Source organism: Sorex fumeus, unplaced genomic scaffold (genome assembly GCF_029834395.1).
Source record: "Sorex fumeus unplaced genomic scaffold, SorFum_2.1 ptg000037l, whole genome shotgun sequence".
NCBI lineage: Eukaryota > Metazoa > Chordata > Mammalia > Eulipotyphla > Soricidae > Sorex > Sorex fumeus.
Genome location: NW_026606094.1, coordinates 25,345,022 through 25,417,110, shown reverse-complemented (window position 1 = coordinate 25,417,110; position 72,089 = coordinate 25,345,022).

The window sequence follows — 72,089 nt, the reverse complement described above, 5'->3', positions numbered from 1 at the left end:
TGCCTAGTCATTAAGGGAAAGGTATTACTGTCATGTATATTACTTTTTTACTGCCATATTCCATGTCCAATTTTCAGTATTATTAACAAAATGTATTTCTTTGTAAAACTTAGGCATGAAATGCATACATATAAAAACATATATGTGAGAGTATGGATACTCGTATATACAAAATAATTTTATCATAGATGTTTAGAAATGCATGGAGTACAGAAATATATTCTTTATCTTGTTTTGCAAAAAAAAAACATATAAGCTATTATGTTTAGTATAATTATATGATATGTTTAAGTATGTACATATAAAATATATTTATAAAATTTTACAGCTATATGTACTAAAAATCTTCTAAGGTTACCTTTAAAATATTAATTGAACTTTATTATATTTTTGCATGTATTTTTATTTCTCCACTATATTTTGCTTGTGCAATGAAATCATTTTTGAAGTATTTACAATATTTTGAGGGATGGAGAAGAGGCCGGGAAAGACTCACCAAAGATAGTTCTAAGAGCAGCAGAAGTTGGCAAGAACAGATGTTTTGCTATAGATGGGGAAAAATAGTCAAAGACTGATAAGGAGAGGTTTTGTAATAAGGAGCAGTGCTGCAAAGGCCAAGCCAGGACAGAGAGACAATGTGTGCTTGTTGGTTTATTTTAGTGGAGTCACAAGAAAGAAGAAATAAGAACATCAACCTATGAATCAGGAAAAAAGCTGCTTGTATTGTATCAGCAAATAAAATAAAACATTTAGTCTCAGTGACATCCTGGAATGTTTTCTAAATAATCGCTATGCTTTTAAGAAATCTCATTCCAGCCTTCCATGTTCCACTCCCATTATTTCTCATAGCACTTATCTGACATGCTTCATTTTTAATTTAATCTTTCTTCTTCCACTGGAATTTCAGTACCACAAAAGGAGGAAGTTTGCCTCTTTTGCTCACTGCTTTAGTCTCACCTAGAACAGTGTCTGGTACACAATAGGTCTAGTAAATATTTATTCAGTGAATAAGTCAACCACAGCCTGGGTAGGTAAACATTATCTGAAAAGGGTTAGATATTAAGGTTTTGAGATTTAAGATGCAAAACTGAGTATTTTAGGAGAATGTTTATATAACAACTGTGAAAAATGTAAAAAAACATTTTCAGCCCACCAGTTTTACAAAAACAGGCAGTAACCAGATTTGGCCCTCTGGCTTCTGAACTAAAGGATTAACAACTCAAAAAACAAAAAGAAAAAAAAGAAAGAAAAATATCATTTAACTAACCTTAATATCATGCGCCATTTCTGGAACATTCAGGAACTCAGCCAATCACATAAATGAGGTAGGAATCTAATAGTTAAAAATCTGCATCTATCTATATAGAATAAGATCACTCACTTATTCATAATTTAGGGTAGCTTTATTAAATATTTATTATTAAGTATTATTGACACTCATTTATTATTAGGCATTGTTTTGTGCTATGCACATCCAAGTGGCACTTTAAAGTACATTGTCTGATTTATTGATCATAAGATAATTTGCTTATATAATTAATTTGTTCAATTTTACTTTTTACTTAATATATGATACATTTGTGTTTCTGAAGTTAAATATTTTATAAACTAAATAACTGTTAACAATGCATTTGGTTCTAAAGTTAGTGAATTGTAATTGTATTATGGGAATAATCTAAATTTAGTATGAAAATTAGGTAAAAGAGAAAATCACGAAAAATAAAATTATAAAAATAAAATCAAACACTGCCCATATATATATATATATATATATATATATTCTGTCAACCAAATGTATTCTTTTTTGTTGGGGGGGGAGTTTTCATTTTGATCATAGATAGTGATACTAAGGTGCTATTCCTATCTCTGTTTGAGGGTCATTTCTATTGGTTTTGGGGGTGCCTTCTGGTACTAGGAATCAAATTGGACCCTCTTGCATGGAAATCAGACTGTTAGCCCTTTGAACTATCTCTCATTCCCCCCACCCCCCCAATATATTCTTCATTCTTTGGGTAAAGTAGGCAATCAGAGGCATTTTCTCAGAAATTGGAGTGAATTTTTGTATTTAAAACTTCCATAAGGGTGCATATTTTTAAAAAATGTGTCAGACTGATTCTAGAATGGTGTTGTCCTAAATCTTTTTTATTTTTTATGTTTCATTCCCCAGGATGCTTTTAAGTTTTATCTATGTTTATCCAAATCTGCCTGTCAGTACACAGATCTCACCACTGCAAAAAGCACCCTTAATACCCTACAGGATGCATCTGCTACATTTTCCTTATTTCCTACTTGGTTGTGGACATTTGGGTTGGTTCCAATTCCCCTCAACTATAAACACTCTCTAACAAATCCTCTCCCACTGGGTCTCTCTCAGAATGTTTCCCTAAGCTAGTGCCCTTGCCATACTCTCCCTGACACCAACAAAGTGCAAGGACTCCCATAGCCCCCAACTTAGGACACTTTGCTGCAGCTCTGGCACTAACCATTATCATCTTCTGGGTATAATATGGGGGAACTGCCTTCAATTGCTTTTATCTGGTTGCTGGTGAAACAGCATCTCTCAGCATTCTCACTGGCCAAAGGAATTTTGAAAAGCAAGACTAATTTATTTTCCCTGATGCCCTTTTCTTGCTGTCATAGGAATTTATAGGCTAGTAAGCGTTTTTTTTTTTTTTGTCTCTTTGGGATACCAAAAGCAAAACAAAACACCATTCCCAGTCTACACTGTACTCTGTAGGATGACTTTCACCAAATTAAAATCTTGAAATGTAAGGCATGATATCAGTGTCACTGTCCTCCTGTTGTTCATTGATTTTACGCGAGTGGGCCCAGTAATGTCTCCCTTTTGAGACTTCTTGTTACTGTGTTTGGCATATTGAATACATCACGGGTAGCTTGCCAGGCTTTGCCATGAGGGCGAGATACTCTAGGTAGCTTGCCGGGCTCTCCGAGAGGGGCAGAGGAATCGAACTGGGCTCAGCTGGGCTGGCTGTGCACAAGGCAAACACCCTACCTCTGTGCTATCGCTCCAGTCCAAGGTATGATATCAATGTTTTGATTTCATCTTAGTTATATAACAAAACCACATTTATTAGTTGTAAAAAAATTAGCCTTAAGAATTTGTTTACTTTCTCATTTTACTCCGTGCTAGGTCGTCATCCCATTGAAGATTAAAGATTATTTCTAGAGTCAAAGTAGATTGCGTGAGAGGCAGGGGTGTATGTTTTACATGTGTGAGGCTCAGGTTTGAACATGGTTCCCAGTTGCACATATTCTCCTAAGAAACCCCAGAGTGACCCCTGAGCACAAAGCTAGGATAGTTCTGAGCACCATCGGGTGTGATCCCAAACAAAAATATTTTTAAAAAGAGGAAAACCTTAAGATTTTTGATTTTTGTGGGGACCACATCCAGCTGTGCTCAGGGAATATTCCTTGCTCCGTGTTCAGAGATCTCCTGGCAGAACTCGTGGACTATATGTAATGCTAGGGAGTCAAGCCTGGGTACCTGGGTTGGCCACATGTAAATCAAGCTTATGTCTATACTATATCTCCAGCCCCCAAATGCAATTATCTTAAAAATACATAATATGAGATGCAAAATAGTCATCTATCAATTTTTGAAAATCCCCACTGTATCTTGAGAGGATATAAAGAAGGGCGGAGATTTAAACTTTCCAAAATATAAAGAAAGAATAAAGTTTTTAAATAAGCAAGTCATTTTTACAAAAGCAAAAGAGAAAGAGAAATTCATGCTACCAGGTAGTAAATCATTTTACAAAGCTATAGTAGAATAGATGGTATATGCAAGTAGACTAAGGGCAACAAAATAATAACTGGAGAGATTATACATATGTGTGTGTGTTTACGTGTATATGTGTAATTTCAATGAAATTATAGATTAATTTTTGAAGGCAGTTGACATCTTAAAAACATTCAGTGGTTTCATTCACAAAGCATGAAAATTCTCTACACTTCTTCAGATCTCAGACCCCTAGTGTGTGTGTATATTTCCAGCACCAAGTCAAATGTCTATTTTTCAGGGGTTAGTTGATAAAACGGAAACTAGTAGAGACACTTCAAGTAAGAAGGAAAGATTTAATCTAGAGAATTAGGACACATAGTACTTGGAAAGGCAGGAAGACTAAAGATCAACTAAGAAGGTCAACTGAATTTCAGCACATTTAGAAGACAGAAAAAAATGTTGGGAATTGCAGAAATTTTTGAAATAGCAGGGAAGTAGTTTCTGTCATTTTTGGCTACCTACAGCCCACAAAGGTTTTTATTTAGAAGCTGCCTCAACCTTATGCCTGCCAATGCTTCCACTTCTGTCCACAGCTGTTACCAGGAAATGATAGCTTTATAGCTTTTCTTACTAGTTCCTCTTCCAAATGTCATGCAAATCCTTCTCATTGGCACAATCTAAGCCAACCCAGACTTTCCTGACTCCCCTCCACCCCCTCTACCCTCTCCACCCCATCCACCACACACACAAACACATACACACACACGGGATAAGAACATAGCATGTTGACAACCATCTACCTCTAACACATGCACAAAACAGAGAATTCTTAATAGGTTATCTGTGATAACTTAAACTTTTAGGACATTATACCAAAAGCCAGGAAGATGGCTCAAAAAACTAGTGCACTTACGTTGCATGTAAGAAGACAATTTGTTCCCCATCACAATAGGATTTTACTGGAGGCAACCCCCAAGTACCCACAAGTAACACTGGGAGCAACCTCCAAGGACTGAACTGGGAAGTAGTGCTTGGGCCCTGTCAGGTGTGGCCCACAAACCAAAAACCATAATTTCAACATTAATTATGATTCAAAGCAAATATACATAACTGGTGAACTGACAAGGCATATAATTTCTCTTGGAGGTATTGCAAAGATTTCAACATTTTTGAGGCTCACTTTGAAAATAAGGTGGATTTCTCACACAAAGGAATATCTCTTGAAGATCATAGAGCCAATGGTCTGTAATAATATTCTTTTTTCTTAGCCCAGTTACCAAATTGCCTCCAGTTAGAACAACAAAATTTGCAGGGCACAGAAAACTAGATAACTGCACAGGCAGCAGCAGTAAACTGATTCAAAGGAATATCAATGAAATTTGTGTAGTACAGTGTGTGTGTGTGAGAGAGAGAGAGAAAGAGAGAGAGAGATACAGAGAGAGAGATAGAGAGAGAGATAGAGAGAGAGAGAGAGAGCTCTAAAGTTCAGGTAGAGGGCAGGCAGACTTGCCTTGCATGCGACAGACTTGGGTTCAATCCCTGGCACCCCAAATTCTCCCCCAAGCACCAACAGGAGTGATCCCTGAGTGCAGAGCCAGGAGTAAGCCCTGAGCACAGCTGGATGTGCTTCTCCCCCAACAACCAAAACAAAAAAATAAATAAAGTGCAGGTATAATTGTCATCTAGGGTAGTGATCTCCCCATTCTCAATAGAGATGATTTGGTCATGGACATATAGAAATGAGAGAGGTTTTAACATTTCTTTCCAGCACCTGAATAGGTCACTTACATACCCCACTAGAAAAAGCACTGATTTTTCTGTTCTTCTATTCTACCATGTTGTCTCCTTTTTCTCCATCAATCTGTGTCAAATAAGATACCACTAAATACCCATTACAGGCAGCATAGCATCTTAATCAAGACCTAGAATTTATATCTAAAGCGAGGGTAAAAATTTATAGTGACATTAGCCAGAAGAAAGGGACGAGATACCGAATGATCTCTCACATTAGCAGAATACAAAGAAACATAGCATGGGAATAACAACTGATTTACACAACTGAATTCACCATGGGTGGGATAGGGGTAAGAGTAGCGAGGGTACTCTGAGAAAGTGGAGAGAAGCAAATGCTCTGGTGGAGGGTGTGGTGTTGGAATAGTTTTAGTGAAATCCTTTCACCGAAAATATTAGATATCATAGTGCTTCAAATAAGTAAAGCTCTATAGTCAAAACTAATAATTAAGTTCACTCACATGCCAGGAGAGGGCAGAAATGAGCAGGGTTGGTCAGAGGCCTATCATGTGACCTATATAATGTGGAGGAAGAAAACAAATGGAGACAGATATAGAAAGATTACACTCATCTGTGGAATATAAAGTAACAGAATGGGAAACTAACACCCAAGAGTAGTAAAGATAAGGACCAGGAGGTTTGCCCTATGGCTTGGAAGCCGGCCTCACATGCTGAGGAAAAAGGCAGCTTAGACAGAGAAGGGAACACCAAGTAAAGGGTCCTGGGAGGACCAGCTCGAGTTGGGAGCTGCCGAAAATAGACCTCTGTTGCATACCACAACACCCAAAAGGAGAGGGAATAAAAGGGAATGCCCTGCCTCTGAAGCAGGGTGGTGTGGTGGGGGATGGGTGGGGGAGGTGGGAGGGATGCTGGGAACATTGGTGGGGGAGAATGCGCACTGGTGGAGGGATGGGTAAATGATCATTATATGACTGTAATGCAAACATGAAAGTTCGTAAGTTTGTAACTGTACCTCACAGTGATTCACTAATAAAAAATAAAAAAAAAAGAAAACAAATGGAGAACTGTGGTGCCTTGAACACTGATGCCAGCTAGAAATGAGCTCCATATAAAATGAGAAATAAACACCCCCAGAACCAGGGAGAGGGGACACAAATACACTAATCAAAAAGCCAAACAAACAAGCAAACAAATGCCAAACTACCAAAACTCCCCAAACTAGAATCTATGACAACTCAGCCGAAGTTGGATCCAGTTTCAGGAGTCTAGCAGGAATAGTGAGAACTTCCAAGGCTCAGAAGTTTATGAGGCAATTATAATGAAAATAGGTGTGGACTAAGAAGATACTAGAGACAACAATTATTCTCAGTCTTGTGATTTCTGATCTTGAAGATTTCTCATTCTTTCCAAGCTGTGGAGGCATGGAAGGTGTTCGCAAATGATTTAAAAGGTTAGAGCACAAAATATACATCAAGTCTTGATAGCTTATTGCCTTGGAGGACACATTCATTCAAGTTTCTTTGGTTCATCCTAGAAGCACTCCACTGTCTCTAGAGAACAGTAGGAATAGGACTCCTGCTGCAGGGTCTTGGTCTCTTTGGGAATCAGGAGTTCTACTTGACCTCAGGGGCACAGCATCTGACCAGACAGACATAGGGTTCTGCTCTCACGAGACTTGTATTATAGCGAGATCATAGTAAGGAAGGAAAGGAATAGGTAAGCTTCTGACAGTGACAATCCAATGGGAAAAAAAAAGAGATGAAACAGAAGGTACTAAAAGAGGAGCTGCTTGTAGTAAGAGAGAGACCTGTCTGAAGGAAGTGAGCAAGCTGTGAACCTCAGCAGGGAAAAAATTTCAGCAGAGGAAAGATCAAATGCAAAGCTCCTAGGGGAAACACAGTACCCGGGAGAAGATGTTCTAAAGACCCAGCTGTTGTTGAGAGGATTGAGCAAGAGGAAGGCTATTTAGGAGTGAAGGTTAGTGATAGGAAGAGCTCGACCTTGAAGGACCTTAAAGGTCACGGTGAAGATCATGACCTTTAAAATAAGTTTGTTTTTTGGGGGGGGGAAAGGGGAAACTGCCAGATTAATCCTTAGCAAAGATCATTCTGACTGCAGTATGGAGGATCACTGACCTGATTCTGGAATCTGATCTCAGCGCCTAAGAGAAGTAGTTAGGACATGTTAGTCACAAGACTCAACTGTCAAATTTTTAGAAACTTAGAAATTAGTTGTAAGCATGCTAATTATTTAAAAATGGAACAGCATAAGGGCTGGAGCAATAGCACAGCGGGTAGGACGTTTGCCTTGCACGCGGCCGACCCGGGTTTGATTCCCAGCATCCCATATGGTCCCCTAAGCACTGCCAGGAGTAATTCCTGAATGCAGAGCCAGGAGTAACCCCTGAGTATCCCCAGGTGTGACCCAAAAATAAAAAAAAAATGGAACAGCATAAACTTGAAATAAACTAGATGAAAAGCAAAACTCATAAGAAATGAGAATTCATGGCCTTTCAAATATTTTACTCTTTTATCATTATCTATGATCTTAAGAATATTTAGATATTTATCTTTCGTAGCTCAGTTCACCATTGTCCTAGCCGCTCCCTAAACCACCGAGCCATCCTTCTGTCTCTTATATCTTTTTATAGGAAAAATACTATGTGAAAGCTTTCGGCAACTTCCCCCCTATTATTCCCCACCAACCCAAACTTAGATGAACTCTTTGGGGTTAAGACAAGCTAAAATAGGCTGGTCCAAGGTCTGTTGTGGTTTGGGAAATGTGGCAACCTCTTTCAAAAAGATCAAAACACTTTTGTATGGATAAGACCACCAAGTGTCTGGTGCTGCCAGTACCAGCCAGTGGAGACTGTACCTTGGAGCTCTCTGTGACCTCTAGTTGATCTTCTCTTCATTCCCTTATTATAAAACACACCCAAAGATATTTCTCTGCCATTTTCTATATGTATGATGTATGTTCATTGCATGTTCCTCAATTGTGCATGCTCACTTTCCTCACATGAATATGCATGAGCTTTCTGAAAAGCCACATAAATTACTATATTACTCTAGTTCTGCCATGCATGCCTCAATCTGAATCTCCACTTCTTTTGAAGCTTGTTTTCCAGCTTTTGCTGATGGAAATTCTTCCCAATTAACTTGCTTCAGGCCCAGTGAAGTATCTCTCTTCTACTCAGTTATTCCTGTACTTTTTTGGCATTAACTCAACTACATGTTAATTATAATGCATAGCGGTGGCACTATGCATCACTTTCCAGGGCCATATTCAGTGAGGTTATATTCAGTTTAAAATTCAGCATGGCAGAAGTATTTATACCACAGAAAATGCAAAGTATAGACTAAGGACTCCTCTCCTTCCCCCAACAGAGAACCAACTGTTGAACACCTTTATGGCAGGAAAACAGACAAAACTTGATCCATGAAAAATAGCGGCAAGTGAGGGTTCCATATGTGATTCTAAAGATTGAGTCGATAGAACTTGCTGGTTTACTGGATGTGCATAGTCAACATTGACCTCTTAGATTTTGAATGTGAGTTTAAATAAATGTTTTTTATTTGAAAACATGCTAAAAATAAAGCTCATTCTAAGGTAATATTCAGAATTTTTAATAAACGTTCTTCTCTGCCTAAGCTGCAATCACTGAAACTTTGAAAGGTACCCATCATGTTGACAGGCAGGAATGGATTGGGGTTGGGGTGAGGAGGGAATATGGGAATACTGGCAGAGGGAAATTAATTTGTTTTATGTTTTTTGCTTTGTGGGTCACACCTGGTGATGCTCAGTGGTTACTTCTGGTTCTGCACTGTTGCTCAGCGGACAATATGGGATGTCAGAAATCAAACCCAGGTCGGCAGAATGCAAGGCAAATGCCCTACCCACTGTACTATTGCTATGGTCACTGATGGAAGAAAGTTCACATTGTTGGTGGGATTGATATTGAAATATTATATGCCTAAAACAACTATAAATAACTTTGTAAATAACAGGTTTTTAATAGAAAAGAATTTTAAAAAAGGCATCTCAACCGCATTGCAAAGCCTGGCAAGTTACCCGTGACGTATTCAATATGCCAAATACAGTACAACAAATCTCAAAATGGAGACGTTACTGGACCTGCTCGAGCAAATCGATGAATCGATGAAAACGGGAGGACAGTGCTACAGTGCTACATGTTCTTCTCTAGGGATTTGTATGTGTGTGTGTGTGTGTGTGTGTGTGTGTGTGTGTGTGTGAATTCAGCCCTTGGTGGGGGGGGGGACTCAAGGATAGGCGAGGCCCCTAGGTAAAATAGTTTAAGCATTAAAATTCAAAGGGTTTGAAAAAATGCACACAGGAAATAATAATATAGCAGAAAAAAATAGTATAGGTAACAGATATCTAGCAGCTGTAAAAATGTGCCAGGCAAGTGTATCGAATGTTGATGCATTCCTAACTATCCTTAATGTCTTTGTCAACAATGGCTCACCTGTTAGAGTGGGGAGGTGTGTAGTGGGGGAGCAATAAAGCATTGAATAAATGTCCAACCTGCGAGACCACTGATGACTGCCCAGCTGACCCTAAAGCCAATTCAATTGGCTTTTGACACAATTTGTCAAAGGTTTTAAGATAAGTATTACTTCACGGTAACAACTGCCACATACCTAATAGTAACTCTGAACCCGTCAAGCATACAAAAGTAACTGTTTTTGTTTGTCTAGCACCTGCCACAGTGTCCAATGCAAGGCAGATGGTCAGTGTCCAAGGCAGTCTTACCCTTGGTTTAGAATGTTTTTTGGGATCTGCAAGTCTTTGGAAGTTGTACATATGTGGAAATTGCCAAGGAAAGTCAGTCATCTCACCTGGATTTGGGTGTTCTATCCATTTCAGTGAAAGCTGTAGCTGAAAAGAACTGAGTCATTTACTGAAACTCATGAAATTTCCTAGCTACGTATAGCCTTCAAACCTGTTAAGCTAGTTCTGTTGTTGCTTATGACTTTTTTGAGGGATTATAGAAGAGCAGAGACACAGCCTTTTGGAAGTCCAGTGCACTAGCCATGGTTAAACAGAGCCAGGCAAGACAATTCCTTTCATTTCATTATTTTTTAGGAACCATAAATTTTAGGAACCATAAGTTATAATACTGTTAATGGTAGGATCTTGTGAATACAGTATTCTTACACCACAACCTGGGATACTTCCTTTTAAAGAAATTCATTATGATGTACAGCTACCACAGCTAACCACCACCAAATTGCTTAAGACCCTCTACCAATGATATGATGGTAACTTTTGCACACCTATTCATCTGCCCCACTCTCTACCATGCTTAGCATTCTCTGTTTTGTAATTCAAGGTCAAAGGTTTGTTCTTATCCAGTACTATCTATTTTTTGCTTTGCTTCTCATACACTACAGATGAGTAAGATCATCTGGTGTTTGTCCTTCTAGCTCTGACTTATTTTGGGTCTAGTCGTGGTGAGGTATGGTAGCTTTGTACATCAAAGCCATAAACATGAACATTATTATAAAAATGTGCTACAATAACAATATTTAAATTTAAAATGTTTAAAGGTAGCAATTGTAATGATTATTCTGCATGTTAAATACAACAGAAACTATTGTTGCCTGAAAATGCACAGTGTTAATAAAGTATTTTACATGTTGTTTTAATAAGAGTAATAATAGTCATATGCAAACATGTAAACATGTGTGTTATGGAATGCTTACTATGTGTGCTTCTTTGAGTTGCTTCTCTAAATGCAATTTTAAAAAAATAAAAGGAAGAAAATTATGTCATCATTTGTCTGTGATTTATGATTATCATTATATTGCTTCATTTGGTGCTTATGGGTATAAAAGCTGTTTAATAATATAAAAATCAGGGTAGGATGGAAAGTACAAGGATATTTGCCTTGCCTGTGGCTGACTCCATTTTGATCCCCAGCACCACATATGGTTCCTTGAGCTCTACCAGGAATGATCCTTGAACACAGAGCCAGGAGTAACCCACAAGTCTGGTGTGCCCTGCCCCCCTTCCCCAAGACCTCACAAAGTAAAGTTTAACTTTAAATATTTACTAGATACAAATCTTCTTTCAATTGTTTATGACTTCTCCAACTGCAGTTTTTTTAACTTTATTACAGTCTACTTTCTTTCAATCAGTGTTCATGTTTAAAATCTGCTTCTACACCTATTGGTGTACTTGTTAACTGATTGCCTTCTCCACTTGACTGTAACCAATATGAGGAGAGAAACATTACCAAAAGTATTGTATGAGGATGTTAAGTGCAAAGTGGAATCTCAATAAAAATTTGCTGAAGGAAACTTTAATTAATGGACATAGAAAGGAATCGGAGATCTGTAAGGCAAAAAAGGCTTTAACAATTTATCAATAGACAGCTACCCTATTGAGGTCTTCTGGAAAAAGATTTACAAAGGAAATATATAAATAACTCCTACGTGATATGCTTATGTGTGATTCATTTAGTCTTCAAATAATGCTTATGACAAGATATAATTTAATTCTGGGCGCTACATAATATCTTCTTTGTCCTTATGCATATTCTTTTTCCTTAGTAAACCAGAGCAATAAACCTAGCCAATTCCATTTATTTATGTATGCAGATAGGTGTGCAGGAGGTATGTACTAAGGCTGTTTATCCAAAATCTCTGAGTGGCTGACTCAGCTATAACTCTGCATAACATCTGACAAATACTTCAGTGGAATCATTTCTTCCCTGGTCATTAAGTTTCTAAACCAGCCAGTGACACAGAGCTAGGTATCAAGTATTTTGTGAGCCAATCACTAGCAATTATTATGAAAAGTGCCATTTCCATTCCTGCTCTTAGTTCCCTGACACATGCTTAGGCCAAGGGAGAAACTGCTGAGTTCCATATAGACAATGACAAATTTTTTTCGCCAAATTTTAGGAGCTTAATGTTCTATCAAGAATCTAAATTTTAATAAAGTTCTGTAAATGCTCAAGCACCGTTATCAAAGTTACTTTCCCATATGAATGAATGTTGTCTTTGAAATTTAAAAATAGCTATCTAGATTTCCAAGCATTGTATTTTCAATGAGATCCCAATTGTAGAATCAACAGAGAATAAATCTATAGAAATAATAAAAGTTTTATGCTTTCTGTATAAATAAAGCATCAAAGTGAAGACATGAAAATGTGATATTAAATTTTTTATTTCTACAAGTTTAGAATAAAATCCATATAAATTAACTTAGCCTGGTTTTAAAACAGTCCTAAATCTTAAAGGTTTACAAAAATAGTTGTCATTATTCATTCTGGTTTGGGCACCACAACCCGTGGTGCTCAGGAGTTATTTCTGGCTTTGGATTAAGAGATCATTCCCAGGAGTGCTCAGGGGGACCAGGTGGTGATGGGGATAGAACCTAGACTTCCTGCATGCAAAGCATTTACACCAACTCACTGAGTTATGATTTCAATTCATTGAGCTTTCTGCTATAACAAAATTATTTCTTTATTCCCTAATATTTCAGTTTCAGTTTGTCCGTGACTCCACTCCACATATTCAGTCAAGAACCAAGTTAACAACCAGCTTTCACATCTTGGAAGTTAAACTTCAAGTGGCAGAAAAGAAAAACCAGTGACAAAAATGAAAAAAATTATGCCAGAACATCATGGACGTCCATATGCTTTGCTCAAAAATTCCATCTGACAGTTTCTTTTACATAGACCACAGCAAAAGAGAGGGTCTGATGTGGGTCAGAGAACATCTTTCGGTCCATATGTGGGGAAATGTGTGCCTTGAAAATAATTGGAAACAAGAGTGTAGTCTACCACATTATTATATATCCTTAATATATATATATATTATATGTGTAGAATTACTTCAATCAAGGTAGAGCAGTGCAATCTAAAGAAAAACTACTTATTTGTATGTAATTTTGTTAGATTAAATATATTTCATAATATAAATAAATTTAAATAACATCTTTTATTATAAATATTGATTCAATAATCAAATAATTTGGGTTTATATTCAATTTCCTATTTTTCTTCCATATGAGCAGCAATCAGTTGAGTTTTTCATCACATTTTTTGACTGATTTTAGGATTCGTTGTGCTCCTAAGAGCATCAAGAAGATGCTGACTTTTCAGGTAGTATCAGTAGATCATAAAGCATCCTCCTAGCTAAGTAAAAGAATTAAAATAATCTAAGAGGTTAAGTAAATTTCCTGAGGTCATGGTCATGTTAAATGCTGTACCACTTTGTTCAAACCAAAGATTCAGACATTTAACACCAAATTTCCATTTTATAGTGATCAAGATATCCTAGATACTGTGTGGGTAAAGAACTAACCATGATTTCTCTGTGCCTTTAAGGATAAGTCTATGTCCCTAACTATGCCACTATGGATGCTGTCTTGGGAATGTCTGCATCATGATTATGACTCCATGGTAGACAATAAGCTTGAAAGAGAAAGACCTGATACAACATCATGAATCAGTTGCTATAGATATGAGAATCTGTTGTAATATTTCCACCAGATATTTTGGTACTTCTTCACTGATATAGTATCCCAATTTAAGCAAAGAATAATATTCCATAACAGAGCTTTATTTATTGAGCTTATAGAAAAGGAACAATCAACAAGGAAAATGCTCCAAGAAATCAAGTTGTTTTCAATTCATCAACATGAATTCTCTCCCTATAAAGGATACATGTTATAAGGAAATTTTTTTCTTTTAAGTGTCGACAGGCAGGTAATACAGAAAAAACGCTGGGGAAGAATTGTTGCAAGAAGGTATTGACAAAAGCTGCATGTGGAATTAATCAATATTTTAAAATGCTCCAAAGGAATATCCTGTGTAGACGTTACTATTCAACATAATGTATGAAATGATTTTTCCCCTTGAGCAATAACCAGGAATCCAATTTTAAGAAATACACATATTGAATATTTAGTATCATTTTAATGGAAATACTCCTGCAGTCGATGCATTGTCAGTATGATTTAACATAGTATATGCATTTTTAAATTTTTGTTTTATTTTTAAAATAAGTTGAGGGAAATGGCAACTTAACAAAATTCACCTGGAAATTTGTATCTTTGGGAATGGAAAGGTTGAGGTAGAAAAGGAGAACATACTGTATCATTATAGAAATTTATAGCTAGTACTAGGATCTGGGAAGATAGCTAAGGTTAGTTAAGCAAATGTCTAGAATGTGTAAAACCCTGAATTCTAGCCCCACATAAATATCCAAGTATTCCTGGGCCCCCAAGCAATTCCAAGTATGACTACTGTAAAAATTGAAAAAGAAAAACCTGTATTTGGCCAAAATTAAAAGTTGGAAGACAGATAAATGAGTCAAGATGGAGAAATATAAAATTCCCAAGGATATATGAGAACTTTGTATGTAATAAAGATTTCAAATGCATTTCTAATATGTAGAGAACATATAGTCCACATAGTAAAAAATATTGTGATAATTGAAATAGAAAATCTAATCTATAATGTGTATCCTTTTTCTTTTTGGTTTTGGGGCTACACCCAGCAATGCTCAAGGCTTATTCCTGGCTATACACTCATGGATCACTCCTGGAGAGACTGGGGGATCATAAGAAGTGCTAGAAATGAATGTAGATGCACTGTGTGTAAGCAAGCATCCTCTTTACCATATTATCTGTCCGGCCCTCAACATCTGAATTTTTATATCACACAAAATTAAATAATTCCATGTGGATCAACAGTGTTAAGATTAAAAACATAATTAAACAGAAAAGTACTAACCATAAATCTTGTTCTGTAACCTTTGTTTTTTCTGTATTTTCCATTAAGATATACATTTCAGGGAGGAGATGTGGTAGGACATGCACTTCACAAGTGTAAGTCCTAGGTTTGATCCCTGGCACCTCAAAAAATGTATATATTTTTATATACATTTCTTACACACATTGCCATCCTTACTGTAGATTCCACTGAATCACTAATGCTCAGCACAATATCATGCACACTCAGTAAATATTTGTCTAATTACTAAATAAATAAAATAAAAATTAAATATGATTATTGACACTACTATTCTTATGGTGGCATGGGTATTCATCTGACCAGCATAAGACATTTCTGGTGAAGAAGGAATCTAAAGTTAAATGTTCATTACTCATTGGATCAATTAAAACCATATATATATGAGAATATATGATAAAACTATATATAAGATATATTTGGGGGGCAAACAAGATTTGGGAAGATTTTTTTACCACACAACTTATTATTTTACAAACTTCAACAAGAGTTCAACTCTGTTGAATTCCTGAACTATTCACATCTGACATTGTTTTCTTTTCTAAACCTATCAAATTTATAAGGCAAGCCAGAAATAATTATAGATCTTTTAAACTTATATATTTATTATTGAAGCATCATGATTTGCAATACCATTAATGATAGTTTTATTTTCACATTTCCACACGATCCCCATCCCCAGAGCATCTGCTTTCCTCCACCCAAGTCCCAACATTCCTTCTCCCCCATCCCTGTCTCCCCTGCTTTGGTTAGCTCAGCTATGTACACCAGCTCTCAGATTCTATGGCTTTTGACCATTTAATTGTCAATTCTTGTCTATCTATACATGAGCCCTTTATTTTATGCCTCAAACGTTTTTTTCTGAACACATTCTCATACCCTGATGCCTACTGAGTTCCTACTACCCCTCAGACTACGCCTATGCCTTAGAAGACTGACACCTCAGACCTTGCAATATAGAGTTCTCTTAGTGATATCAATCACATAGAGTTCATGCAATATGGAAAAGTATAAAACAGTGATTATTATTATTATCTACATTTTCTAATAATGTTTCAGAATTACTGATGGAGAAAACTGCCATTCTTCTCTCACGAGGATTACTAAAGCAGTCACTTGGTATTTTTCTCCATTACTTGAGGTAGGTCAAGTGTGAGCTTTGGACCAAAACATAGTCGTGTCAAACCATGATTTAGACGCGTGGTAGGGATCACCTTAAAAACTTATTTGAAAGGTTATTTAAAAAAAAAAGAAAGAAACTCCCCTCCTGGACAATTCACTGCTGACTCAGAGCACCAGGAATCCCATACACCATAATATTATCTCCACCGTCTTGGGCAGAGCCTTACCTCTTCCTGTGACTCAGACTCAGGGGGTGGGGAGTATCATTGAGAGGTGCATAGAACATGCTAAAAACTCTTGAAGAGTTTTGGGATAAAATCAAATAATCTAAAGTATTTTATAGATGAGAATAAAAAACTGAACTAACCAACGTGAATAAGTAAGCAAGACAGTTGTTAATAGGAGAGGAAAGAACAAATGCTGAAAAGTTGAGTGGTTCAAGGCCTTCCATTAAATGTAAAATCAAGTATGAGAACAAGCAAAGCTTTTTTAAAAAATGTGATATTGTCATGGTGATTTGGTAAAAGCAATTCAGTTATTTTCTGAAAAAGAGAAAATCTCCAGAAAGGGGATTGTTAGTATATGAAAGAGGTTAAAAAAGAAAAGAAGTTATAAAACCTAGAATAGGAAAAGAAAAAGTGCTAAGTGAAATTTTATATGAAATTTAAAAAAATAGAGCTGATAAAGTCTTCAGGAGGACATGGAAACTCCATCCTACCCCAAATATTGCTTTAGGCATTGCTTCCATTTAAGCGGTATACTTACATTAAACAAGATATCGTGAATAATCTTGTAGGAAGTTACCAAGCTTTCAAAGAGAACCTATGAGTACCATCGTTATGAAGTCAAGTTGGATAGAAAAGTTAGTATTCTGATCACCTATTACACATTGTGACTGAGAGCTGAAGTGGGAAGCAGCATTACAGGACATCCCATGCAGTATGACACTAACTGTGGGTAGTTAATGTCAAAATTGAAATAATTTATTAAATACACACTTGGTATCCAGAGTTCTAGAATTGACATGGTAGGAAAACCCTACATATATAGTGCTCTAAGTGTTCTGTGGATAGGAATAGAGCAAAACTCAACAAAATAACTGACTAGTATTTCTGAAAATGCCAAAATATGAAGACACAAAGCAAGACTGAAGGATTCAATTAGGTTGTGGGACAAAAAAAAAGAGTAATTAGAAGAACTGGAACTAAAGGCATCTGGTATCTGAACTGGATCCTGAATCAGTCAAATGGATATTAATAGGAATATCAGAGACATTCAAATGAGACTGTTGGAATGATTAGAATTTAGGTCAATGTTAATCTCTCCGTTTTGATACTTGTACCATTGTTAGGTACAATGGATTAGGGAAACTGCAAAGGATGTATAGAAACTCAGCTTTTTTACAGTATTTTTATGAACCCCGCATTATTTCAAAATAAAATCTGAAAATTATCTCTTTAAACATGGCAAAATCACAGTAGTGTAACATCATGAAAACTATGCATTTTAGAGCTAGACAAATTCAGCTTTGAATTCAGTCTCTGCCACTTGCTGGCTCTGTGACTCTAGCAAGTTGGTTACCCTTTCTGAGCCTTTTCCTCATCCACCAATGGGGCAATTAATCCCAACCTAGTTGCTTTGGAATCAGTATTCACAAAAATTGGAACAAATGTTCATAAATCATAGAACACAGTGGCCATAACAAAATTTGATTCTCAGAAAGGTAAAGGTAAAGGTAAAGGCCCTCCCGTTGATCGTCGATTTGCTCGAGCGGGCCCAGTAATGTCTCCATTGGAGACTTTGTTGTTACTGTGTTTGGCATATCAAATACTCTCGGTAGCTTGCCGGGCTCTCCGAGAGGGGCGGAGGAATTGAACTCGGGTTGGCCATGTTGGCCGCTTGTAAGGCGAACGCCCTAGCTCTGTGCTATCTCAGAAAATGAAATGTTAAATTATTTATATATACTTAATGATTCTTACTGTTTGCCAAATGAACTTTGTATTTGCAAACATGACTCGCCAGCCTCTTTGTAGGAGTTCCTAACTGCTTTCATTTCACCTTTTCAAGGGCCCTTCCCACAGTCCAGTCATCCTGATCTATTGCTCACACCTTGACACACCTTGACACATTCCTCTCTACTTGTCTCCATGACAGTCATAGACACAAAATAGGCAAGGTGAGTAGCCAGAGACCTGGTTTTGTATATTTCATAAATGTATATTTGTATATTTCACCAAATACTCTCCCTTTTGTTGTTACATCAACATTCAATCTCCACAAATAGAACAATAACACCTATTTCAAAACATGAGGGAATTGGGGACTGGAGAGATGAAACAGTGGATGAGGCAACTGCCTTGTACAAAGTCATCAGGGGTTTGATTCTCAGCTCCTCCCATATGGTCCCCTGATTCCCGCCAGAAGTCAGTAATCTCTGAGTAAACCCTAAACACAGTCAGATGTGGTTCAAAAGACAATCTCCCCACCACCCTGAAAAAAGAGTAGGCATGGTGGAATAAATGAAGCTGGTGCAGTGCTTTAAAAATGCAAGCACTTCAGAATAAATGTTATGCTGAATCTAACTTCACTGCCTACAAAGATAACCTGAGTTGTTTTTCCTTTTATTACTTTGATCCCATCTTGAAATTTTAATTTTCTTTTTGGGTCACACACCAGACTTTTACCTTGTCCAGTGGATTCTAAAATGTAGTGAAGTTCATGAAAGCTACTAAACATAGATAGAGCTTCTCAACGTGTGGTCCCTCTTTGCACCAGCACCCATCAGCATCAATGGGCACTTGTTTGATATGTAAATCTTCAAGCCCCACTCCAGAATATATTAGATTCACAAAACTAGAATCTGTGTAGTAGAACCTAGGAATCCACATTTGAATACACCCCAGCTTGATTCTGATTCACTGCTAAAAGGAATCCATGTTTGAACATACTCCAGCATGATTCTGATTCACTGCTAAACATTGACCATGTGTCTTAAACTATTTCTAATCTGCACCTAACCAAATCCTACACTTCATGGCTCAGCCCAAGTGATCATCTATTTCCTCTGAAAGGTCTTAACCTTTTCTAAAAATCTTTGTGCCTGATAACCTCTCAGTACCTGTATTGCAAATGATAATTCCCCAAAGAAAAAAGACAGACAGACACACACACACAGACAGACACACACACACACACACACACAAACACACACACACACACGTACAGAGACAGACAGAGACAAATAGAGAAAGAAGGTAAGTGCCTGCTATAGACACAGGCTTGTGGGAGGGTGACCGGAGGGAAACTGGGGACATTGGTGGTGGGAAATGTACATGGTGGAGGGAAAGGTGTTGGAACACTGTATGACCAAAACCCAACCATGATCAGCTTTATCTCACAGTAACTCAAAAAACATTTTTTTAAATCTTTGTGCCTAACCTCTAGGAGTCTTGATGTAGAGTTTTTTGTTTATTTGTTTGTTTTTAGCTTTGTCTTTATAATGCTTATCACAGAGACTTTCAAACAAATGTTTGCAACAGTCTTTCTGAAGGTCCTGAGAGTCATTTGTGTTAAGAATTCTTATTTGTTCTTATGAACTCAAAGTATAAGTTACAGTATGCTGTATGTAGACTCTGCCTTAAAAATGCTGAAGAAATTTCTTTGACTTTCATTGAGGATTTACAGTTGTTGAAGAGCACCTAATATGGAAAAAGAAGAGCCAAATAAGTGAAAAAAAATCAATCCTTAAGGTTCCTTCATGCACTACTTAGTATGTAGCATTTACTATATGCACTAGTAGTTTGTAGCATTTACTATATTCTAAGACCTTACCTAGATATTTTATGTAGATCACTTCATTTAAGCTTCACAACACCCTATGTAGTAGCTGTTCTTACTATCATTATTTACCAGCACTGCAACTTAAAAACAATGAAGTTAAGTAGTTTACCCAAGTTAATACAACTTGTTTAACGGCTATGGAATTTTTACTCCTGTAATCTGATTTACATTACATAATCTGGGTTTCTATATTACTACCACTTATGAAGCAAAATAAATGTTGTTGATCCATATTATTATCAATAGACCTGTACTTCATTTTTCTTAGGGAAACTATAAATACTTTATCACCTTTCCTCAGCAAATTTTCTCAATAATCATCACATTAATGGAAGATGTTTATATAAAATTTTCTATTTACCAGCCTTTTTGAAGTTCTTGAGAAATAAATTCATTTGTTTTAACAATCCTATGATGGAGATATGATGTCTCAATATCTGCTTTACAGATAAATGAAGCATAGGAAATTTAAGAAATCTCCATATCATGAAAATAGCGTATTATGAAGCAGAATCTATCCCCAGACAATGGTTTGGGGGCCGATCTCTTTACTACACTGCTTTATCTGTATAGGGTTTTAGTAGAGAAGGGCACAGAACTGAATCTTGTTATTGTGTTTGCTATATTATTACACCCCTCAGAGGGTTGGCAGAACAAGTTTGCTGTCAATAAGTAGAGTCCTTAGAACAGAGATTATCATATAATGAGACGTGTGATAACTGATATGTTACTTTGCAATTGTTGGTAGTCCAATGTGGCTACGAATGTCCCATTTAAAATATCATTTCTTGTGCACCGTTTTCAGTAGAGTACTAAGAAAGCTTTGTCTGGAGAAGGAAAGTCGTTTCCCCAAATTTCTTTAAGTCCTGTCTAAATTTTTCTTCCTTAATTTCCTGTGGAGGAAGGGTACAGAGTTCTATAGTAAAGAAACTTGGATCACAGTTCAATAATTCCAGGCATGCAGAGTACTCTCAGAACAGCAATTCGGGAACTCTTAAAAATCATGGAACCCATGTGGTTACCTACCAAATAAAACATATTGTGATCCACATAGTAAGAATCAGCCCCATGGCTAAAGCCAGCTGAGCATCAGTGATGTCTGAGTGGGTAGTTCTCCATGGAACATGTATCTGCCATCAAACTCCAAGCTCCAGGCTGGTCTGCTCATCTGGCGCCAGACCCCCCAAATCTGCGCAAAGAATCCAGTTTGTAAATTTTGTATGAGATATGCTGACCTGATACTCAGATCTCCTTACTGCTCATGCACATGCCTTTCCAATTACTACGACTGATTTCCCCTGACTGAGGAGAAAGTGTCCTTCATTTCTATCATTCCATTGGCACCATTACAACTTCTATCTCTTCAGGTTGGTGCTTAATATTTCCGAGGCTGAGGGAACCCGGAAAGTTACTTGTTCCATGACTACCCGACTGAGCTTATGATCCTATTTCAACATTGAAATGCCTTCCTATGAAATATTTCACCCACAAGAATGTTGTCTTCTAAACCTGTTGGTCTCCTTGCCATCACAAAGACTCCTGGGAAACAGGAAGCAGATTGTGGACATTATAGAAAACATTCCACCTCAGAAACTGATGAGAATTTAGAACAAGGATTCTGAATCCTGCAGCAAAGTATACAATTATTGGAGAGATTGCTAAAGAATACAGATATTCCATTCAAGATAGTCAACATAGGAACCTCTTGAATTCACTTCCTACCTTGGGCCCACAAAATCTACAACTACAGAAGGGGTAATTACAAAAGAAACCCAGAAACCAACTGAGGGTTCCTAAGCATCAGATGAACAAGTAAAATCCCAGAAAGGAGAACGTGAAACATCTTGCCATAATCTATACCCCTGGAAAAATCAGGTGAAAACTCATAACTCTTGGCTTTTCCAACTTAAGGACAATTCTATGTGACAAGTGCAATCCTCACTAGAGACTGGGAAGGTGGGAAAGTCTGTACAGTTCACCAGGAGTGACTCTTGAGTGTGGATCCGGGAGTAATTCCTTAGCACAGAGCCAGGAGTATGCCCTGAGCACCGCTGGATGAGGCTTCAGAGCAACAGCAACAAAAAAACTAATAAAATTTTAAAAGCTTCTGCCATTTTCCAAAAAAATATCAAAAAGATGCTTATTGAGATTCTCCACTGGGATAGAGAGGGATCTTGGCACATCTTCAACTATGACGAGAGCAAGAATAAAGAGATTAGAGCCAAGATGAACAATAAGGCTCATGTCCTTATGAGAGTAAAAGGTAAAGGCCCTCCTGTTGATCGTCGATTTGCTCGAGCGGGCCCAGTAACGTCTCCATTGGAGACTTTGTTGTTACTGTGTCTGGCATATCGAATACTCTCCGAGAGGGGCGGAGGAATCGAACTCAGGTCGGCCATGTTGGCCGCTTGTAAGGCGAACGCCCTACCGCTGTGCTATCACTCCAGCCCCACCTTATGAGAGACCACAACTTTAAAGACTGGAAAAAACTGTTTTGTCTAGTGCACAGAAACAGAGTCCAGAAAAATAAAAAAATGAAACAGAGGAACATATATGTTTTTAAAAATATATAAAACTCTAAAATTAATCCTAATGAAAGAGAGATACATGATGCACTTGTGAAAGCACTCAAAATAATGATCACACCGATGCTCACAGAGGTTAGGAGAACAACACATGCACAAAATGAAAAATTTCAATGTAGAGGAGATATAAAAATTTACCGAAGGGAATTCACATAACTGAAGAACGAATGATTAAATTTAAAAGAACAGGTCTAATAGCACATGGAATGAAAAAAGAAAGGATCGACAAACTTGAAGACAAGGAGGTTGAACTGGTCGAAGAAAAATGAAGATAGGTTTGGAGATTTACGGGCCACCACCAAGTCAATCATACTTGACAATATTCATCTTTGAATGAGAAAGAGAAATAAGTAAAGTAAGTGCGGTAGGGCGTTTGTCTTGCACGCAGCCAACATGGCTGACCTGAGTTCGATTCCTCCGCCCCTCTCGGAGAGCCCGACAAGCTACCGAGAGTATCTCGCCCAGACGGCAGAACCTGGTAAGCTCCCCATGACGTATTCGATATGCCAAGAGCAATAAAGCTTAAAAAAATTCCTGGCCTTTCTACCTGCTTGCTCCTCCCCTTGAAAGTCACTCTGGCTACACCACTGTAGCACTGTAGCACTGTCCTCCTGTTGTTTATCTATTTGCTCTAGCGGACATCACTAACGTCTCCACTGTGAGACATTTTGTTACTGTTTTTGGTATATTGAATATGCCATGGGGAGCTTGCCAGACTCTGCCATGCAGGCGAGACACTCTTGGTAGCTTGCCGGGCTCTCCAAGAGGGTCAGAGGAATCGAACCCGGGTTGGCCGCATGCAAGGGAAATGCCCTACCTGCTTTAGGCTCCTGATTAGCAAGAAGTACCCTCAGTTCCCCACAGCCATTATGATGATTTATCATGACTTCATCACCATAAGTTATTCAACATACATGAAATCCAAAAGATTGTGGCCAGGCTGTGCTTGGATGTGTGTGGGTGGGTAGGGGGAGAATAATTATCAGAAAACAGAACATCCATGACATACTGGTAGAAATTGCTCAGCTGAGAGTTAAGGTACCAAGATCACAGTAATTACTGAGGTTAATATTATCATAGGACAGGGGCCGAAATGATAGTTAAAGGAGCTTCGGTGTTTGCTTTCCATGCAGTCTACCTGGATTCAATTCCCGGAATCCCATATGGTCCTCTGAGCATCACCAGGAGTGATTTCTGAGTGAAGAGACAGGAGTAAACCCTGAGCACTTCCAGGTGTGATTCCCCCACAAAAATATTACCATAAACAGTCATCTGTTCTTGGGCACTTGGTTTTTTTTTTATTATTGTAAATAGTGCTGCAATACACATACAAGTGCAGATGTTATTTCTACTGCACTTTTTTGCATCACTGGGAAAGAGGAATTGTGCTTGCCCCAGAGGCAAGAGGTGGGAAGGGGTGGGGGTGGGAGAGAGATACTGGGAACATTGGAGGTGGGGAATGGGCACTGGTGGAGGGACAGGTATTTGAACATTGTTTGACTGAAATGCAATCATGAAAGTCTGTAAGTCGGTAAATGTATCTCATGATGATTCATTAAAATAAAAGAAATTTTAAAAATAAACTTTAAATTGTTAAATATTACCATAAGACATCACTTGCCAAAAGTCAGCTTTATAAAAGAAAATACAACTACATGAAAGAGTAGTTAAAAAAATAAACAAAAAACGTAAGGATCAGCTCGAAGAATAGAGACCATAAAATGACAAAACCTTTAACGAGAGGAGCTGTAGAACAAATCAAGTAAATCCTTACTAATTTCAAAACTACCAGTCTTATTGGTCAAAACATGAATTTTTATTGTGTGGATGCTGTATTAAAAAGGGTGTGATGTTCATGTGTTTTTTAAAAAAGAATGGTCCAGAAATGGAAAAATTTTGACAAATATGGAAGTTACTTTTTAAAAACTATCTTTCCTACTAACAATTTCATTTGCACAACATCATGTCAAACCAAAGGAGCTAATGTCATCATTGAGTGCTTTATTCATTTTGATCTTAATTTATTTGGAGTGGAGGAATTATTTTTTAAGGGAAATTACCCACATACAGGCTGGAGCAATAACACAGCGGTAAGGCTTTTGCCTTGCAAGCGGTCAGCCTGGCCGACCCAAGTTCTATTCTTCTGCCCCTCTCAGAGAGCACGGCAAGCTACCAAGAATATCTCGTCCGCACCGCAAAGCCTGGCAAGCTACCCGTGATGTATTCGATATGCCAAACACAGTAACAAGTGTCACAAAGGAGACATTACTGGGCCTGCTCGAGAAAATCGGTGAACAACGGGAGGATAGTGACAGTGACCACATACACTGCTTGAAAATAAGCCCTTTAAACTCATTTGGGAGAATGTTTATTCATAAAATACCCATTTAATTTTGTTCAACAGTAGAGTTCCTGGAGAAGTTAGAACCTGTTAGTACAACTAAAAAGCATAGGGAAGTCTTCATATAACTTCTACAAACTACTTCACTGTCACTGTCCTCCCGTTGTTCATTGATTTGTTTGAGCAGGCCCAGTAACGTCTCCATTGTGAGACTTGTTGTTACAGTGTTTGGCATATCGAATACGTCACGGGTAGCTTGCCAGGCTTTGCCGCAAGGGCGAGATACTCTCAGTAGCTTGCCAGGCTCTCCGAGAGGGGCGGAGGAATCGAACTCAGGTCAGCCATGTTGGCTGCGTGCAAGGCAAATGCCCTACCTGCTGTGCTATTGCTCCAGCCTGACAAACTACTTATGGAATGTAATACGTCAAACAAGAGTCAAAAGTCTTAATTCTGAGAAGAAGTAAAGGGGAAGACCATGCTTATAAAAATGCCATCACTTGAAATAAATTAATTGCACACTTATCACTTGATCACTTGACATCCCATTACTCACCGATTTGCTCGAGGAGGAACCAGCAATGTATCCATTCATTCCAGTCGCATGCTAGTGTAGCCCAATGGTGTCTGCTCATTCTAGGAACATGAACAACCTCAAACTGATCGTTCAGGGTCTTGACAAAGAAGTCTGACAATCTCATAATTGGGGGCAACACGATCTTTTGACGTCCCATGGAATCCAGTCATATGGCTCTAGTCCAGCAGTCATCTCCAAATCTCATTACATGTCCAGCCCATCTGATTTTTGATGCCTTGGCAAATGAGACAGAGTCCCTGATTCTTGATTGTCGATGGAGGTAAGAACTCCGATTCTTTCTCTCATTTGAGTGAAGTGTGAGACTCCAAGCATAGCTCTTTTGATTCCTCTTTGGGAGGCCTGAATAGCATTCTCATCCTGTTTTCTTAGGGCCCAGGTCTCTGAGGCATATATTAATGCAGGAAGAACAGTGGAATCAAAGAGATGTGCCCAGGGCCCGAGTTTCTTTGTCCTCCTAGTTATTTCTTTGATGCTATTGAAGGCGTTCCAAGCCGCTCTCTTCCTCCTGAGCAACTCAGGTGCCAGGTCATTTGTCATGTTGACTTTTTGACCTAGGTACACATAACTGTTGAATTCAGAGATGTTTGTCCTATTGAGAGTGAATGGAATGTCAGGAACAAGACCGTTTCTCATAAGCATTATCTTCGTGAGATTCAGCTGTAGTCCCACCTTTCGACACTCATGGTCAAAGTCGGCCAGCATTTGTGCCACTTGGCTGATGTTTGGTGTTATTAAAACAATGTCATCAGTGAAGGGGAGGTGGTGTTGTTGCCGACCATCTATCTTCACTCTCATTCCTTCCCATTCAAGTTGTCACATGACGTTCCCCGGGATGGCACTGAAGAGTTTTGGTGAAATGGTATCACCCTGCCTAACCCCTCTCCTGTATAATGGTGAGATCTTGGTAGTGAATCCGTAATACAGCTCATGGAGGATCCTGATGTATTGAGTTTGAATGCCCTGTTTGGCTAGGGCTTCGATGACTGCTTCTGTCTCAACAGAAGCAAAGGCCTTCTTTAAATCAATGAACGTTAGACAGAGCAGCATCTTAAACTCCCAAGAAACCTCAATGAGCTTGGTTATTGTGTGGATATGCTCGATTGTACTGAATTGTTTTCAGAAACCAGCTTGCTCACATGGTGGTCCTTCATCTAGTGTTCTGCCAATCCTATTCATGATGACTTGAGTGAACAGCTTGTAGATGACGGACAAAAGGCAGATCGGGCGATAGTTTCCAATGTTCTGGATATCTCCCTTCTTGTACAGTAGTATAGTCTTGCTGGTTTTCCATTGAGACAGAACTTTGCATTCAGACAGGTAGCATGTGAAGAGCCGAGCCAGCTTATTGATGAGTGCTGATGGCAGGTTCTTCAGGTGTTCTGGTCTGACCTTGTCTTGACTGGGTGCTGTTCAGTTATTTACCGATGAAATGGCGTGTCAGATTTCTGAATGGAGAACACTGGGAATGACATATCCAATCCTGCGGAATTTGGTATGTCGGCAGGTAGACATGGCTATCGAAGAGATCGAGTAGAAGTTATGGATAATCTTTTCTATTATCCTTCTGGAAGATGTGATAGATCGATCAGGACATTGGAGAGCAGTCATCTTGGTCTTGTAGTTGGCAAAGGACAGGCAGGAGTTGTGAATGCTTTTCCCAGCTTCTGCCACATCTGCCAGCACTGCTGCTCTTCTCTCTTTGAGGTCTTTCTTGATCCCTTCTCTGCACTGCTTTGAGAGCTTGGATATTGGCTTGTGGTTGCCTGAGGCTTTTAATAAGCCACATTGTCAAATGAGCTTGAGAGTTTTTGAAGACAGGTGTCTTTTTGTGGCTATCTCTCACTCGGTGTTCTTTGCACAGTCATGGAGGTGCTGAACCAGTCCATTATATTTCTTGTCATGTCATCAATAATGGCATCTTCCCATGTTGCCATAATACTGTCGCAGAGCTCCCAGTTGCTGGTCGTTCTGGGAGTTCTCTTAAACTTTACAGCCCTTTCTCCCTGCTCTGTGAAGTAGAATTTTGCATGAAGAGACAGTGGTCTAATCCAGTTTGGAATTTTGGGACAACAGCGACATCAGTCAGGCAAGATCATTGATTGAATATGATGTGGTCAATTTCATTGTAGAACCATCCACCGGGAGACTCCCATGTCCAAAGGTTTGATTTGGCCTTCTGCAATGATGATTTACCATGGATGGTCTTGGTTGAAATGATGAACTCAGACAGTCTCTCACCTTGTTCTCTCCATTCTAGACCATGGGTTCCAATGTGGAGTTCTTTGGATGACCTTCTCGGTCCTATCTTGGCATTAAAATCACCGACAATGATATTGTAGAAGGTGTGGTCCTCTTTATAGAACTTCTTCAGCTCCATGTAGAACTTCTCAATTTCTCCTTCATCATAATTGGATGTTGGTGCATAGATAATGAAAATAGAAACTGCCGGCAGTAAGCCACATCTATTCAAGTGTAATCATCCGATTCAGGTTGTTAGGCATTCGAATGAATCAATGTTTATGGCCAAGTTCATGTTGACCAGGACACCAACACCACCGACACCTCTTTTGTTGCATGTTCCAAGGAACAGTCCTTCCCCAGTGTCAAAAACGGCATGATGTGATTGATGCCTTCTCATCTCAGTCAGACCAATGATGTTGTACTTGATCTTTCACGCTTGCACCATCAGGTCCTCGACGGATGCATCCAATACCAGCATACATGCATTGAAAGTACAGACAGTCATTTTTTGTCTTTCTTCATTTTGGCATCCTACTTTGGTCCTGTGATTTTATCAGCCTCTCCTTCCTCATCCTTCTCAACGCTGCCGTATTGGTGGCTCTTTCAGGGTAAGGGGAATGAGACCCATTGTATTTACTGGTTTTGGCATATCGAATACACCATGGTTAGTTTACCAGGCTCTGCTGTGTGGGCAGGATATTCTCGGTAACTTGCCAGTCTCTCCGAGAGGGATAGAGGCTTTTGGGGCGGCCTCTAATCGTCCTAGTAGGTGTTCCCATGGCTCAAACTATATTTGAACACCATCAAATATCATGCGGTAATCTTGTATTAATTGTTTTATGATGTGTCGCGTGGCCACTTTGCACACTTAATAATCTATAAATCAAAGTACTAACTATAGAACAGATTACTGAAAGAATAAATAAATATTAATGCAGTTGGAGAATAAGACAATGTATGAAAATGACCTAACCTGGGAAAATAAACAGAATTTCAGAAAGTTCATGAAATTCCAAGTAAGATTAATCTGAGGTAATTTAAGTATCAGAACTTAATATAAGAGAAGAATCTTGCGTAGAGAGGGTGGTTTGGGCCATACCCATCTATGTGCAGGGATTAATCCTGACTCAGTGCTCAGGAATCATTACTGCTAATGCTTGGGGGAATCATATTCTGTGCTGGGGATCAAACTTGGTTGTCAACATGTAAGACAAGTGTCTTACCCCCTGTACTAGCTCTCCAACCTCAAGAAAAGAATCAGCAAGAGAAAAACAACTTGCTTTATCCAAGAGAAACCTGAAAATTTATCAGCAAATACTTCAATAGAAGCTTTGTGAAAGTTCAGAAGGGAGTTGCATAATATACCCAAAACAACGAAAAAAAGGAATGATAATAAAAAATATTCTATTTGATAGTCCTTCAGAAAAGAAGGGTAGAGTTTCCTGGACAAGAAAAGAGTTTATTATCCCAAGATTTTCCTTATAAGAGTGTCAAACATGCAGGTAAGTAAAAGTTTCTCTGGTAACAGTAAAAATAGTTCTATTCAATACACTCAAATGTAGTCGCTGAAACCCATTGAACTTGTGTATAATATAACAGTATAAATAATGAAATACAAAGTAATTCAAAATAATCATAACTAAATTGCTAAAATATTTACAAAAATAACATGATATAAACTGTGAAAACAAGATCAAACATGGGGAGGAGAGAAAAAATGTATGCCTTTAAACTTAATTTATTATCAGTTTAAAATAGACTGTTAAAATATATTGGTGTCAGACAGACAGTTCAGTGGGTAGGGTGCTTGCCTTGCATGTGGCTGACCTAAGTTCAACTCCTGGTACCCTATACAGTTCCCTGAGCCCTGCCAAGAGTGTTTCATAAGCACAGAGCCAAAAGTAAGCCCTGATAACCACTAAGTGTGGCCAAAAAGAAAAAGAAAATAAATAAAAATGTTTTCTAAAGATCTCCTAGTGACCATTAAGCAAAGCCTGTAATCGATACCCAAAAGAAAGAAGGAATCAAAGCATAGCCCTGGAGAAAGTAAAAAGTCAGAGGAAAAAAGAAAGAGGAAAAAAGAACAAAGTACAGTATATCCAGAAAACAATGAACAAAATGAGAATCAGAAGTCCATATCTATCAATGACTTTTAATGTGAATCCTTCAAATAAAAGATATCAAATGACAAAACAGGTAAAAACAAAATCCAACTAAAATACCTCCAATGGGCTCATTTAATCTTTAAGGTTACTCAATGGCAAACAGTGAAGGAACTGAAAAAGGTATTCTATATAAGAGTAAATAAAAAATGAGAAGGGATAGCTACCCTTATTTCAGACAAAAAATAAAACAAAAAGAATTTACGCAAAGTCTATAAGGAGATCAAAAATGTCATTCTGTAACAATTAAGAGGTTAAGCCAAAAAGTTGATATAACTTTTTACTTAAGTATGTAAGCAAATAATATAAAGCAATAACTATATACTTAATTATATAAGCAAATAATAATAGAGCTAAATAGAGAAATGGACAGCAATACAAAATTCACATAGCATATTATGTTTATTATGTACTTAATATGCTAACACTGTAATTTCTTTTTTAAATTTTAAATTAATTTGAAAGAAAATGAAACCCTAGTTTTTAATTTTTTTTAAAGATTAAAAACACAAGAAACATATATATAATAGTCAATCTCATGGAAAAACTATTACCAGCATGAAATTTAAATGAAAATTAAATAAGTCCTTAGCAGAGGTTGACATTACTATCAGAGTCAGTTTTGGTAAAAAAAAAAAAAACACTCATGGTAGGAGTGAAACATTCAGGTGTCCTTAGTGTAAATTTTTTGACATTAAAGATTTTAAAATATTCATTCTCTGTGAACTGAAAAATCAAATTTCAGATATTACTGGGAGGTATGAAAAAAATGTCAGTGTAGTCATGGAAGCTTTGGGCGGAATTCAAAATGCTGGAAACAATATAAATATTTAACAAAAGAACGATAACTAAATTATGTTTCAGATATAAGTTGGAGTCATGCTACAAACAGCAAAATTTACAAAATAGAAAATTTTGGACTGACATTTAATAATAAAAATATTTCTGAGTTAAATAACACCCCGCTGTCAGATTGTCACTGTCACTGTCACTGTCCTCCCGTTGATCATCGATTTGCTTGAGCGGGCCCAGTAACGTCTCCATTGTGAGACTTGTTGTTACTGTGTTTGGCATATCAAATACGTCATGGGTAGCTTGCCAGGCTTTGTCGTGCGAGCGAGATACTCTTGGTGTCAGATTGTACCTGACCTATATAGAGAGCCTCAGGGCAGTTTTCCATTAGGGTGGCACCTTCATTATATTCCCTTCAGAAAGGCCCTAGAATTTAGAAAACAATGAACTATGTTTTAGTTTGATTGTGCCTCACTTTTTGGAGAACAACCATTTCCTTTTTTGGTCATAAAGCGTGAGCCCACACCATTGTCTTTGCTGTGTCTGTTTTAAACACCCTTTGCCAAAGGTTAACTATATTTTAAAGAAAATAAAATGTGAATAAACTTATCAATCACATCACCTCTATAGACAATCTCTAAAAGTTTGGAAACAAGAAATTTAACTTTAAAATCAATTATACTGGGTGCATTAAGGCATTTGCTCTCCTTTAATCTTTTCATATTACATCAAAACTCTGGCTTTCAACCAAAATTGCAGAGTGCTTGTATGCCAGTGAACTTGGAACCTATTGCAAGTAAATTACATCACTCTGTTTCTTAAATGTCAAAACAGTGAGTGCAACATCTGAGAACCACAAACATTCAGCCTGCAGAGACTTAAAGTTGAAAGTCTTCCAGATATGGGGTCCAACAAGTCTCCTCTTCTTACCATTTAATTACAATTACAGGTTAGATCTCACTTGAACACTTGTCAGATTATTTTTGCCTTCCTCTAGGTCCTTTGAAGATATGGGGTTCACAACACAGGACCTGCCATATTTGGACCAAAACTTGATTCGATCCCTCAAGAGGAGAAAAGACCTACCTAAGATAAATGAACAGAGTCGAGTTGGAAAGTACATGGCTCCTTGAGCTCCAAGAAATTTCCAAAAGTAAAGTTGAACTTGGCAACTTCCCTAATGCATTCCAAAATGATAGGTTCTGGTATACAAAGAAGAAAGACTGAATGAGCAGGACCTCTTGTTGAGTTGCCTTCACTAAATCAGAGTAGTGGCCTGAAAGGACAGAGAGGGCCACAGTCGGCAGTGTTCAAGCACAGACTGAGTCTTCAGGAGGTTTGTGGGTTCAAGAGCTGTGGGTCTGAAAGAAATTAGATATGTGGGTGCCAAGCAAGTCACGGCAGGCATGGCACATAGTAAGTGATCACTGATTTTGGAACATGAATGAACAAATTAAATTTAATTAACTAATTGAGCTTAATTAAGCTATAATCCAGTTTTTTTTTAGATTTCCCAGACGTAGGAATGGCTCAGGAGATTTGAGTTTTATCTATTAAGAAGAAATTCTTGCAAAACAATGTATGAATTCTTAAGCTACTAGAAAAGACATTCATTTGGTGGGTGGGTGGGGGTATAGATTTTATTGGCCTGCTTGATGTATCCCATTTTTTGCTAAAAACAAAAACAACATGAAAAACACCAAACAACAAGTTTTGTTCGCTTGGTGACATTTATTGTTGCCCAAGAATCCAAAGATTACAGAAAGTAATCTATGTGCCATGCCTGCCGTGACTTGCTTGGCACCCACATATTGTTGTTACATTGTCTTGTGGTATCACTTAATCATTTAACTTCCCGTTAGTCCTCGATTTGCTCGAGCGGGCACCAGTAACGTCTCCATTTGTCCCTGTCACGTGCTAGTGTAGCCCAATGGCATCTGTTCGCTCTGGAATCTTGAAGAGCCTCAAACTGATCATTCATGAGGTATATTGTGGTATATTATGTAAAAAAAACTATTGATATTGATGGCCAGGGAGAATTTTGTTTCTTTGTCCCAAACTTGTCCTACAATTTTCCAACTCATCATGAGAATAAGTGAACCCAAATATACACACATGATCTCCCACTTGTATTTCCTACCTATTATGCTATGAAGCTAATCAAATCTTTTGTATTTTTTTTTCTGGTACGTATTTAACATTTACAACCACTCCTCTGGTAGATTATACAGTCTGATTAAAACAGAGATGTCCCTGGAACTATTATCTAGAAAGAAGCTATCTAGACACTATTGGCAATTCACCTACATATGAGTGGAGTCATTCGCCACAGGTTGACATAAAATGGTCTGTCATTTGCTCCTTGTAGAGAGAATATACCTAGTGGGCCAGATGTCTGAGGGGGTGTGGTCAACAGTCAGTATACTTCCCAGTGTGTGTTCTGTCTGGGAAGATTTCTAATGTCAGATGGCTGTTGGCTTCCTTTCTACAATGGCCACATTTGAGTGACCTCAAGAGTCAGAATTTCACTCCTTGACCCCTGTTTAAGGATACACTCTATCTAGTCTGCTTTTCCAAATTTGATGAGACCCCAGTCCTCTCATGAGGTCAAAGGCCGCAATTCACCTCATTATTTTAATTCTTACAGCTTTTCTGTCATTGACCTCTTCATCGGATTAGTTCTACTGCTCATCAATATCTTTCGTAGGGTCGATCTTCTTAATCTCAGTCTCAGAATAATTTTAAGATTTTATTTATTATCTTTATTGTTCTTGCATCAAAAAATAGATTAAAAATTGCTGCTAAGCATACACTGGAACTTTTTACACAAATATCAGAAGTGGTATTATTGTGGTAAGGAAAACAAAATCTTTTGACTATATAAGACCAGAATTTTAGAATTTAGCATTCTTCAAGTCCCCTTTCACCATGATAAATTCTTTTTTGCTATTTTCACTTTTACTTATTTATTTATTTTACAGACTTATGAACTTTCATGATTACGTTTCAGTCATACAATGATCTAGTACCCATCCCTCCACCAGTGCCCATTCTCCACCACCACTGTTTCCAGTATCCCTCCTGCCACCCCATGCCATTCCCCCACCTCATCTTCTTTTGCTTTCTCTCTTCTTTTGGGCGTCATGGTTTAGAGTACAGGTAAGGTAATAAGTCACCATCATGTTTGGTCCATAGTCTACTTTTAGTCCGCGTCTCTCACCCTGAGTGAGCCCTCCAAGCATCATTCACTTAATGGACCCTTCTCTATCTCAGCTGCTGTTTCCTCCAGCATCTGAGGCCAGCTTCCAAACCATGGAGTGATGCTCTTTGCCCTTATCTCTATTATCTTTGGGTGTTAGTCTCCCATTCTGTTACTTTATATTCCACAAATGAGTGCAGTCCTTCTATGTGTGTCTCTTTCTCTGACTCATTTCACTTAGCATGCTGCTTTCCATGCTGATCCACTTATATGCAAATTTCATGACTTTATCTTTTCTAACAGTTGCATAGTATTCCATTGTGTAGATGTACCAAAGTTTCTTTAACCAGTCGTCTGTTCTCGGGCACTAGGGGTTTTTTTTTCCCAGATTCTGGCTATTGTAAATAGTGCAATAAACATACAAGTGATGATGTCATTTATACTGTATGGGTTTTTGCATCTCTGGGATATATTCCCAGAATTGGTAGTGCTGGGTCATATGGAAGCTCAATTTCTAGTTTTTTGAGAAACGTCCATATTATTTTCCATAAATAGTCATAATAAATTTGGCTTTTACTAATACATCACCTCTGGCTTCAAAAGGGAGCACCAAATAAAGGGTGTTGGGAGGATCCTCCCAGGATGGGAGAAGCATGCTGAAAGTAGACTATAGACCAAACATGATTTCCAGTCAATGCCTCTTTTGCAAACCACAACATCCAAGAGGAGAGAGAGAACAGAGGGAAATGCCCTGTCACAGAGGCAGGGTGGGATGGGTGGGATGGGCTTTGGGAGGGATACTGGGATCCGTGGTGGTGGGAAATGGGCACTGGTGGAGGGATGGGTATTTGATCATTGTATAATTGAAACCCAAGCACAAAAATTGTAAATCTACAACTGTACCTCATGTCACTAATAAAAAAATTTTTTTAAAAAGGGTGGTTCTTAGAAGGATACTTCTCACAGGAGTTAATAGGTAATAGTGAAATGTGATGTGAATTTTGGAAAGTTCGGAGAGTATTGTCTGTATTTCTGTGTGGTATGGGAGTCTTGTCTCTGATCATCAAAGGCTGTGGGTTTATGTCATCTTGCTTCTCCATCTTTCCCATACTTTGGCAGTTTGCCATCATTAGTCATCTCAGTCTATAGGATTGTGATAACCTTACAGTTCCATACACCAAAAATAATTTCAGATGTAAAGATGAAATTATTGATAGGTAAGTATAAAATATGGTAGCAATTCAATGGAAATAAGGTACAAATATGACTCTGAATTGAAAGTTTTTTTTCTGTGTTAGAAAAGAATTTAAAAATAAAACCATTTGGTTGGTTTACATATACATGTTTATTCATTTCTTAGGGCTTTCATAACAGAGAATGACAATCTGACTGATTTAGAACAACAGAAAACTTTTTGTCCTGTGGTTTTAGAGCGAAAAGATGTGGAATAAAGGTGTTGAATGAGTCCATGTTGATTTTCCTGTTGGAAAACCAGCAGGACTGTGCTACTGTACAAGAAGGGAGACATCCACGACATTGGCAACTATCGCCCAATCTGCCTATTGTCTGTCATCTACAAGCTGTTCACTCGAGTCACCCTGAATAGGATTGGCAGGACACTAGATGAAGGACAACCATGTGAGCAATCTGGGTTCCACAAAGGATTCAGCACCATCGAACATATACACACGATAACCAAGCTCACTGAGGTTTCTCGGGAGTTCAAGATGCCGCTCTGTCTAACATTCAATGATTTAAAGAAGGTGTTTAATTCTGTTGAGAAGGAAGCAGTCATTGAAGCCCTAGCCAATCAGGGCATTTAAACTCAATACATCAGGATCCTCCATGAGCTGTATTACGGATTCGCTACCAGGATCTCACCATTCTACAAAGAAGTAATCATCCATGTCAAGAGAGGGGTTCGGCTGGGTGATACCATTTCACCGAAACTCTTCAGTGCCACCCTCGAGAACATCTTGAGATGACTGGAATGGAAAGGAATGGGAGTGAAGATAGTGGTCGGCAACTACACCACCTCCGCTTTGCTGATGACATTGTTCTAATAACACCAACCCCGTGAACCTCCTTTTATTATTATTACCTTTGTTAAGACCCTATTTCCATATCAGATCATATTCTGAGGTACTGGGGGTCTGAAGTTTAACATATCTTCTTTGGGAGAAACAATTTAACCCCCAAGACATACAAAACTATTTACCTATGTATCTTATGCAACACAAGTGTGTGCATAGATTCTTTTAGGGAAATTTTTTTTCCACTTGACTTTTTTCTTTCTTTCGCCCCTTTCCACTTGCTCATTTGTATTTTCCCAACCAAAGTAGCCAATATTTACAATTGAATGTGTCCTGCTATATTGTTCTCTATGTTTATATAATTCCATCCAGTTATATTAACTTTTTGTCATTTTCTTCTCAAAATAGGATTAGAGATGTAATTTTTGCCATCTTTTCTTACTGAACTATCTTATATGAATTCCCTTGAAATCATCTAGTTTTGTTGTAACTCATTTCATTGATTGTAAAAATGTGTCTTTGCCTGCAGTGTACCACAAGCGATTAGGCTGCAAACTAATGGGTTGGTAGACACTCAGGTTCTTTTTCTTATTTTTCGTCTCTAAACAATATTGCACTTGGACATATATCCTTAAATATGCTTATATTTCTCTAGGCTACATTTCCAGGAGTGAAATTGTGGGGTCAAAGGGAACATGTTCTTTTTATTTGAATAGATGTCATTAAATTTTTTTCTCAAAAGGTTTTCATGAGCAAAATATCAGAGTATATTCTCCTCACCCCTGATCAGCATATGGTATCATGGTTCTTTTGCAGTCTTAGTATAAAATGTGTTTATTGTAAACTTGAATTTGTCATCCTCTGGCAACTAATAAATTTAAGCATTTTTTTCATGTTTGTTGGCCATTTATTCTTTGCTTGTGTCCTTTTATTACTTTTTGTCATCTTCTCTTCTCTAAAACAACAGTTTGTTATACATACATACATATAAACTATGTTGCTCTTCCTTTTTTATCTATTGACTTTTGTTTCAAAATTAAAATTTCAATTTTTTAATAGCTGCTGGTCTGTTTATTTATTTTTTTTTAAATTTTTTTTTTATTAGTAAAACACCATGAAGTACACTTATAGACTTATAAATTTTTGTGCTTGGGTTTCAGTTATACAATGATCAAGTACTCATCCCTCCACCAGTGCCCATCCTCCCCCACCACGGGTCCTAGCATCCCTCACACCCCCCATCCCCCCCCCCCCCCCCGTCCCACCCTGCCGCTGTGGCAGGGCATTCCTCCCTGTTCTCTCTCTCTTCTTTTGGGTACTATGTTTTGCCAGAGAGGCATTGAGTGGCAGTCATGTTTGGTCTATAGACCACTTTTAGCATGTCTCTCCCACCCTGGGAGGGTCTTCACAACACCCTTTATTTGGTGCTCTCTTCTCTATCTGAGCTTCCTTCTCACCTAGCACATGTGGCTGGCCTTCAAGTCATGGAGCAAAATTCCTGGTACTAATCTGAGCCCTTCCTGGGTGTTAGTCTCCCGTTTTGTTGCTTTATGTTCCCCAGATGAATGCAATCTTTCTGTGTCTATCCCGCTCTTTCTGACTCATTTCGCTTAACATGATACTTTCCATGTAGTACCACTTGTATGTAAATTTCATAACTTCATCTTTTCTAACAGCTACATAGTACTCCATTGTGTAAATGTACCAAAGCTTCTTTAACCAGTCATCTGTTCTCGGGCACTCAGGTTTTTTCCAGATTCTGGCTATTGTAAAGAGTGCTGCAATGAACAAACAATTGCAGATGTCACTTCGACTATACATTTTTGCCTCTCTGGGATATATTCCCAGGAGTGCTATAGCTGGGTCAAATGGGAGATTGAATTCTAATTTTTTGAGAATCGTCCATACTGTTTTCCAAAAGGGTTGGACCAGCCTGCATTCCCAACTGCTGGTCTGTTTAAAAGGTAGCCACGGCCAAGACATTGCTCAATGGCAGGATACAAGTGTCACCAGAAAAAGCCCTGGGTTTAATCCTCAATGCCAAAATAAATAAGATTAAAAGGCCTCTCCCAATTCTGGATATATATGTAACCTATCAGAATTTTAAACAATTCCTTTATTGTTGTAATTTTTTACATTTAAATATTTCATCTATCTGAAACACATTTTTCCCCTACAAGGTATAAGGCAGGGGTCCATATTTATTTTCTTCCAAATGAAGAGTCAGTATTATATATTATATATTTTCTCATTATTGCAAGTTTAATTCTTCTTCCTAATGGATTCTGTATCTGACTCTAGTTGTTAGTTTAAAGAGGAGTCCAAAAACAAGGATATTCATTTTAGACAAAGTAGATTTGGGGTGGTAAGAATTTTGGTAGCTTAATCATTTTTATTAACTGTATATTCTTTTTTTTCTATAATTAACATGCATCAGATAGAAATAAAGGAGGGGAACAAGCAAAAACAGTAAGTTTCATTATTTATAGAGCTTAGGACAGAAAAAAAACCTGCAACTAGGGAACAATATTTCTAGTTCTGGAGATGACGCTTGAAAAAATTTCCTCTGGGGGAATGCAGAATAAAAGGTTTTTTCCCCCCAGGAAACCCCGAAATAACTTTTTTAAAGGGTTAGTTTCCCCAGAAGGTGGGGGCTGATTACCTCTTGGGGAAGTCATTTTATTCCCCTGTCTCTTTGTGAAAGAGGATGAGGTGGTAATTTGATTGGCACTATGTTTGTATGCATGTTTAAGGAGCAAAAAGTTTAATTGATTGGAAGAGCAGGTTTCTCTGGCTGATGCAATAACCACTAGGGCTTTTGAAATATTTGAAATGATGCAATAATTACCTGGTTAAGCAGCTGCTGGATTTCTGGCAGAAACTTAAATGCTTAAGACAGTAGTTTGAAATGACAACCAAAGACCACAATTGAATTATGTAAAAGCCACTGGGTTCCCATAACCCCAGGGCACAGCATCTGTCCCTAAGTGAAAAGGGTCATTGACAGCCCTAAAGTCCTCACAAAAGAGTCTGCAGGTGTTAGTGAAGCCCCTGCAGTAAGTTTTCAGAATCACTGCTGTGAAAATGGCTAAAATAATGATGGTAAGTGGGTTTTTCTTCCAGTGTAAAATGACCACCAGGAGCCATAGACTCCCCAGGCTTCATAGAGAAGCTCTGGGCATCATCCTAGGAAAGGCAAAGTGTGATGGCTGGATGTCTCTTCACACTTTCAAAGTGTGAAAGGCTTAGGGGTTGGGGGTAGGGGTGGGATGTGGGGTGTGGTATGGTATGTATATAAGTACTTACTGGAATATTCATTCATGCTGGAAGAACTAGATAGTTATAAATAATTTCTTTAAACCACTCTGAGTAAGTGCAGTGTTACCTTGTTTTTCTTTTTGTCTCTGCTTCCCACTGACCCGTGCTGTATGTAAATGGAAGAATTTTATATTTGGGGTCAACAAAACCAAGGAAAGGAATTTCAAAGAAGACCATCAACCACTCCTAATTCTACTCCCTTGGCAATTACCCTAGCAACAAACTCTTACTTAGCTAGAAAGCCCCACATGAAGAAAACCCTATAAGAGCCAATTTGAACAAAGGAGGTGCTCAACTATGTTGCCCAAGCCAATGGGCTGCTTATGCCCATGTGGTCAAGCACATGTGGTGCCCAAGCACATGTGTCACCTGCATCTCCCTTGTTGAGATTGTACTGGGGCTCTCTCCGTCCTTGGAGAATCCTAGTCCCTGTTTTCTCTTGAGTGCATTTATCTCTCTCCTTTTTTCTCCTTCCTCATAGCCTCCAAATAAAATCTGCTTTTACTTCATTGCTCATTTTCTCCTGAAATTCTTTTCTGTGAGAAAGACCTGGAAGGCCTGAGTAAGGTCTATGACTTGTTATTCTTTCCAGCAAAGAGCAATTCCTAACTCCAGCCTGAGTCTATGACTCCCTGAGAAATTGGGTGGTGATTAACTCCCAGGCTGGGCAGAACAAGTAGAAGTCAGGTGTGGCTGGACATCTACCTAGTGGGGCTGGTAGGACTCAAGGTCTGTGTTGTGAAGGGGCTCATTGCAGACTTTATCAGTCCTAGCCTTCCCAGCTGTTCCTGGGGTGGTAGAGTGGATTGGGATAAAGGGGCTGTCTCCCCCTTCTGCTTCTCATAAGCCAATTGGGAAGCCCACTGATTTCAGAAAGATCACGGTCACGGTCCTCCCATTGTTCATTGATTTGCTCGAGCGGGCCCAGTTACATCTCCATCATGAGAATTGTTGTTACTGTGTTTGGCATATTGAATATGTCACGGGTAGCTTGCTAGGCTCTGCTGTGAGGGCAAGATACTCTGGGTAGCTCACCGGGCTCTCCAAGAGGGGTGGAGGAATCGAACTCGGGTCGGCCATGTTGGCCGCTTGTAAGGCAAATGCCCTACCGCTGTATAACCAAAAATTTAAATCACACAGTCAACAACACTGAAATCAAGAGACTTTAACAACATTCAACAGCTTTAACAACCAAACTGAGAACTGTGCCTGTCAAGAGAGCAGGCTTTTACTCCAGAGCTTAGAAGCCGGCCTCAATGCTGGGGGAAACGGCAGCTCAGATAGAGAAGGCACTATGAAATAAAGAGTGCTAGGAGGTCCCGCTCGGGATAGGAGATGCGGGCTGAAAGTAGACTATAGGCCGAACATGATGGTCACTTAATACCTCTACTGCAAACCACAACACCCAAAAGGAGAGAGGGAATGCCCTGCCACAGAGGCGGGGTGGGGTGGAGGGGACAGAATGGGGGTGGTGGGAGGGATGCTGGGACCATTGGTGGTGGAAAATGGGCAATGATAGGTATTCAGTCATTATATGACTGAAACGCAATGCAAGCATGAAAGCTTGTAAGCCTGTAACTGTACCTCACAGTGATTCGCTAATAAAAAAAATATTTTAAAAAAAGAGCTGGCTGGAGGGGGTGTGGGGGTAGGATTGAATATAGGAGGGAACCTGAGAACATTGGTGGAAAGAAAATAACACTGGTGGTGAGATTGATGCTGCAATATTGCATGTCTGAAACTCAACGATAGGGGTTGGAGGGATAGCACAGTGGGTGGGGCGTTTGTCTTGCATGCAGCACACCCGGGTTCCATTCCCGGCATCCCATGTGGTCCCCCCAGCACTGCCAGCAGTAATTCCTGAGTGCATGAGCCAGGAGTAATCCCTGTGCATCGCCAGGTATGACCCAAAAAGGAAAAAATTAAATAAATCAATCAAACTCAACAATAAATAAAATTATAAATCATGGTGCTTTAATTAAAAATTTTTAAAAATTTTAAATTAATATTTAAAAAGCAGCATAAGAGTTAAGAAGTTTGGGGCTTCTCTAGTTCCAAGAAGATACTACGGGTCTAGTGTTTAACTTTCCAAGAGTAATAAATAATTTCAATCTTGAACATATTAAAACAAGATTGCTCAAGTTCCTCACTTAACAAAAAATTCTCAGAGCTCCAAGGAGTTCTTTTTTTTGTCTCAACATATCATTTATCTATTTATTTTAATTTTTATTAGTGAAACACCATGAGGTACAGTTGTAGACTTACACATATTTGGGCTTGGGTTTCAGTTATACAATGATCGAGTACCCATCCCTCCATCAGTGCCCATTCTCCAGCACCACTGATCCCAGTATCCCTTCCACCCCCCATCTCCCCCATCCCACCCTGCCTCTGTGGCAGGGCATTCCTTTTTGTTCTCTCTCTCCTTTTGGGTGCTGTGGTTTGCAAAAGAGGCAATAAGTGGCAATCATGTTCAGTCTATAGTCTACTTCAAGAATGCATCTCCCATCCTGGGAGGATGCTCCCAACACTCTTTGTTTGGTGCTCCCTTCTCTACCTGACCTGCCTCAAAGCTGTGCGGCTGACCTATAAGCCATGGAGTGAACCTCCTGGTACTTATCTGGGCTATTCTTGGGTGTTAGTCTCCTATTTTGTTACTTTATGTTCACCAGATGAATGCAATCTTTCTATGTCTGTCCCTCTCTTTCTGACTCATTTCGCTTAGAATGATACTTTCTATGTAGTACCACTTGTATGTAAATTTCATGACTTCATCTTTTCTAACCGCTACATAGTACTCCATTGTGTAAATGTACCAAGTTTCTTTAACCAGTCATCTGTTCTCGGGCACTCAGGTTTTTCCAAATTTTAGCTATTGTAAAGAGTGCTGCAATGAACAAACAAGTGCAGATGTCACTTCGACTATACTTTTTTGCCTCTCTGGGATATATTCCCAGGAGTGGTATTGCTGGGTCAAATGAGGGATCAATTTCTAATTTTTTGAGAATCGTCCATACTCTTTTCTAAAAGGCCTAAACCAGTCGGCATTCCCACCAGCAGTGAAGGAGGGTCCCTTTCTCGCCACATCTGCACCAGCACCGGTTGCTTTTGTTCTTTTGGATGTGGACCAGTCTCTGTGTGAAATGATATTTCATTGTGGTTTTGATCTGCATCTCCCTGATGATTAATGATGTGGAGCATTTTCTCATGTGCCTTTTAGCCATTTGGATTTCTTCTTTGAGAAAGTTTCTATTCATTTAATTGCCCCATTTTTTGATGGGGTTGGATGTTTTCTTGTGGAGTTCAACCAGTACTTTGTATATCCTTGCTATCAACCCCTTGTCAGATGTGTATTGGGCGAATATCCTTTCCCATTCTGTAGACTGTCTTTGTATTTTGGTTACTGTTTTTTTGGAGGTTCAGAAGCTTCTTAGTTTAAGATAGTCCCATTTATCTATCTCTGTTTTCACTTGCTTGGCCAGTGGCGTGACACCTTTAAGATACCATTAGCTTCAATGTCATGGAGGGTTTTGCCAACTTTTTCTTCAATGTACCTTATGGATTCCAGTCAAATTTTGGGATTTCAATCCATTTTGATCTTACTTTTGTAAATGGCGTTAGGCAGAGATCTGAGCCCATTTTTTTTGCATGTAGCCGTCCAGTTTTGCCAGCACAATTTGTTAAAGAGGCTTTCCTCACTCCACTTCATATTTCTTGCTTCCTTGTCAAAGATTAGATGATCGTATATTTGGGGAGAGATGTAAGTACATTCAGCCCTGTTCCATTGGTATGCAGCTCTGCCTTTGTTCCACTACAACGCTGTTTTATTACTGTTTTGTAGTGGAGTTTCAAGTTAGGGAGGTTGATTCTTCCCATTTTCTTTTTTCCCAGAATTGCTTTAGCTATTCGTGGGAGCTTATTTTTCCACATGAATTTCAGGAGTGTTTGCTCCATTTCTCTGAAGAATGACATGGGTATTGTTATAGGGATCACATTGAATTTGTACAATGCTTTGGGAAGTATTGCAATTTTGACAATGTTTATTCTCCTGATGCATGAGCAAGGGATATCTTTCCATTTTCTCGTGACCTCTTTTATTTCCTTAAGTAGGGTTTTGTAGTTTTCTTTGTATAGGTCCTTTACTTCCTTAGTTAAGCTAATTCCCAGGTAGTTGATTTTCTGGGGCACAATTGCAAACGGAATTGTTTTTTTCATGTCACTTTCTTTTCTCTCACTATTGGTGTATAGGAAAGCCATGGACTTTTGGGTACTGATTTTATAGCTTGCAAATTTATTATACAAGTATATTGTTTCTAGGAGTTTTTTTTTAGTAGAGGTTTTATGGTTCTCTAAGTATAGGATCATGTTATCTGCAAATAGTGAGAGCTTGATTTATTCCTTTCTTACCTGGATGCTCTTAATATCTTTATCTTGCCTGATCTCTATTGCAAGTACTTTCAGTACTATATTGAACAGTACTGGAGAGAGTGGGCATCCTTGTCTCATCCCTGATCTTAGGGGGAAATCTATCAGTTTTTCCCCTTTAAGGATGATGCTTGCTGTAGGCTTGTGGTAGATGGCTTTAATTATATTAAGGGAAGTCCCCTCCATCCCCATTTTGGCAGGGTTTTCATCATTACCATGTGCTGGATCTTGTCAAATGCTTTCTCTGCAACTATTGATATGATCATATGGTTTTCATCTTTTCTTTTGTTGATATAATGGATTATGTCCATTGATTTTCAAATGATAAACCATCCTTGCATCCCTGGGATGAATCCCACTTGGTCATGGTATATGATCTTTTTGATGAGTTGTTGAATTCTATTTGCTAGTATTTTGTTGAGAATCTACGCATCTGTGTTAATCAGGGATATCAGCCTATAGTTTTCTTTTCTTGTGGTGTCTTTGTTTCCATTTGGTATTAGAGAGATATTAGAGAGATATGAACATATTCATAGAATCTGTTTGGGAGAGTTTCTGTTTTTTCAATTTCCTGGAAAAGCTTGAGAAAAACTGGCAATAGGTCCTTTTTAAATGTTCGGAAAATTCACTAATGAATCCATCTGGGCCTGGGCTTTTGTTTTGGCAAAGACTTTTGACTACAGTTTCAATTTCCTTGATGTTGATAGGTATATTCAGATACTCTAGAACTTCTTGATTCAGCCATGAAAGATTATAGGAATACAGGAATTAATCCATTCCTTCTAGTTCTCTTGTTTTGTGGCATACAGACTTTAAAAGTAGTCTCGGATAATCTTTTGAATTTCTTTGGTTTCTGTTGTGATATCCTCCTTCTCATTTCTGATTCAGTTTATTAGAGTTCTATCTCTCTTTTTCATTGTTGGTGTTGCTAGTGCTTTATCTATCTTATTTATTATCTTGAAGAACCAGCTCTTGGTTTCATTGATCTTTCAGATTGTTTCTTGGGTTTCCATGTCATTGATTTCTGCTCTAAGTTTTATGATCTCTTTTCTTCTCTCTTATTTGGGCTCCTTTTGTTGATCTTTTTCTAAGATCTTGAGCTGTGAAATCAAGTTTTTTATGTGGGCCCTTTCTTCCTTCCTGAGAAATGCTTGCAGAGCTATAACTTTTCCCCTTAACATGGCTTTAGCTGCATCCCATAGGTCCTGGTAGCTTGTATCTTCATTCTCATTTGCTTCCAGGTATCTTTTGATTTCATCCTTGACTTCCTTTCTATCCACTTGTTGTTCAACATTGAGTTGTTTAATTTTCAGGTGTTTGATTTGGTTCTCCGTGTCTGTGTGTGATTCACTTCTATCCTCAGTGCATTGTGGTCTGAAAAGATGGTTGATACTATTTCTATATTCCTGATTCTATTGAGGTATGTTTTTTGGCCTAGAACATGGTCTATTTTGGAAAATGATTCGTGTGCACTGAAGAAGAATGTGTATTCTTTCTTTTTTGGGTGTAAAGCTCTGTATAGGTCGATTAGCCCTTTATCTTTTATTTCTTCTTTCAAAGCCAATGTTTCCTTGCTGAGTTTTGTTCTTGTTGATCTATCCAGAGGTGATAAGGAGATGTTGAAGTCTCCGGCTACTATTGTCTTGCTAGCAATGTCCTCCTTAAAATCTGTTAGCAGTTGTTTTAAATATTTCTCTGTTCCCTCATTAGGTGCATATACATTTTAGAGTGTGATTTCTTCCTGTTGTACGTATCCCTTGATGAAGAGAAAATAGCCTTTGCTATTTTCTAACCTTTTTCGACGTGTTGTTGGATACTAGTATGGCCACCCCAGGCTTTTTTAGGGAGCTATTTGCTTGCAGGTTTGTTTTCCACCTTTGAGTCTGTGTTTGCTCTGACTGTTGAGATGAGTTTCTTGTAGGCAGCAGAATGTGGGGTTCTGTCTCTGAATCCATTTTTGCCACTCTGTCTCTTAATTGGTGAATTTAGACTGTTGACATTGAGAGAGATTATTGTTGTGAGGTTTTTTTCATCTTTCTTTAAGTGTCTGTTGTGCTTATTAGTCTTGTCTTATAGCCCATTTAGCTCTTCTTTTAGGTTTGGTTTTGAGTCTATGAAGTTCCTGAGCTACTGTTTATCTAGAAACTAGTGTACTGTTCCTTTGATTTTGAGTGAGAGTTTAGCTCGATAGAGTATTCATGGTGAAGCATTCATTTCAGTGAGTTTTTTTCACTATATCCCACCATTGCCTTCGGGCTTGGATGGTTTGCTCTGATAGGTCTGCTGTGAATCTAAGGGGTGCTCCTTTGTATGTGATTTCCTTCTTTGACCTTGCTGCTTGCAGTATTGTGTCTCTAACAGCAGCATCGATCATTCTAATTATGATATGTCTTGGAGTGTTTTTGTTAGGGTTTCTTTTAGCTGGCACCCTTCGGGCTCCTTGAACCTGAATGGCTGCATTGTTGAGCTCTGGGAATTTTTCAGCAATGACTTATTTTACTGTGGTTTTATCATTGGGATTGTTTCCCTGAGCTTCTGGTACTGCAGTGATTCTAATGTTGTTCCTATTGGAATAGTCTCCTAGGACTCTGATTGTCTCTAGAGCTATTTTGAGGTCCCTTGCCATTGTTTGTTGCCTGTTGGCTTGGTGCAGCTGATCTTCCAACTCACTGATTCTGTTCTCAGCTGTGGTCATTCTACTGTTGAGTGCACAGACTGAGTTTTTTTTATTTCTTCTACGGAATCTTTTATTCATGATATTTCTGCTCTCAGTTCTTCCCGTAATTTTTCGATTGTTTCTGTCATGTTACTAGATATCTGTCTGATTGTTTCATTGAGTTCATTGAACATCTTCATGACTTCCTAGCTGAATTCTTTCTCAGAGAGGTCCTTTAAGTCAGTAGCACCTACTGAGGCTTCTGAACCCTTTTCATATTTGTCCCAACTTAATGGGGATTTGCGTTGTTTCTTCATGTTGGTGTGTAGGTACGGGAACTGAGATGTTACCCTAGATTTCTTGGTATGAGTAAACTACCTGCAGCTGGAAATAGGCCACGCCCACTTCTTCAGAAGCCATGCCAACTTCTGAAGAGGCCATGCCCTCACGGGAACCTGGTGTGTGTGGGGGGTACTAGCTGGGAGGGGAAGAAGACTGGCACAGGTGTTTGGAACGAAGAGGAAGAGGCTCAGGGCTGCTTTTGTCTCAGGGTCTTAGAGGACACCTGGGGTGTTTGAACGGCTAAAGCTAAATCCCGGGTTCGAATACTGGCAGGTTAACTGACCTGGGAGTAAAGAAGACCAGCACTCGTTGGGGACGAAGAGGAAGAGCAGTAGGAGTACTGCTATTTATTCAGCCATTGATTAGGCTGATTGAATTGTGCATGAACTCCCCCTTTTTTTCCCCATTTTTTATAATTTTATTTATTGAATCACTGTGAGAGCAGTTACAAAGCTTTTAGGTTTTAGTTTCGGTCATACAATGAAACACCCATATCTTCACCAGTGCCCATTCTCCACCACTAAGAATCCGAGTATACCCTCATCCCACACCCTTCCCCTACCTGTGGCCAGATGATTTCCAAATTACTCTCTCTCTACTTTGATTACATTCAATATTTTGACACCAAACCCACCATTATTATTTGGGATTTTACCTCAACACTCAGCTCTCCGAAAAGGCAATAGTAGACATTTTTTTTTCTATTGCTGGTTATGAGTAACATATGATGTTGCGCAGCTACGGTAGTGGCTGTGCATTTTGAAATTCCGAAATTTTAACAATTAAATCTGGAGTGATTTCTAGTCAAAATCTTCTGGGTTCCAAGACTTGTTCCTGAGTCTCTGGGATCATGGCCATTAAGCACCTTGATCAGGAATGAGAGAGGCTGTTTGTGGGCGGTGACTCGGGATCTCCTTGGGACGAGGAAGAGAGGGCAGGTACCACCCTCATCCCATGAGGCGCCATGTGTCTCGTCACTGTGGGCCCAAACCTGACTGTCCAGTGGCCTCTGGAAGATGGTGATCATCGGGCCACCAGGGGGAACAGGCTAAGGCACAAAACCTATTCTCACCTGGGTTGGCCCAGCATCGGTAACCCAATGCAGGGACCGGATGCATTTCGACCAAAAGCTGTTGGGTTTCGAGATTTGTTTACGAGTCTCTGGGATCATGGCCATTAAGCAGTTTGATCATGAACCAGAGAGGCCATGCATCCAATTATATAGCTAAGCCAGAGGTGGTTTGTGGGTGTGTCTCCCACATACATAACTTTTGGCTGTTTACTTTCTTTGTAAACTTTGCCCCAAGTTTTTGGGGTCTAGCCAAAGGCACAGCAGCAATTTGAGGGTATCTGGAAGTCTGAAGGCTCCATCAGGCTGCTGATGCACTTGCCTCACAGGTACAAATTGACCTGCTGGTGGTACCATACCCCCAAAAGCTCCAAGAAGTTCTTTTGACTCAGAGAAATAGAACTTCGTGATGTACCTTCCATGACAAATTGGGCAGGAGACAGGGACATACTTAAATATTTGGAGGGTGCTTTCTAAAAATTATAAATTTAGTTCTGGAATAATTTCAATTGAATCTATTATTTATCTCACATGCCTTGGGAAAAAATCAAATTGTTTTAGTTTCTCTTCTGGGAAACTGCTTCTGAATTGTTTTTCTCTCTAGTCACTGAACAGATCTTTTTTTCCTCAGTTTTTTGTGACATTTTTTAAAAAAAAAATTTTTTAATAACTTTTTTCTCTTTCATGGTTGTTTGCATACTTTGCTCCTGGACAGTCTGTCAAATCTGGCACTTGAGGCCCAGGTCCCAGAACTTTTAGAGAAGAAAAGAGAGAAATCTAGTTGTCAATTATTAAAAACAAACTCAGTGGCAGGTGAGCCGTGAAATTATTTCTTCAAGATGTATAAATAGGATGTGTATAAATTTTGAATGTGGTTTATAATTGTTTATAAACCTTTAGGTCCCTATTCAGCAGTCAGTTTTTTAGACAGAGAAGGAAGATTTCCAAATGGGAGAATTCCTACTTAAACACACACACACACACACACACACACACACACACACACACACAGCCTGCCCCCTCCATCATCTGACTTGTCAGACCGGTTCTCCAAGAGAATCATGCAAAGGTAGAAGAGGTTGAAAGGTAGTAGAGGAGAAAAGTCTCTCAGCTGGGAAAAATGTGTCTGAAAGCAGTTGTGTATGAAGAAGGTAAGTGGATGAATAACAAGGAACTTAAGTGTTGCTGAACACTTCTGCAGGACCCTTACACAGAGAGAGAAAAACAAAGGATGCATTTAATCTGACCTGTCTTAGAGACAACCGAATGCATTTCAGCCAGAGCACATTTACTCTTCCTTTTGACCATCAGCTATTCCTCCTTCAGTTCAGCAGCTTGGTTTTCTTTGGAAGGTCACTTCTCTCTGACTAAGAGAAGTGAGCAGAGAACCTCAATTCCTACTCCATTTTTAAGGGGAAGTATTCTGACTCAGGCTCCGTTCATCAGCACCAGTTTCTAGGGATCATGTTTAATTCTCTGATAGTCAATCCCTATAAAAAAACCTACAGTAAGTAAAATTTGTTCTCCAAGCTAAGTGGCTAGGTTGTGGGGTTATGATGGGGGTAGGCCATGATATGAGCAGAGAGGCAAAGGGGTGGAAGCAGCTTTCAAACATGTAGGAATGGGGTGAGAGGAAAGAGAACTAAAGACTCTTCCTGACTCCTTCAGTTGTTTCTCCCACTCCCTTTGATTGTCCGGCAAGCTATTTTAGCTGTGATTCATTCTCTCCAAAGTTCTGGTTTAATTCAGTGCTATTTTGAGCAAGTCACTTTGGAACGGAGGCATCTGAGTATGAAAGGCACTTATTGATGCTGTTCCCTTGGAACCAACCAAGTTATCTTTTCCCTCAGACAGTTGATTCTTTCAGTTTCTTTTTTCCAGAATCCTCTTCTTCAGGTAAACACTCCCAGTTCCTTTATGTTTTTATGATGTTTACTCAAAGAACACAAAGGTCCGTTGTCATGTTCCCTCCTCAAAGGAAGTTGAGTTCCTTATCTGAGTTCTTTCCTTCTCTTTAGGAAAAGGAGGACAAGCTGAAGTTTCTCGGTGTCCATTTAAATAAGGGCAAGGGCACTCCAAGTAATCAAAGCCACTAGAGTCACTAAGATTAGATATTCCTACCTGAAAATTACATCGACATGAGATAGGTCAGACACTACTTTATATGTTGGTGAACAATGTCATTCAGAAATAATTTTCTGCAACCTAAAAAACAAATGTTTTTCTTTAAATAGCAGTGTTCTTTCCCACTGTATTCTGCTGTTTTAGAAGAAGATTGTATCAATATTAATAGTCAAAAGGTCAACAAATGAATGACTCATCACCCATTATTTATACCATGGTTTAACAAGAGTCAGATTACTAGAGCAGACCAGAAATCCCTTGATAAAAGTTTTGGACCTTGCTTTTCGATGAGATTGCAGACTCTGATTCAGAGGTTGAAATGGTTGATGGTTCATAGATGAGTAATGAACAAATGATGGACAAATATTTGAATGAACTAGGATGGACATTGTTGGGGTCAACAAAAAATGTAACATGGTGAGTGAGGTCACTTTGGGTCAGAGAAGAAGGTAGGAATGAATGATACAATGGATCAGATAATGAAGGGTCCTGATAATCAGGCAGGAGATTTGGTAGGGAAAGATCCCTATATAATAGCAGGAGAACTGAATTGAGACATTGCAATAACACCCTACTTCTATTTCAACAACTCACCCACTTTATCACTTCCTCTTGAAAGTCTTTCATTTCCTCTAAATGAGAAAGGTAAATTGCAATTTAGCTTTTTCCCTCATCTAAATCAGAGATCTAAGCATTAGAGGCATTGCACCTATTAAGACACAAGGAGCCACTATCAGAACTCTCAGGTCCCTGCCAGGTGGCATTCGCCTATACACATTCTGGCAATGCTATCCTATATTTGTGTGTTAGTATTCATTCTCCAATATGACTACCATGGAACCTATTTGAAGTGAGAGATAATGCATTTTGTCTCTGAGCCAATATTATGAAACTTTGAGGTGCAAAACAAGAACTATGAATTAATTTCCTATTGAAGACTCACTTGCTGATTTCTCATTATTCACAACTTTGGAAGAACACCATCACTTTATACTCTTGTGATTAGAAAAGAAATAGCAACACCAGTTGATTGTTCTAAAAATCCCTCCTCCCCCATTGCATCATTCTGTTTGAAGCCTTTTGTCAACTTAAAACAAATGATGCAAGTTTAGTTAAATCAATGCCTTCTCCAACCTTTTAAAACTCCTTACATTCTGCCCCTGACAGAACTTGATCAGGACTGCCCTTTGGCCACAGATCTGGATAATGATCTCTCTTTTTGAATAAACATATTATGTATTATATTAAGTTGGTTATTTCTAAATTTGTAGCATGCTGAAAGGTAAAGATTCTCATTTCTTCAGTGTATCTATAGTGACTTAGCCTGCCAATAAACTGACAGACACAGAGAGCTCATGGATACATTCAACCTGAAAAGACATTTCTTTGGGCTATTTCTATAAAGGATAAAGTAAGCAGAATAATGATGTCCCAAAGATACTCACATTCTAATCCCTAGTACCTGTAATATGTTACCTTACATGATGAAAGGGACTCTTTTTTTTCCAGATTTGATTAAATTAAAAATATTTTCAATGACAACACAATCTTGGATTATTTAACATACTAAAAATCCCTTTGAAAAAAAGAAGACAGAGAAAGATAGACATGGTATAAACTTTTGAATGGTAGATCCCAAGCTGGAGGTGGCTCTGAACTAGTGATGCAAGCTACAAGGGCATAATACCTGAAATTACAGGTTAGAGATGGGAAGGAGTGGCTTCCTGAGCAGCTGCCACTAACGCAGCTTCAAGTTAATCTACCCTACTATATCCCATAATAACCACAAATTAGACTCTTATATGGAACTCTCACTAGGGCACCCAGACCACTCCAACCACATTAGGTCAATAGTCCATTAGCTCCTAGTCCAATTAACATTCCGGCCTCCCACCCCCCACCCCCCAAACACAAAAGTAATGGTGAGCTCAAAATCCAAACTGCAAAGGTCACAATGGTAAAGCAATGCAGAAAACCACCAAGTTTTGTGAGTGAAGACTAGCCTAAATAAACCAACCAATAATAATGACCTATATAACCTCTCTTACAAATAATTTAGAATAGAGCTGTTAAGGATGTCTATGGAACTCAAAGAAACAATAGAATTCACCACCATTAAAATCAAGAGGATGTGAGAGCAGAAATGAGGAAAATACAAACAAAAATAGAAACATAAATGACAGATATGAGAAACTTGGTAGGTGAAATGAAAAACTCAGTGGAAGACCTCAACAGCAAAGTAACAGCTGCCGAGGACAGAATCAGTGAGCTCCAAGATGAGGTGCAGAGATCTCCAGACAACAGCAGAAGATGTAAAAAAGTCTCAAAATAAACCAACAGATGACAAGAGAACATTTGGGTGAATTCAAGAAGAACAACAAGAATCATTGGAGTACCAGAGATATAGGAAGAAAACCCTGATGAAGAAGCAACTGTCAAAGCCATCATTTCTGAGAAGTTCCCAGAGCTGAAGAGTGCATGCATCCTGATCCAGGAGGCCTGAGGAGTACCACTTAAAAGAAATTCAAATAAAAAAACTCCAAGACACATCTTAATGAGAATGATAAAAACTAGAGATAGAATACTAAAAGCAGCAAGATCAAAGAAGGAAACTACTTATAAAGGAGAATTCTTAAGATTTATAGCAGACTTATCTGACAAAATCCTCTGTGACCAAAGACAGTTGTGTTATATATTGAAAATACTCAGTGAAATAAATATCTCACCAAGTGTACTTTACCCAGCTAGATTCTCATTTATATTTGACGGAACAGTACACAACTTTACAGATTAACAAAAACTCAGAAAGTTTATAAATTGAAAACCATTTTTACAAGAAAAACTAAATTTTTTAGTTTAAGACAAGAGAAGCCCCTAAAACACATCAAACTCCTGCATACAGATAGGACAAAACCCAATAATAATAACCTCCTTCAATGTCAGTGGGCTAAATGCATCAATTAAGAGACACAAAATGGCAGGATGATTCAGAAAATTGAACCCAATACTCTGCTGCCTTTAAGAAAGACATCTGAACAGTCAGAGTAAACACAGACTCAAAGTCAAAGGATGGAAAACAATTCTATAAGCAAACAACCCCCTAAAAAAGCAGGGTTGCCATACCAGTATCAGACCACATAGACTTCAAGATGAAGAAGATTATAAGAAGTGAAGGTCACTTCTTTTTAATCAAGAGGTCAGTATACCAGAAAGAACTCACACTCCTAAATGCACCTAATGAGGTATTAGAAAAATACTTAAAAATACTGCTAACAAACTTGAAGAAAGACATCAACAGCAACACAATAGTAGTTGAAGATTTCAACATCATGTTGTCACCTCTCAATAGATAAACCGGATTGAAGCTCAGGAAGAAAATAATTTATTTGAAGGAAGAAATGGAAGAGAGGGGGTTAATATAAATTCATAAAGCAGAATACACATTCTTCTCCAGTGCACACTGGACATTCTCCAAAATAGACCACATATTGGACCACAAAATATACCTGCATAAAATTAAGAGGATAGCAATTGTTTCAACTATCTTTTCAGACCATGATGCACTGAAAATAGAAGTGAATCACTCACAGAAATGGATAATCAAATCAGACACCTGGAAATTGAACAATTCACCAGTGAACAACCAATGGTTTAGAGAGGAAATAAAAAGTTTTTTGAAAACAAATGAGAATGAAGACATGAGCTACCAGAACTTCTGTGACATAAGAAAAGCAGTAAGTGGAAAATTTATAGCTCTGCAAGTATTCATCAGAAAAGAATAAAGAGCCCACATAAATAATTTAACCTAAAAGTTTAAGATCTTGGAAATTATCAACTAAAGGAGCCCAAACCAGACAGGAGGAAGAAAATAATAAAACTCAGAACAGAAATTAACAAGCTGGAAGTACAAAAAACAGAAAGACCAATAAAACCAAGAGCTGGTTCTTTGAAAAAATAAACAAGATTGATAAACTACTAGCACAGCTCACAAGGAAAGACAGAAAACCTAATAAATTGAATCAGAAAAAAGGGGGGAACTCACAATAGAAACCGTTGAAATTAAAGGATCATCAGAGATTACTTTGAGAATCTTTTATGCCATAAAATAAGAGAAGCTTGAAGAAATAAATTCCTGGATTACTATAACCTCCTTTGGCTGAATCAAGAAGATTTGGAATATCTGAACAGACTTATCATTATTGAGGAAATTGAAATGGTAATCAAAAGTCTCCCCCCAAACCAAAACCCTGGCCCAGATGGATTCACTACTTAATTCTTTCAAACCTTTAAAGAGGAACCACTGTTAACTTTTTTCAAGATTTTCCATGAAATTGAAGAAAGAAACAATTCCAGTCTATCTGAGGCAAATATCACCCTGAGTCTAAAAGCAGAGATAAATAACACCAAAAAAGAGAATTACAGGCCAATTTCCTTGATAAACAGATGCAAAGATCCTCAATAAAATTCTAGCAAATAGAATCCAACAATTCAAAAAATAACCATTCCCAAACAGGATTAATTTCAGTGATGCAAGGATGGTTTAACACTTGCAACTTAATAAATGCAATGCACCATATCAATTAAAGAATATATAAAAACCATATAATCATATCAGTAAGTGCAGAGAAAGCATTTGAAAAGACCCAGCACCTGTTGATGTTTAAAAACTCAGCAAAATGAAAGTTGACAGAACTTTGCTCAGTATAGTCAAAGCAATTGACAACAAGCCACAGCAAGAATTATTCTCAATGGGGAAAAACTAAAAGCCTTCTATTTAAGACGGGGGACAAGATAAGGTTGCTCACTCTCACCACTTCTATTTGGTATAGCACTTGAAAGTACTTGCCATAGCAGTTAGGCAAGAAAAGGTTATAAAGAGCATTGAGACAGGAAAGGAAGAAGTCAAGCTCTCACTATTTGCAGATGACATGATACTGTACTTAGAAAATCCTAAAGATTCTACAAAATACCTTCTAGAAACAATGGCCTTGTATAGAAAAGTGGCAGATTACAAAATCAATACCCAAAATTCCGTGACTTTCCTATGTAAAATTAATGGAAGAGAAGAAAGAGATATTTAAAAAATAACCCCACTCACAGTTGTGCCTCAGAAAATCAAGTACTTCAGAATAAGCTTAACTACAGAGGTGAAGGACCTGTACAAAGAAAACTACAAAACACCATTTCAAGAAATAAAAGAGAACACAAGGAAATGGAGACATATCTCCTGTTCATGGATTTGGAGGATTAACAATGTCAAAATGGCAATACTCCCTAAAGCATTGCACAGACATACAGATTCAATGCAATCCCCATAGGGATACCCACAGCATTTTTTCAAAGAAATAGACAAACCACTCCTCAATTCATATTGAAAAATAAACCTTCACAAACCAAAATCAATCACTGTGGGGGACGGGGGAAGAGATGGGAGGCATCATCTTCCCCAGCTTTGAACCATTTTTTTACAGAACAGTGGTCATTAAAACAACACTATATTGGATAGATAAAGACCTGTAGACTAACAAAATAGAGATGAATATTCTGACACAGACCCCAAATATATGATCACTTAATCTTTGATAAAGGAGCAAAGGTGATACAGAACAAGGAAAGCCTTTTCAACAAGTGGTGCTGGTAAAATTGGGCAGCTACTGCAAAAAAAAGTGAACTCAGACCTCTGTGTAATGCCAGGCACAAAACTCAGATGAAAATTTTGGGGCAAAAACCACATGAAAAAATGCTCTACATCACTAATCTACAGGGAGAATCAAATTAAAACAACAATGAGATATCACCTCACACCGCAGAGACTGACACACACCAAAAAGAATAAGAACAACCACTGTTGACACAGACGTAAAGAGAAAGAGACTCTCATTCATTGTTGGTGGGAATGTCAGCTGATCCAGTCATTTTGGAAAACAATATGGGCACTCCTTAAAAAAACTAGAAATTGAGTTTCCATATGACCCAGCAATACCACTTCTAGGCATATACACCCAGGGTGCAAAAACACACTGCAGAAATGACATCTGCACTTTTATGTTCATTGTAGCACTATTCACAATAGCCAGAATCTGGAAACAATCTGAGTGCCTGAGAACAGATGACTGGTTAAAGAACTTATGGTACATCTACACAATGGAATACTATGCAACTGTTAGGGAAAATGAAGTTGTGAAATTCACTTATAAATGGATGGGCATGGAGAGTATCATCATGCTGAGTGAAAACAGTCAGAGGGAGAGGGACAGACAGAATGACTGCATTTATTTGTGGGATATGAAAAAAAACATAGAATTAGACTAATACCCAAGGACAGTAGAAACAAGGGTCAGGAGAATTGGTCCACAGTCAGATACCTGCCTCAAGTGGTGGGAAAGAGGACAGCTGGAATAGAGAAGGGACCACTCTGACAATGATGGTTGGAAGTGTTCACTCTGGATAGGAGGGAGACGTGTGCTGAAAGTGGGTAAAGGACCAAACATGATGGCCTCTCAGTATCTATAATTCAAACCATAATATCCCAAAGTAGAAGGAGACCAAGAGAGAGAGTAGATAGGAGAGAGGAGAGAGAGAAGGAGAGAGAGAAGTAAATACTGGCTGCCATAGAGGCAGGTTGAGGTATGGGTGAGGTTGCAGTGGGTGGTAGGAGGGTTACTGGGGACACTCTGGAGTGGGAAATGTAACTAGTGGATGTATGGGTGTTGTAACATTATATGACTGAAACTATATAATGAAAAGCTTTGTAACTGTGTATCTCAGGGTGAATCAATAAAAACTGAAATAAAAATATATAAAAAGAGCAAATAAAAAAATAAAATAAAGAAGAAGAAAGGAAAATATAGTAGAAAAAAGAGTCAGACATTGGAGGAAAGGGACCAAAAGCTAGGGAGTGCAAGCAAACTCTAGAAACTGAAATCAGATTCTCCTAGAGGCTTCAAAAGGAAAACAGCACAGTCCACACCTTAACAGAAGCACAGTGTGATACCTTTTGGATTTCTACATTTTACAACTCTTAAGATAATAAATCTACTGTTTTAAGCCATTAAATTTGTAGTCATCTTTAATAGCGGCAATAGGGAATATGAGTCACATTCATAATCAAAGGAGATAAGATTCTAAAAGGAAAAGTAGTGACACCCGTGAGATAAATTGAGGCTAGATAGAAAAAAACAGAAATGAGAGCAGGAATGAAAGTAATGGGTTTGATTGTGATATTTCTACTGTAGCGAGTGGAATGAAGAAATAAGAAGAAATACAAAGTTATCCCTAGGAGATGGCAGAATAAAAGTATGCAGAAATCAAAATCCAAATACATTAAGTAGTCAGACAGGCAAATGAAGAAGCAGCAGGTATGAGATAATAGGAAATTGTGGGGTCTGTGGCAAATTGTGAAGTTTCAGAAAATTAGAATTTAATTTTTTTATAGACACTGGTATAAGCCAAAGCAATTTAAGTTTTGTTTGCTGGCTACCTATCAGAATGTTTGGCAAAGAGATCCAAAGCGAATCTGGATTCAGACCACCTGTGTTCAAACCCTACTTCTTCATTCAGTGGTTCAGTTTCCTTTTATATATAGTTTCTACTTTGCATAAGTCCCTGCAAACCTCTAGTAAGTAAGTTAGTAGCTTCACACTGGCAGAGCTCGGGGCTTGCAGGGCTGCACCTGCAATGCTGGGAGGAGGGGCATCTGAGTGGTGCTGGGCCATGTTGGGGATGTGTGGAAACTGCTACACGCAGGACAAGCACTTTAGTCTTTGTATACTCTCTTCATTTCATCTTTTGGAAACTTGTTCTAGAGCCTATGATACTAAGAGGGCTTCTCAACTTCTAAAGCTATCTCTTTGTCAATAAACTCCCTTTTATAAAAATCCCATTGTTCCTGCTACTATATCATGAAGTCATTCATATAAACTGAGGTAACAGTACATATTCCCTAAATGCTAATGTAATTACACAAAGTGATGAAGGCTTACAACATTCTCCACTAGAAAGCTCAGTTTAGAGTAAAGCTTAGCTATGTTTTAAGGAATACAGAATCCAATAATTTCATGGACTCAAAAACTTTTCATAGTAAGGATTTTAAATTTTTCAATGTAAATAACACTACATTGTGATGCTTTGATATCTGATCAAACTTTATTGTTGGCTATGATTATGAGAGCATTGTTAGAGAGAATGCCATTTGAAACAGTGGCCTGGTTAAAGAAGACTGCTTTCCACAGTGTAGGTAGGTGTCATCCAATTTGCTGAAACCCAAAACAGAGCAGTCAGAGGAAGGCTGTATTCATGCTGCTAAATTTCTGAACTGAGATGAGAAACACACAAATAGCACAAAGGGTAGGGCACTTGCCTTGCATGAAGCCAACCCAGGTTTATTCCTCCGCCCCTCTGGGAGAGCCTGGCAAGCTATCAAGAGTATCCTGCCCGCACTGCAAAGCCTGGCAAGCTACTAGTGATGTATTCAATATGCCAAACACAGTAACAACAAGTCTCACAATGGAGACATTACTGGTGCCCGCTCGAGCAAATTGATGACCAATGGAAGGACAGTACTACAGTGCTACCTTATAAAATAAAAAAACTAAAAAAACAACAAACAAACATCTACCTCAGTGGTCCTGGTTCTAGGTATTTAAGTTCAGACTGGAATCTACACCACTGGCTTTCTGTTTTTTGAGTCCTTGAACTACACTGCAATTCTTTCTGGGTCTTCAGTTTGCAGATGCCAGATCTGCAATATGGAAATTAGTATCCATATTAACTCGTGCCAATTCCCCAAACATCCTTATTTTCAGTGAGGATCATAATATCATTGATTCTGCTTCTCAGGAGTACCATGGATCTCTTATTTAACAAATAAAATAGTCAGCACCCAAAGTGACTAAACTGGCTATGTGAGCCATGTAGCTATAAATGAGTAAGTACTCATTTCTGCTTATTTACCTCAAACTTATATGATGAGAACTTTGTTTTTGTTTTTTTATTCCACCTTTAATTATTGCTTCTCTGATGCACTTCTATGTAAATCCACTTCTCCTAACATACATCATTCTCTTTATTCCTTATGAATAAAATATTTTTAATGTCTTGAAGGGTGAAACTTTATTTTCTTTTTCTTTTTTTAAATTGAAACACTGTGAGATACAATTACAAAACTTTCATTTTTAGTCATACAATGCTCCTACATCCATCCCTTCAGCAATGTACATTTCCCACCACCAATATTCATATTCCTCTTGCCACCCCTGCCCTAGCTTGCCTCGATGGAAGGCACTTCTCTCTCTCTCTCTCTCTCTCTCTCTCTCTCTCTCTTTCTCTTTCTCTCTCCCTCTTTCCTTTTTGGTATGGTATACAATACAGATACTGAGAGGCCATATTATGGGATCTTTGACCTCTAAACAATGTGGTAAAATGTGAAAAATGGGATTAGATCTGCTTTTTCACTGAAACAATAAAGAAATGGACAAAACATGAAACAAGGGTTAAGAAATGACTATGATCAAAGATGATTGGAGAAAAATAGGGCAGACTGTTACTTTATAGTTTTAGTTATTTCCTGTGCATCATTTTCAGTCATGATGCATAGTTCTAGTTTCTGTGGACTCAAAAGATTCGGAATAGCCAATATAATATTAAAGAATCGCTGTATCATTGTCATCCCATTGTTCATCGATTTACTCCAGCAGGTGCCAGTAATGTCTCTATTTGTCCCAGCCCTGATATTTTAGGAGTCTCTCCTTACTCACCTTTCCCAACGATTGGAGGCTCTTTCAGGGTCAGGGGAATGAGACCTGTTATGGGTTACTGGTTTTGGCATATCAAATATGCCATGGGGAGCTTGCCAGCCTCTGCCCGTGTGGGCGGGATACTCTCAGTAGCTTGCCAGGCTCTCCGAGAGGCATATATATATTAAAAAATAAAGTTGAATTAAGTTGAATATGAAAATGCTAGGACTACCCTGCATGTTTCTTGAGAGAAAAGAGGGTATGAAAGTAGTGAGGAACAAAACAATAAAACTTAGGATATCAAGATTTCTATAAGACAGAAGGTAAGTCTTCCTGGTAGAAGTCTTTGTAACAACTCTGATCAGAGAGGATCCTCTGCTGAGAGTGATCAGAATAGAAACTCTGAAAGTGAGCCACACAGAAATACGTGACTCTTGATCTTTATAGCATCTTGGGACACAATATGGACTGGAGTGAAAATAACTATGAGGGACCATAAGGACTGCAGGAAAGTGAACATAGTGAAGGACATCAAGATTACCGCACCTCATCTACCTCCAGAGAGAAACCTCCTGTGTTATTTGTCACTCTGTTCTTGGTACCACACACACTAAATGACTGTAGGGTTTTTTTTCATGCTTCTAACTCTGTCTAGATTATGGGTCCATGAAAGGTGATAGTGAAAGTTGGAGTGCAAAGTCTACTTCAGTTGCCATTTCTCTGGGTAAACCCCATTGATTTTTATCACCTGATTTCTGAAGTTTGGATTTTGGAAAAAAACAAAAAAAGACTGAATTAGAAACCAAGTTACAAAATCTTGTGGTGATTTGGTAGAGAGCCTAAGAACTGAAACTAGAGTCCCCTGATTCTCAACTATAACACCAACATTACATCACTGCCGTAACTGTTTTTATTTCCTCTACCCAAATACATGATGAAATTTGAACACCACAGATATTTTGTTATAGTGGGGAGGGGGTTTTATAGTATTAGTGCCCATATGAAAGACAAACAGAGAGATCTATTGATCCATTTCATTATATGAGGAAATACTAAAAGTATGTGATCTATGAACCAGGAAGTTAACTCTCACTAGAAATGTAATTTACTTACCCCTTGATATTGGACCTCCAGAATTATCAGCAGTAAAGTTATGTTGTTTATGAGCAACTAGTTCATGGTACTCCATTATAGATTCCTGCATGGATAAGACTCCATAAATCTCAAAGGAACTGATCTAATTTTGGGGGAAACTTCCCTCTGATCAATATGATGAAGAATTTTATACAATAATTGTAGTGCTTACATTAGTTTTAAAATGCTAACGATCAATAAAGAAACAGTACCTGTAAAGTGGGATTGAACAAATTTACATTGATAGACATGTGCAAGGTTCTCAATCTAAAAACACCATATATGTCTTTCAATTATCAATAAAGAGATAAAGATTAAAACCATATTGATATCTATTAATTTGTTTGTGGGGGGAGGCACACTGGTTGGGTTTAGGGTTTACTCCTGGTTCTGTGCTCAGATAATCATTCATGGCAGCACTCAGAGGACCATAGGTGGTGCTTGGAACTGAACAGCATTCAAGGCAAGAGTCTTACCTTGACTCATACACTATCTCTATAGCCCAAATATCTTTTGAGATCACAGTGAAATAATATTGGGAAAAAAACAAAGACTGAAAAAATTCAAACACTTGTAGACTAATCAACATGCTACTGAGTAATTATTGGGTAATGAGGAAATTTTTTAATTCCCCAAATTAAAAATGAAGACACTAGCTATCACGATATATGGGACACAATAAAAATACTACTAAGAAGTTCATAGCTATATAGACTTAAACCAGGAAACAGGAAAAAATAACTTTGCATCTTAAGGAAATAGAAAAAGATTTAAATTCCAAAATCTTTAGAAGAAAGGAAATAAAAATTAGAGTGAACTAAATAAAATATGAATTTCAAAGTTCCCAGCAAACAGATGTACAAGTGCTGCAAACAAAGGAGTGCATAGCCTAGTGTGTGAATCTTGCAAGCATCACAACTAAAACAATTCAATATGGAAGTACTACAGGCAGGCATGTGTGAAAGCCCTGTTTGTTGTAGCAAGATCAACAATGAACGGAAAGGGGATAGAAAGGGAATAAAAATAAGAAAACCCTTTAAAAATATTAAAAAGACCATTGAAACAAAGAACTGGTTTTTTTTCCATTTTTTTATTTTATAAAGTAGTTGAAGAGCCGAGCCAGTGTATTGATGAGTACTGACGACAGGTTCTTCAGGTGTTCAGGTCTGACCTTGTCTGGGCTGGGTGCTGTTCGTTTCTTAATTGACGAAATGGCGTGTCAGATTTCAGAAGGGAGAATGTTGGGAACGACATATCCATCCTGTGGAATTTGGTATGTCAGCAAGTGGACATGGCTATCGAAGAGATTTGAGTAGAAGTCATGGATAATCTTCTCCATTGCCGTTCTGGAGGATGTGATGGATCCATCAGGACGTCGGAGGGCAGTCATCTTGGTCTTGTAGTTGGCGAAGGACAGGCGGGCGTTATGAATACTTTTCCTGGCTTCTGCCGCATCTACCAGCACTTCTGCTCTTCTCTCTTTGAGGTCTTCCTTGATCGCATCTCTGCACTGCTTTGTGAGCTCGGACGTTAGCTTGAGGTTGCCTGAGGCATGCGCCAAACCACGTTTGCAATAAGCTCAAGAGTTTTCGAAGACAGGCGTTTTTTGTGGCTATCTCTCTCTTGGCGTTCCTCACACATTCATGGAGGTGCTGAACCAGTCGATCGTATTCCTCGTCAATGTTGTCAACAATGGCATCTTCCCATGTTGCCACAATAGTGCCAAAGAGCTCCCAGTTGGTGGTCATTCTGGGAGTTCTCTTTTTAAACTTTGTAGCCCTTTCTCCCCGTTCTGTGAAGTAGAATTTTGCACGAAGGAGATGGTGGTCCGATCCTGTTCGGAATTTTGGGACAACAGCGACATCGGTCAGGCAAAACCGTCAATTGAATATGATGTGGTCTATTTCGTTGTGGAATTGTCCACCGGGAGACTCCCATGTCCAACGTTTAGATTCAGCCTTTTGGAACTGTGAGTTACCATGAGTGGTCTGGGTCGACATGATGAACTCAGACAGTCTCTCACCCTGTTCATTCCATTCTAGGCCATGGGTCCCAATGTGAAGTTCTTCAGCTGATTTTCTCGATCCTATCTTGGCATTAAAATCACCCACAATGATTTTGTAGATGGTGTGGTCTTCTTTATAGAACTTCTCCAGCTCCATGTAGAACTTCTCGATTTCTCTTTCATCATAATGAGATGTTGGTGTGTAGACAATGAAGATAGAAACTGCCGGCAGTGAGCCACATCTATTCAAATGTAAACATCCGATTCGGGTTGTTAGGCATTCGAATGAATCAATGCTCATGGCCAAGTTTGTGTTGACAAGGACACCGACGCCTCCGACACCTCTTTTATCGCATGTTCCGAGGAACGGTTCTTCTCCAGTGTCGAAAATGGCATGGTGAGATTCGTGCCTTCTTGTCTCGGTCAGAACAATGATGTCGTACTTGATCATTTGCACTTGTGCCATCAGGTCCTCGATGGATGCATCTGATGCTAGCGTACGTGGCAGCCTAGTTCGGCCTTGAGATTTTATTGGCCTCTCCTTTCTCATCGTTCTCAGTGCTGCCATGTCAGTGAAGCCTTCAGGGTCAGGTGAATGAGACCAGTTGTAATTACTGGTTTTGGCATATGGAATACACGCTACATGTCTGAATGCAAGGTTCCATCCCAATGGAAAACAAGCAGGACTGTACAACTGTTCAAGAAGGGAGACATCCATGACATTGGCAACTATTGCCCGATCTGCCTATTGTCTGTCATCTACAAGTTGTTCATTCGAGTCATCCTAAATAGAATTGGCAGAACACTAGATGAAGGACAACCATGCGAGCAAGCCAGGTTCCGCAAAGGATTCAGCACCATCGACCATATCCACACGATAACCAAACTCATTGAGGTTTCTTGGGAGTTCAAGATGCCACTCTGTTTAATGTTCATTGATTTAAAGAAGGTCTTTGATTCTGTTGAGACGGAAGCGGTCATTGAAGCCCGAGCCAATCAGGGTTTTCAAGCCCAATACATCAAGATCCTCCGTGAGCTGTATTGCAAATTCACTACCAAGATCTCACCTTTCTACAAAGAAGTAATCATTGATGTCAAGAGAGGAGTTCGGCAGGGTGATACCATTTCACCAAAACTCTTCAGTGTCACCCTTGAGAACATCATGAGACGACTGGAATGGGAAGGAATGGGAGTGAAGATAGATGGTCAGCAACTGCACCACCTCCGCTTTGCTGATGACATTGTTTTAATAACACCAAACATTAGCCAAGCGGCACAAATGCTGGCTGACTTTGACCGTGAGTGTGGAAAGGTAGGACTACAGCTGAATCTTACGAAGACAATGTTTATGAGAAACAGCCTCATTCCTGATGCCCCATTCACTCTCAACGGAACGACCATCTCTGAATGCAATAGCTATGTGTACCTAGGTCGAGAAGTCAACATGACAATGACCTGGCACCCGAGCTGCACAGGCGGAAGAGAGTGGCTTGGAACGCCTTCAAGAACGTCGAAGAAATAGCTAAGAGGACGAAGAACCTCTGGCTCCCGGCACATCTCTTTGATTCCACTGTTCTTCCTGCATTAACATATGCCTCAGAGACCTGGGCCCTACGTAAACCGGATGAGAATGCTATTTGGATCTCCCAAAGAGGAATTGAAAGAGCTATGCTTGGAATATCACGTTTCACTCAAATGAGAAAGAATCCGGAGTTCTGACATCTGTCGCCGATCAAGAATCAGGGACGCTGTCTCGTTTGCCAAGGTGTCAAAAATCAGATGGGCTGGTCACGAAATGAGATTTAAAGATGACCGCTGGACTGGAGCTGTTACCGACTGGATTCCACGGGATGTCAAAAGACCACGTGGCCGCCCACCTACCAGATGGTCAGACTTCTTCATCAAGATCATGAACGATCGGTTTGAGGCTCTTCATGTTCCCAGAGTGAACAGATGCCATTGGGCTACACTGGCACGCGACAGGGACGAATGGAGACGTTACTGTCGCCCGTTCGAGCAAATCGACGACTAATGGGAAGTTAAGTGATTAAGTGTTAAGTGATAAAGTAGTTCACAACATTTAATTACATTTAATATTCGAACACCAATCCCAACACCATTACACCTTTCCTCCACCATATTTCTGCATTGCAAATGCAGCTGCACAACAACTCATAATTGACTTCACCTATACTCCAATAGTACTGCACCATATTTGATGGGGTTTAAAGTAAGAGGGAACCAATCTTAGAGGGAAATATTTTTTTACAGATATATATATATATATATATATATATATGTACTGTAGCACCGTCCTCCTGTTGTTCATTGATTTACTAAAGCGGGCACCAGTAACATCTAACAACAAATTGTGAGACTTGTTGTTACTGTGTTTGGCATATTGTATATGTCATGGGTAGCTTGCCAGACTCTGCCATGCGGGCGAGACACCCTCGGTAGCTTGCTGGGCTCTCTGAGAGGGGCGAAGGGATAGAACTCAAGTAGGCCAAATTGGCTGCGTGCAAGGCAAATGCCCTACCGCTGTACTATCGCTCCAGCCCATATATATATATATATATATATATATACACACACACGACTCACAAGGCTCAATTTTTAACAACATGTTAGTAATCTCTTATAGAAGAGCTTAATGGCCCCTGGGTGAAATACAAGAATCTTCACACTCCGCAGTTTTTCATAATAAACAATACAAAATAAATTATTTCAGTTCTGCTTTGGGGCAGGGATTGGGTTTCAGGATGGAACCAGGAATAGGTTCACTTGTGGGCAAGGCTCAGCCAGAGCATGTGGAGAGTGGTCATTAGAACTGTTTTTTTTTAAATGGAGAAATGATATTAAAAATTCCTTAACTAATCCTTAGTTACGACAATGAGGAAAGAAAAATCCTTAATCAATAGGATTAGAGATGAAAGTAGAGAAGTTACAACAGAGAAATACACAGAAATACAAAGAATCCTAAGAGAAGACTACAAGCAATTTTGTCTCACTAAATTGGAGCATCTGAATAAAGTGGAAAATTTTTTTTAGAATCATACACTTCCCAAGACAGAATCATGAGCAAACAAAAAACCTGAACAGATCAACTATAAGCAATAAAATTTAAATAGTAACCAAAATTTCCACCAAAACAAAAGACCAATTTTAGATATTTTTAGTAGTGAGTTCTACCAAATCTTTAAAGATGGTCATTACGTGTCCTTCTGTCAATGCTTCAAATAAACTGAAAAGTAAATTATTAAAATATTTTTATGAGCTCAACATTGCCCTGAAATTATATACAGAGATACCACCAAAAAGAGAACTGTAGATAAAGATATATGCAAAGATTCAAAATAACCTAGTGAACCAAATTCAACATCTTTATTTATTTATTTAATTTTTATTAGTGAGACACCATGAGGTATAGTTGTAGACTTACAAATTTTGTGCTTGGGTTTCAATCATACAATGATTAAATATCCATCCCTCCACCAGTGCCCATTTCCCAGCACCACGGATCCCAGTATCCCTCCCATCCCCCACCCCTCCCATCCCACCCGCCTCTGTGGCAGGGCATTCCCTTCTGATCTCTCTATTCTTTTGGGTGTTGTGGTTTGCAAAAGAGGCATTGAGTGGCAATCATGTTTGGTCTATAGTCCACTTTCAGCATGCTTCTCCCATCATGGGAGTATCCACCCAACACCCTTTATTTGGTGCTCCTTTCTCTATCTGAGCTGCCTTTTCCACTAGCATGTGTGACTGGCCTCCAAGCCATGGAGCAAAATTCCTGCTACTAATGTCGGCCATTCTTGGATGTTAGTCTCCTATTTTGTTACTTTATTTTCCTCAGTGAATGCAATCTTTCTATGTCTATCCCTCTATTTCTGACTCATTTCGCGTAACATGATACTTTCCATGTAGTACCACTTCTATGTAAATTTCATGACTTCATCATTTCTAACAGCTACAAAGTACTCCATTGTATAAATGTACCAAAGTTTCTTTAACCAGTCATCTGTTCTCGGGCACTCAGGTTTTGTCCAGATTCTGGCTACTGTAAAGAGTGCTGCAATGAACAAACAAGTGCAGATATCACTTCGACTATACTTTTTCGCTTCTCTGGGATATATTCCCAGGAGTGGTATTGCTGGGTTAAATGGGAGCTCAATTTCTAATTTATTGAGAATTGTCCATACTGTTTTCCAAAAGGGCTGATCCAGTCGGCATTCCCAGCATCAGTGAAGGAGGGTCCCTTTCTCGCCACATCTGCACCAGCACCAGTTGCTTTTGTTCTTGTGGATGTGGGCCAGTCTCTGTGGTGTGAAATGATATCTCATTGTGGTTTTGATCTGCATCTCCCTGATGATGAATGATGTGGAGCATTTTCTCATGTGCCTTTAGAGGAAATCTCAAAGATTTCTTCTTTGAGAAAATTTCTCTTCATTTCATCGTCCCATTTTTTTTATGGGGTTGGGTTTTTTCTTTTTGTGGAGTTCAACCAGTACTTTGTATATCCTTGATATCAATCCTTTGTCGGATGTGTATTTGGCGAATATCCTTTCCCATTCTGTAGACTGTCTTTGTATTTTGGTCACTGTTCTTTTGAGGTGCAGAAGCTTCTTAGTTTATGATAGTCCCATTTGTCTACCTCTGTTTTCACTTGCTTGGCCAGTGGTGTGACATATTTGAAGATACCATTAGCTTCAATGTCATGGAGGGTTTTGCTAACTTTGTCTTCAATCTATCTTATGGATTACAGTCTGATGTTGAGGTCTTTGATCCAATTTGATCTTACTTTTGAACATGGCGTTAGGCAGAAATCTGAGCCCACCTTTTTGCATGTAGCCATCCAGTTTTGCCAGCACAATTTGTTGAAGAGGATTCCCTTGCTCCACTTCACTTTTTTGCCCCCGTATCAAAGATGAGATGTTCATATGCTTCGGGGGAGATGTAAGTATATTCGACCCTGTTCCATTGGTCTACAGCTCTGCTTTGTTCCAGTACCATGCTGTTTTAATTATTACTGCTTTGTAGTAGATTTTGAAGTTAGGGAAGTTGATTCCTCCCCTTTTCGTTTCCCCAAGAATTGCTTTAGCTATTCGTGGGGTTTTATTGTTCCATATAAATTTCAGGAGTGTTTGCTCCATTTCTTTGAAGAAAGTCATGGGTGTCCTAGTAGGGAGCGCATTGAATTTGTACAGTGCTTTGGGAAGTATTGCCATTTTGACAATATTAATTCTCCCCATCCATGAAAAGGAATATTTTTAAATTTCCTCATGTCCTCTTTTATTTCCTGAAGCAGGGTTTTGTAGTTTTCTTTGTACAGGTCCTTTACTTCCTCAGTTAAGTTATTTCCTAGGTACTTGATTTTCTGGGGCACAATTGTGAACGGGGTTGTTTTCTTCATGTCACTTTCTTCTCTCTCTCTGTTTGCGTATAGGAAAGCCATGGACTTTTATGTGTTGATTTTATTGCCTGCAACTTCACTATAAAGGCTATTGTTTCTATGAGTTTCTTGGTAGAGGTTTTAGGGTTCTCTAAGTATAGTATCATATCATCTGCAAATAGTGAGAGCTCGATTTCTTCCTTTCCTACCTGAATGCCCTTAATATATTTTTCTTGCCTAATCGTTATTGCAAGTACTTCCAGAACTATATTGAACAGCAGTGGAGGGAGTGGGCATCCTTGTCTCATCCCTGATCTTAAAAGGAAGGCTCTCAGTTTTTCCCCATTGAGCATGATGCTTGCTGTAGGCTTGTGATAGGTGGCTTTTACTATATTGAGGAAAGTCCCCTCTATCCCCATTTTGACGAGGTTTTTCATCATAAACAGGTGCTGGATCTTGTCAATTTTTTCTGCATCTATTGATATGATCTTATGTTTTTTATCTTTTCTTTTTTTGATATGATAGATTATGTTGACTGATTTCCGAGTGTTAAACCATCCTATCTTCCCCTTGATGAATCCCACTTGGTCATGGTGTATGATCTTTTTGATGAGTAGTTGATTTCTATTTGCTAGTATTTTGTTGAGAATCTTTGCAACCGTGTTCATCAGGGATATCAGCCTATAGTTTTCTTTTCCTGTGGTTTCTTTTTTTCCTTTTGGTATTAGAGAGATATGGGCTTCATAGAAACTGTTTGGGATAGTTTCTGCTTTTTAAATTTTCTGGAAAAGCTTGAGAAGAACTGGCAGTAGGTCCTCTTTAAATGCTTGGAAAAATTCGCTAGTGAATCCATCTGGACCTGGGCTTTTGTTTTTGGGAAGACTTTTGATTACAGTTTCAATTTCCTTGATGTTAATAGGTCTATTCAGGTATTCCATATTTTCTTGATTCAGCTTTGGGAGATGATAGGAATCCAGGACTTTATCCATTTCTTCTAGGTTCTCTTGTTTCGTGGCATGCAGACTTTAAAAGTAGTCTATGATAGTCTTTTGAATTTCTTTGGTTTCTATTGTGATATCCACCTTCTCATTTCTGATTTAGTTTATTAGGATTTTCTCTCTCTGTTTTTATGTGCGTTTTGCTAGTGGTTTATCTATCTTGTTTATTTTCTTGAAGAACCAGGTCTTGGTTTCATTGAACTATCAGATTGTTTCTTTGTTTTTCATGTCATTGATTTCTGCTCAAAGTTTTGTGATCTCTTTCCTTCTGCCTGATTTGGACTCTTTCTGTTGGTCCTTTTCTAAGGTCTTGAGCTGTGAAGTCAAGTTGTTTATGTGCTTTCTTTCTTCCATCCTGAGAAATGCTTGCAGATCTATAAAATTTCCCCTTAATATGGCTTTCGCTCCATCCCATAAGTTCTGGTAGCTTGTGTCTTCATTCTCATTTGTTTCCAGGTATCTTTTGATTTTGTCCTTGACTTCCTTCCTGACCCACTCATTTTTCAAACTGAGTTGTTTAATTTCCAGGTGTTTGATTTGGTTCTCCGTGTTTGTGTGTGATTCACTTCTATCCTCAGTGCATCGTGGTCTGAAAAGATGGTTGATACTATTTCTATCTTCCTGATTATATTGAGGTATGTTTTGTGGCCTAGCACATGGTCTATTTTGGAAAAATTTCCGCGTGCACTGGAGAAAAATATGTCTTCTTTCTTTTGGGATGCAAAGCCCTGTTTAGGTCTATAAGCCCTTTCTCTTATATTTCTTCTTTCAAAGTCAATGTTTCCTTGCTGAGTTTTGTTCTTGTTCATCTATCCAGAGGTGATAAGGTGATGTTGAAGTCTCTGGATACTATTGTGTTGCTAGCAATGTCCTCCTTAAAATCTGTTAGCAGTTGTTTTAAATATTTCGCTGTTCCCTCATTAGGTGAGTATACATTTGAGAGTGTGATTTCTTCCTGTTGTACGTATTCCTTGATGAAGAGAAAATAGCCTTCACTGTCCCTTCTAATCTTTTTCAACGTGAAATTAAAATTGTCAGATACTAGTATGGCCAGCCCAGCTTTTTTGAGGGCACTGTTCTCTTGCAGGATTGTTTTCCATCCTTTAACTTTGAGTCTGTGTTTGCTCTGATTGTTGAGATGAGTTTCTTGTAGGCAGAAGAAGGTTCTGTCTCCGAATCCATTTTGCCACTCTGTGTCTCTTAAATGGTGAATTTAGACCACTGACATTGAGAGATTACTGTTATGGGGTTTTGTGTTATCTTTTTGTAAGGGTCTGCTGTAGTTGTAGGGTTTGTCTTATCTGATTGTAGCCCCTTTAGCCCTTGTTTTAGGTTTGGTTTTGAGTCTATGAAGTTCCTGAGCTGCTGTGTATCTAGAAAATAGTGTACCGTTCCTTCAAGTTTGAGTTAGTGTTTAGCCGGATAGAGTATTCTTGGTGAAGCATTCATTTCAGTGAGGTTTTTTTTCACTATATCTCGCCAGTGCCTTCGGGCTTGGCAGGTTTCCTCTGATAGATCTGCTCTGAATCTAAGGGGTGCTCCTTTGTATGTGTTATCTTTCTTTGACCTTGCTGCTTGCAGTATTGTGTCTCTAACGGCAGCATCGATCATTCTAATTATGATATGTCTTGGAGTGTTTTTGTTAGGGTCTCTTTTATCTGGCACCCTTCAAGCTCCTTGAACTTGAATGGCTGCATTGTTGAGCTCTGGGAATTTTTCAGCAATGACTTATTTTACTGTGGTTTTATCATTGGGATTGTTTCCCTGAGCTTCTGGTACTGCAGTGATTCTAATGTTGTTCCTATTGGAATAGTCTCCTAGGACTCTGATTGTCTCTAGAGCTATTTTGAGGTCCCTTGCCATTGTTTGTTGCCTGTTGGCTTGGTGCAGCTGATCTTCTACCTCACTGATTCTTTCCTCAGCTGTGGTCATTCTACTTTTGAGGGCACATGCTTCGTTTTTTATTTCATCTACGGAATCTTTGATTTGTGACATTTCTGTGCATAGCTTTCCAATTTCTGATTTCATTTCTTCCTGTATTTTCTCGATTGTTCAATCAATTGTTTCTTTCATATCCTCCTTCAATTTACTGGAGATCTGTCTGACTGTTTCATTGAGTTAATTGAACATCTTCATGACTTCATATCTGAATTCTTTGTCAGATCTGTCCCTTAGGTGAATAGCACCTACAGAAGCTTCTGGACTCTTTTCATCGACCTCCTGTTGTGGTGGGTATTTACGTTGTTTCTTCATGTTCGAGTGTAACTGTGGGGACTAGAATCCTTGGTGTGACTAAACTACCTGTGACCATGACCACTTATAAACTGGCCACACCCCCACAGGAACCTGGTGTGTGGGGGGAGAGTTAAGACTGGGTGGGGGAGAATACCAGTTCAATTTGGGGGATGAAGAGGAAGAGGCAGAGGCTCAGAGCTGCTTTGTCTCCCAAGGTCCAAGAGGAGGCTTGGGGGGCTTGTAGGGAGAAATCCAAGTCCCTGGTTCAAGAAGCGGTGGATAAACTGACCCGGATGGGGGGAAGAAGACCAGCTTAGCTTGGGGAACAAAGAGGAAGAGGCAGAGGCTCAGAGCTGCTTTGTCTCCCAAGGTCCGAGAGGATGCCTGGGTGGCTTGCAGGGAGAAATCCAAGTCCCGTGTTCGAGAAGCGGTGGATAAACTGACCTCGGGGGGGGGGGGGAGGAGAAGA